The sequence below is a fragment of the Peromyscus leucopus genome, chromosome 6, assembly GCF_004664715.2.
Source record: "Peromyscus leucopus breed LL Stock chromosome 6, UCI_PerLeu_2.1, whole genome shotgun sequence".
NCBI lineage: Eukaryota > Metazoa > Chordata > Mammalia > Rodentia > Cricetidae > Peromyscus > Peromyscus leucopus.
Genome location: NC_051068.1, coordinates 81374892 through 81446980, shown reverse-complemented (window position 1 = coordinate 81446980; position 72089 = coordinate 81374892). Strand labels below are relative to the sequence as shown.

General features: G+C 41.4%; 1 protein-coding gene across 1 annotated transcript; it reads right to left on the bottom strand.

Annotated features, from left to right (window-relative positions):
* Nucleotides 1-27504: 27504 nt before the first annotated feature.
* Nucleotides 27505-44699, bottom strand: Kcna3 (potassium voltage-gated channel subfamily A member 3). The gene is made up of 2 exons (XM_028859847.2): nucleotides 41277-44699; nucleotides 27505-33175 (listed from the first exon to the last, which is right to left on the bottom strand). The coding sequence occupies exon 1, from the start codon at nucleotides 44425-44427 to the stop codon at nucleotides 42844-42846; it is 1584 nt and encodes a 527-aa protein (XP_028715680.1). The 5' UTR covers nucleotides 44428-44699; the 3' UTR covers nucleotides 27505-33175; nucleotides 41277-42843.
* Between the last annotated feature and the right edge of the window lie 27390 nt (nucleotides 44700-72089).

Genomic DNA, 72089 nt, shown 5'->3' with positions numbered 1-72089 from the left:
GTGTACTGGACAAAAGGCACTGACTGACAAGAGGTTGTATTAGATGCCCCGTTTCAGAGCTCCCACCATGCCCTGGTCTTCTGTATCCTATCTCCAACCACACGGGATTCACTTGCACATGGTAGATGCCCCTCTTCCAGACACATCCTCAAGACCATAGCCTGACTATTTGTGTTTAAGGTAGGCACAAAGTCAGTGCTAAATGATTGTTCACTGAATAAACTGACATAATTCATCACGCTGTGGACCACTTCAGAGATGAACAGAGCTGATTATCCTGGGAATCATGAGTTTGCCCTTTGCAGTCAGAGCAAGGTCTTGACAGCAGGATTTGATGTTCTCTCTTAAAACTCAAATTAGATTCAATCCATCTCCTGGGCAGACCATGAGGATCTTTAAGGTTTCCAGATATGCCTGCAGTTTGGTTTCTTAAGGGTATTTTTAAATTTGGTGCTCAGGAAACCTTTCATATCAATTAAGCTAGAATGTCTAGGAGTGAGAACCTGACACTGGTGATGTTCAGAAGTTCCCCACAATCCCAAGAAATCCCTGGTGACCTAAAGACCCTGTGTGATTCTCAACCAGAGATTTCTAAAGACCTCTGGTGGTCCCAAGATCTTGAAGACACAAGATCCCTAATGGTTCAGTCAATGTTGGGGACCATTGGCTTGGGAGATGCCATTTTATTATTGAAGTTGAGTTAGGCTCCCTTAATCACATGATTATTAGATATACCTCTACTATGATGTAAGTGGAGTTTTAACTACAAACCATCTGTAAGGATGAAGCGTCTGGTGTGAGGACTGGGATGTGTTCAGGTTCTTTAGTGTCTGTGATACTCCGGAGAAGCAGGCCCAGGTGAGCATCTTCAGCACAACCTCTTTCTCCTTCTTCTGTGGGCTTATTCAGTGATGTAATTCTTGGTTGCCACACTGAACTATGAGCACTCAAAGGCCTGGACCACAAGCAAAGTGAGCGTCTGACCCACAGTGGATGACTGACATGTTGGTGGTTTAAATGTGTCTATGTATTGTGTGACAGACTTTTTCTGGGGAGGAGCAACACACACACACACACACACACACACACACACACACACACACACTCATTATTCACCCTAGATAGGGAGCCTATGACAGACGAAAGTATAGATACGATCTGAAAGGGAAACTATCAGCTGAGCATCCCCAAGGCCAAGTTCTCAGCACAAAGGAGATGTATTTGCCCCAGAGGGACAGAGGGCAGGGAATAAGAGACAAACACAGGACATAGAGGATGAAGGACAAGGAAAAGGGGGTAGGAATATTTGTCCCAGAAGAACAAAGGACTGGAGAAAAGAGACAGGCATGTCACATAGGCAAATGGCAGTTTATAAAGGTACAGGGGGGAACCGCATGTTAGGATGAGGTGTTTAATTCTAATTGAGAAGGTTAATTAGGTGAGCCAAGGTGGGATTTTGATTAGAGGACTTCAATAGCTGGACCTTGGCAGTCAGCCTCAGGAGAGATTGGATAAATAAGGGAATAGTCTTGGTGGTTTGCTCTAGGAAACTAACACTTTCTAGCAAGGCAGCGGGAATGAGGGAGAAGGGCAAGACCTGGCAGAGCCATGCTCACCTATCTTGAGCTGGTCAGAGTCCCTTCACCAACAAAGTCCAACTTGGTGAATCAATGAGTTTTACTGGGGTTACTTACAGGAATATGGTGAGGAGTTACCTACCTGGGCAGAAATAACTCAGAGACGGCTGCATCACCAAAGCCCACCCCAGCATGAGAGGCAGCTCACAAAGCTACTGAACCATTCACAGCAGCTCCTTTCCCGGTGGCTCAGTTGCTCTGAGCCTCTCTCAGGCAGCTGAGCTGGTCTTTTGTTTCCTCTAGGCAGTTTGACTGGTTTCTGACTCTCTCAGCCTGCTTGGTTGGTCTCTGGTTTTTCTGGGCTTGTCTGAGAGAGACTCTCGGCAGTCTTCACTGCTTATCCACTCTTGAGGAAAGAAGAGACCAGTGCATCTGGTCAGCTTCAGGGACTTCCTAAAGCCGCTTTGAGCTATTTACTTCCTGTTCTAACAGGCTTCCCTGCAGGATGGAATGTTTTACCTCCCCTTAGAATATCCCATTGTTTCACCTGCTTGTAAACATCCTGTCCTAAAACATCCCGTTGTTTCGCCTTTCCTTTATATCTGATGTCTTAATGACTTTCCCTGTAATGTCTGTAGATCTTGCTGAGAGGAAACTGCTATATAACACTGTGAAGCCACTCATTAATTTATGATTAATTCAATGAACGGTGGTAATGACAGAAAGGTGCAGCAATTGCAAAGGAGTTAGTTAGGAGGAAAGAAAAGAAAAATAGATCCCACAAAAAAATAGAATTAAAGGGAGAAAAATCAAAGCTGAACAAGAAAAGAGAAAGCGATGGTATTTTTTCTATTCACATAGTTCAGGGGTGGGCAAGTCATGTTAGGGGAAGTGTGTGCTCAGATAACCCTTCAGCTGGGCAGTTAGTTAACTTCTCTAAGTACCACGCGCTTTATTTTTTTCCTGCTAGGATATTTATCACAATAAAATCAGTTTGTAAGCTATTACTTGAATAATATCTCTTTCCTCTTCCAAGCTTTTGTTCTAGTAGAGCAAACTCTCCTAGGGGAATCCATCTTTGTGTTCTAGTGTCTAGTACAGCACAACCTATCATAGACACTGGATAAATATTTACCAAGTGTCTTGCTGATTTCTCATGGTTTTGTTCCTTCTGTTAAAAGCTTCATCTTTGTTTCAAGACTGATATGCAGAAAAGTTTCAGTGAAATATGTAAGCATCTAGTGCATGGCAGGCAGGTAACATTTTAAAATTCAGCACTACAATGGAGGAAAACAGCACACAAGAAGTATCTATCTGCTCTGCTGTTTTCTCTGTGATGTGCTGGGGAAAGGGACAATCAAAATGCGCAATATGTTGTATCTTTTAGAAAAGGTGGAGGTTGGATAATTCAATAGATGTCATTAACTTCCTGGCCACCCTTCCCTCAAAGCATAGCAAACTCCACCATCCACTCACATTACTACTTGACCACACCAGGTAGCCAGGCAGAACCATTAAGACTCATATTCCAGTCAACCACCAGATGGCAACATAGACCCCACTCACGGACTGGCCAACAGCCCGCAGGTAACAGTCAGCTTTTTCCCGGGTCTCTGAAAAACACAGAGGGTGTTTGGCCATCCGATCACCAGAGTAGAATTCTCATCCAATGACTGATGGAAGCGGATGCAGAGATCCACAGCCAGGCCCCAGGTGGAGCTCCGGGAGTCCAATCGGCGAGAAAGAGGAGGGATTGTTTGAGCGAGAGTTGTTGAGACCATGATTGGAAAAAGCACAGGGACAAATAGCCAAACTAGTGGAAACACATGAACTATGAACCAATAGCTGAGGAGCCCCAAATTGGATCAGGCCCCCTGGATAAGTGAGACAGTTGAAAAGCTTGAACTGTTTGGGAGGCCTACAGGCAGTGGGACCCGGACCTGTCCTTAGTGCATGAGCTGGCTGTTTGGAACCTGGGGCCTATGCTGGGACACTTTGCTCAGCCTGGGAGGAGGGGACTGGACCTGCCTTGACTGAATCTACCACACTGAGCTGAATCCCTAGGAGAGCTCATGCCACGGAGGAGATGGGAATGGGGAATGGGTTGGGGGGGGAAGGGGGAGGGTGCGGGAGGAGGGAAGACAGGGGAATCCGTGGCTGGTATGTAAAATTAAATTAAATTATTAAAAAAAAAACACATGGGGAAAAAGTGTCTTAGCACTTGGCCTTCAAGCCTTGTTATGCGGGTTGAAAACTACATAATGCTTTGGGATAGGCATCTTCCTTTCCATTTCCAACCACCAGTCAAACCCTACCCTGGGGTCACCCCAACACTGAAGGGTCCTCATTCAGCATCCTCTCCAGAGCATCTGGGGTGCTCTTCCTTTAGCTACCATTCTATTAAAGACACCACACATTGCTTCTGTGGAAGCTTGGGATTGTCTCGTCTAACCCTGAAGTCCCCCCTCCCCCAAAGCTCAAATCCTATTCTTATATGCCCAACAGTGGCAGCGATTTGCCTGCTCTCCTGAGTTGGCTCCTGTCAAGTCCACACATCCACACTCATCCATGGCCTCTCTCTTCTCTCCTCAGCACAAAGAGAGACACAGTAGGAAGGTTTATAGATTGACTCCGGATGAGGGCTCCGTCTCCCTCCTCCCCCAACGCCTTCTTTCTTGGTAAGTGCTTACAGCTAAGTTTCAGGTTTCAGGGGACCTGCACGATGCTTTATCAGAAATCTTCAGGGGTTTCCTGTCACACAAGCCTAGGAGGGAAGAAATAGGTGGTTTTTTTTTTTTTTTGGTCCTTTCTAACTACCTGGCTGTGTCTTCCATTCACCATATTCTTAGTAGCTACTGATGGGCTTAAAGGAGAAAGAAGCAAGTGTGTAAGTGACATGGGGGAAGGAGGAGAGGTGAGAAGCTTGAGAACAAACTGCCTCTGAGGATCCCTGATGAAGAGGAAATGATGAAGGGCACTGTTATAGCCAAATGCCCCAGAGAAATTGGAGTTTAATTTGTTTTGGAAATGCAGCAACTTTTGAGACTTATTGGAAACTTTTCTTTCTTTCCTTCCTTCCTTCCTTTCTTCCTTCCTTCCTTCCTTCCTTCCTTCCTTCCTTCCCTCCCTCCCTCCCTCCTTTCTTTCTTCCTTCCCTCTTTTCTTCCTTCCTTTCCCTCCCTCCCTCTTTTCTTCCTTTCTTCCTTCTCCCCCTCCCTTCCTCCCTCCTTCCCTCCCTCCATCCATCTGAGACATGTGTATTGAGCACTGCTGGCCTGTGACTACTAGGAACTCAAAGATAAGATCAAGTGCCCGTCTTCAGGGCCCTCAAAGCTTGCTGGATGAGACAAGCCAGTAAATAACCAGTACGGCTCAGGAGAAGTGTGGACTGCAGTAAGGCCATGCAGAAGAGGGGAGGTGTCCACAGAAGGCTTCTGGAGTGGGCCTAGGAGTGGAGTACTGAATGAGTAGGAGGAGCTAGTGAGCTATGTAGAGTTTGTAGAGAAACCATCACTATGAAAACATGTGGGGACATCAGCGAAGGAATTCATTACGATTGAAGCAAAACTGACAAAGGATGAAGAGAGGGGCATGGAGAGATAGGGGGAGCCAGATCTTCAGGGTCACTGCGGAAGGTTCTCCTCAGGTTATTTGGACTTTACTTGGCCGGTATGGAAACTTTAAAGAGTTTAAGCAGGTGGGCATCATGATTGCTTTTCCTTACTAAGGAAGATAACTCCACTGCTGGGGGGCATGTGGCTCTGGTGGTGAGGGATTAGGAGTTACGCAGATTCCTGATAGGCAGGCAGACAGACAGGGAGAGTGGACCTCAGATAACAAAGATGGCAAATTCCTGGCTGCTTCCTTACCCTCCGGACCTGAGACAAAGGCCTGGCATGCTTTTGCTCCTACCAGGAGGGCACGCCTGAAGGTTTCCCAGTCTGACATCTTCAAGACTGGGCCCAGGAAACATTTACCCAAAGTGGTGGGCTCATCTGCCAGCTTCTCTGTCTTTGTTCAAACTGACCAACCATAAAATTAGGGGAAGAAGACCCTTCAAAGATGCGTACACTCCCCTGCTCACCAGGAGGGGCCGGGTCTCAGGCCCCCGAGTCCCTTTCTCCTCTGCGAAGGGGTTTCCTCTCTGTGTGCCTGGCTGAGTGTGTTTCTTCATCCCTACTAAGTCTTTTTTTCTGGCTGATAATGCTGGCAGCGTTTGAGGTTTTTCTTGCTACGAGTTGTTGCACTCAAGATTTTTCCTGCACATTAATTTTTAACTGGCAGAGGAAGCAAACCTGGTTAAGACTCCTAGATTGTAACATTTGGATGGGGAAAGGTTTACTACTGGAGGTGCAGAAATTATTGTAGTGGTCCAGGCAGATTGTAGCAAGCTTTCTTGTCGGACTATCTTTGGACTGCCAGCTCACAAATAATCCTGGAGACTTATTATTAATTATAAAAACTTGGTTTTAACTTAGGCTTTTCCCTAACTAACTCTTACAACTTAATTAACCCATATTTTTCAAATCCATACTCTGTCACGTGGCTCAGTTACCTCTACTGTGGGTTGTATGTCCAACCTCTTCAATGTCTCCCTGGAATCTCATATATGCCTAGATTCATCCATCTCTTCCTCTCTTTCCTCGGAAATCCAGCCTATCTCTCCTGCCTAGCTATTGACCATTCAGCTCTTTATTAAGCCAACCACAGTGACACATCTTTACATAGTGTAAACAAATATTCCTCAACAGCAGAGACCAGGGTATTAGTTGAGAAGAGATGGCATGGAGACAGACTCTGTAGGCTCTACAATCCATATAGACTAAGGGAGTCTGAGAGTTGGTGGGAAATGCAGGAGGATTTTGATATTCCTGCCTTCAACTCAGAACAGGCCTAGGTGGATCTGCAGGGAGATCTGGAAGTCAGTACAGATAAAGCCTCTGTGGTGTAAACCTAATCAAGGCCTATGAACAAGTAGAAGAGAAGATAAAGATATAAGAGCATATCAGAGCCAGGAAGACAAGAAGGACACGACAAAGGGAAGAAAGGATGGGGAAGCTCAGGAGGAAGGTCAGAGACAGGGATGTGTCCACTCAAGTGTGCTTTGCTGGAGTAACGATAGCAAAGGGTTATGTGAGTCAGACAACTAGCAAGAAACCACCTCTAGCAATGACCAAAGACTCTAAACTGTCTATTGGCAGGTAGAAACAGGCAGAGGCTGGTAGGCTGGAAGATGAGAGTGTCTATGTGGGCAGGACACCAGCAATCAAGTATGTAGGGTATGAGAAGCAGGAAAGCCTAAAGGTTGGGGTGAAAGTGGGTGACTGATTGCAGAATTTCCAAGCAATGATATGTCCAGATCTTGTTAAAGTCTAGGATGAGGCTCCAATTGGGATCCCCAAGCGAGATCAGTCTGAGAGCCTGGGATGAAGAAGGTCAAAGGTGTTGGGTGGATCATGCCCAGGTACGTGAGCATCAAGATGATGTCTGGATTCTAGGAGAAGCCTGTGGGGCAGATGCCAAGAGGTAAAAATGGAGACAGAAGGGGACAGATTTCCAAGTGGAAGAGAGAAGCTGTCCTAGGAGGTGGGGGTTTTCATTGGAAGGCAGTGGCTTTGGGGAGACAGATCCATTTGAAAGGGCTCACAGCTTGTGAAGTCTGTAGAAGAGTAAGGTTTCCTTAAAGTGAGGAATGTAGGGAACACGGTCAGGCATGTAAAGAGTCAGGTGCAGGAGATGGATCAAGAAGAGAGAACAGCAGAGGGACAGAGGATGCCTTGAGCCATGTGGAGCAAGAGGAGGTGCAAGCCAGACTGGGTTGCAGATATGAAGCCCTGGAGTGTTTCCTGGATGCCGTCCTGCTCTAGCCCATCCTCCTTTTCCATGTCTTGGCTTCAACGTCGCAAAGAAGTCCCTTCTGATGATATTCCCACCCTTCTCCCTGATGACCATGTTATCAGAGCTGCAGAAGAAATGCTGAGCCCCATGGAAAGTGCCTTAGACTGACAGAACTCCGGACGATAGAAGGCCTTTCAGGCTAGAGTCCCCATTCTCTACCCACCCTTAAGTTTTGCTATGCTGAGCTTGGAGAATGAGTGCGCAGCTCTGAGAGGAAGCCTTGTTATAGTCTGGATGCTGAAGCTGCGCAGGGGATGCTTTAGGAAGCCACTTGACCTAGGTCAGCTTTTGGACAACCGAGTTGGAGTGACTTGACTGAGGACAGGCAGTGAGGAAGTGGCTGTGTCAAAATGGAATGAGTCAAACGTGTGGACTCTTTCTCTTCCAACTCTCACCAACAGCCCATTTGCATAGATGTTACAGTTCATAGAAATCTTCCTTTATAGTAAATCTTCCTTTATAAGATTATTGTTTATTCTGTTGAGTTTGAAAAAACATTTTCACCACTGCCCTTGGGGAATATACACCATGTTCCACCAGCTTCATTTTCCACTGTGAATAATAGGGGTTGAAGCAGAGTGTTGGCTTTTAACCATGGCAGGTAAAGCTTCCATAATTTGGTGGAAGAGTGCTATGCGGGGAGTTACTGGGAATATCAGGGTGTTTTCTGAATCCATTATGGTGTTGATATGAGGATCTATCCTTGGATGTACACAAATGCTATGCTTTTATATGAGATTTTGTTTGGAAAGAGGAGTGTGCTCCCTAGCACAGTGTTAGTATCTGTATTCTGGCCTACTCTGACTCTTCACGATGCTTTGGGTCACTGAAAGTTTGCCTTGCCTATAAAGGTTGGACTCAACTTTATATGTTGAATGTAGGACATCCCTGGTTGGGTGGTTTATCTTCTGCATAGCCTTGTCAGTTTTGTTGCCTAAGTACTTGGTGGGTACACAGCATCCTAGGATGCATCTGTGCTGCATGCAGTGATCAGTGGGTTCTCTTTGGTAGCAGTAGCAATGCTCTTCCAAATTCCGCTTTACTAAAGTGGTTTTGATGGGCTCAGGTTTTCCCAGGACCTTTGATGATGAATTACATCCTGAGTCTAATGAGTGGACAGATAGGTCCTGTAGCCAAGCCGGGACCTGTTCTTTGTCACCTAGCACCATCTGGGGGCCCCGTCTCAGGCACGGCAGCTGGGATGGATCACTCGACCACCAGCGAGCCTTCCCAGCTGGGACCTTTCTGAGAATCTGTGCCAGAGAAGTTACATCTGTGACTCACCACTCAAGGGAAAACCCAGCTGCTGGGCTCCGCATCAGCCCTAGGAGGTATGGGGGAAGGCCCGGGAGGCAGGGTGGAGAGGAGATAGCCCACTTAGGCTTTCTCAGTTTCTGTAGAAGCTTGCCATACTTACAGTTCCGCATTTCACAAAGGAAGTTGAGAGAAGGAGCTAGAACCTTTCAGCAAGAGTGGAGCTTGTGGCTGTGGAGGGTAAAGACTTTGGGCTGAGTCCTTGAAGTTGCTCCCCTGGTCCTCTGGAGCTGCGACCTCGCATCTGACCCACATGTGACTGTCACCAGGCTTATAGTCTGCACATGGTGTTTTCACTTGTTTCTGGCCCTCACAGAAAGCTATAGCCAGGTTTATAGTCTGCACATAGTAGTTTACAATCATTGAAAATTTTAGCCTTACCCAGGAGCCATGGAAAACATCCTCCAAATATTAGGAAGAGGCACCAGAAAGAGGATGGAACCTGCTTCCTAACTCAGAACGTTGGATTCTTGGACCATGGATTATCTTCTCTGAGGGAATGTTTAGCCAGGTGAAACCTGCACACCCACAGCTGTTAAAGGATGACCCCAGGGCAGTCCCTGCAAGGACTCAAGTGACTGGGAAAGCTTTTCAGGGCCATGGTGGGAAGGGATGCTATGTTACTTTTCACAACAGTGACAGTCATTGCCGAGGCTAAGATGTCTCTGTGTGGGTGGAGTAGAGGGGCCACCTAATATGAGGTAAATCCTTAGCTGCTAAGGAAGCCCAGTAATTTGGTTCTGATGTTGGATGAGTCCTTGTGGCCTGGGAGTCCCTCTTAATCTGCACAGACCAGGTGTGAAAGGTAAGGTATCTTGACAATCACGTAATCACACTGGAGTGTATCAGAGTGTGTCTGGAATAGTGGGGGCAGAGTAGCAAAGTCTAGAGGAGAGAACAGGAAGAGGGTGTTTTGGAAGCCTTGTAGCCCCAAATGGCAGAACTGAAGCCAATAGGTGGAAGTCCTAGGGAGAAAAATTGTGATTCATCAGCAATAAGCATCTCTGATTGTTTTAACATGCAACAGTCCACTGGTTAGGATCCCGGGCTGTAGAGTTGAACCACAATGGGTAACTACTGGCAATCTTACTGTGCTCATATATGTGCTTAAAAGAGTCTTTTGGTGTAGGCTTCCAGAGTAATTCTGAAAAATTGCATTCATTGCTAGTAAAAATTGGGATTTTTTTTGTATAAAAATCTGTATTTACAGGCTTTCTTGAAAAAATGTGAAAATCTAATCAAATAGCTTCATACTGTTATGTACTAATAATTGAGGGCTGGGTGGCAGCTGCATCCTCTACTCCTGTTCACCGTAGGTACTGCCTCCCTGCACTTTCCTTATACTTGCTCCATTTCAGGGAGGCCCTAATGTCTAGTCCCAGGAAGTATTGTAGTTTACAACCCTGTTCTGGTTAAAACTTTAGAGTGTGAGTTCTGGGGTTACCCTTTGAAACTATTAAATAAGGGAGCCAGCTTCCTTATCTGGGTAGGGGATAGGACACTTAACAGAAAGGTGTAGCTCTGACAGAGCCACCTGGCAAGAGCTCATTGGCTCTTGGCTGGCGCAGATCTGTCCAGCAGAGTAGGGCTTTGTCTCACAAAGATCTGATAGCACTATTACCAACGTCAGAACTGAAGAGACCGTAACTTGGCTGAAAACCTGGGCTGCAAAGGAGAAATAGCCACCAAGAATCTCTGAAATACATGTGCCACGTAGGAGTTCTCCTTGGACCCTTCTAAATGACCAAGCCAATGGTCCTGGTTTAGGGTTACTCTCTGATGCTCAGTCAAATTATATTTAATCTGGAAGAAGACTTAGTAAGAAAGAGTTCATCATCTAGAGTAAGTCGCTTCCACTTGGGAACCTGTGGAATGATCACAGAGAGGTGGGGACTCCCAGGCACTAAGTGATGGGGGTGGGGCAGGGTGGCAGCATCCTTTGTTTCCAGCTTCTCTTGGTCAGGCTCTGTCCTCTTTTCTGACAGTACTCACTTTGCAGCTGGCAGATGCTCAGCAGTCATCCTTCCAGGATGAACATCCAGAGGGATGTTAAATCCTCATTAATACCTTGGCCTGTGATTCCAGCATTTCTGGGCCTTGGGTCTGCTGGGTAGCATGAATGCCCTTTATATGGGTTGGACACAGACCGATAAGAGAGATTTTGGTGTCTGGGTCCCTCTGGATCCAGAGAAGCTTTCTGCTGGAGTTGCACAGCATAACTGATGTGATTTTGGGTCTTAAGCCTTCGTGTACTTCCTGGCTGACTCTAGGAGCAGAGTGTACTTTATGTGCCTGGGATGCTGAGCCAAGAACAGACACATCCTTACTTTCAAGGAGCTATTTGAAGAGAGGAAGCAGAGATCTATAGGTTGTGAGCATAGCAGTGCATGTCCTTGTCTACCAGATATGCAGAGCACAAGCCAGGGTGAGAGTGGGCAGGATCATCAGGTCTGAAGGCCACAGAAAGGCAGACAGCTGAGGGGTGCTATAATGACATGTGTACTCAGGACTGGTGGCTAAAGTGAGGTGAGTTGCATATGCTGGGGCAATTGTACTCTGAATCTGTTTCCCTCTCTGCATCTCCACTCTTGTATAAACCATGCCCCACTTCTTTCTAATAACTGTTGCCCTGACTGCTGCAGGATATTTGATTGCACTGTGAAACCTGAGACTGTGTTAGTAAAATCAACCTTAGATCAGGGGGTGGAGTCATCAACTAGTTTGTCAGGAATTAGCCATAGAGAGGACAGAGAAGCCAGGAATACCGATAGAGAGATGCACACACAGGAAGGAGTAGGGAAGGATTTGGAGTTTCTCAATCTTTTTGGCTTGGGACAGCAGTAGAGATGCTCTCTTGCTGGGTCTCTGTCCAAAACAGAAGTTCAGCTGGTTGCTTCTCCGCCTCTCTGAGCTAGCAGGTTTTCACCCCAGCATCTGACTCCCAAGTCTTTATTGGTAAATAGAACGATAGAGACTTAGTTATCAACCACATTTGGTGGCAGCGGCAGAGCTGGTGCCCATCTCTCCAGGCTGTGATCTGAGCAGCGGGGTGCTGACTGCAAGGCCACAGGGCCACAGTAGTTAAAATATTAGTAAGTGCAGCTGCTAAGCTGATGGAAAAAGAAAACCTGACACCTAAATATCACAACGGCCAGAGAACATCTGTCAGTAAGCAGTCCCCGCCTCACTTCTAGGGTGTGTGCCTCCCATGTAGCTGGCCTGAAGCAAGCAGAGCAGCTGGAGGCCAGCGCTGGTCTAGAGTCTACCTTTCTACGCAACCACTAGGCAAAATCCCGACTGGCAGCCAGGCTTATGAGATGGCAAAGCTCAGGTTTTGTGTCAGTGCTTGAACTGATTGTCCTTTTTGGAGAAACTTTCCAGCCTCTGCTCTCTGGATACCCATCCCCATGGCTTTCCTATTGTGCCTCTGTAGCTACTGTATTACCATCTGCAGCCATGTCTGAAAGTTCTTGGCTTGGATCTGAGTAGCTGAAGAACTGTTCAGACCATTGGCTTTAAACACTGGATCAAGGGGGTTGCACATATTTCATAGCATGATCTCATTGACATATTTATTTACTCTTCTCCTGGCTAGCCTAAATTAATAACTATGTAAAATCCCATTTTGACATTGAAATTTGACTTGCTTATATTCTGCTGGAGTGCTGCTTTGTGAGGGTGTGTATATGTGTCAGGAGGCCAGGGAGAGCAGAAGCAGACAGCAGATACTTTAACAGGAAGTCATGACTGGAGTGCTGACTTAAACATGAAAATATAATCCATTAAAAAGTGTGGGGCTCAGTTGAACCTGGTTTAGACATCAGTGTGAGAATAAAGTGGAGAGGACTGTCTTCACTTAGGGAGTCTGGATTGGGAAATAATAGCAACCCTTCAAACACAAGCTAAATAGCAGAATGCAAATGCAGAATGATCTGCCCTACGCTCCACTGTATAAATCAAGAGAGTACCCACCTGTACACACCTGGCCAAACATGTAAAAACCAACCCAGGCTTTAAATTTTGAGATTTAGATACAAAAACCTACACATAGAACCTCTTTCTTTTGAACTTGCATTTTCCTGTAGTATGGTGGTGGTGCATGGGCACTGGAGATGAATGCAAACAGCTCTCTCCCACTAGTTGCTCAAGCTCATCAATGCCACAGGACCTCCCCCTGCATCCGTTTCTTCATCTGTAACACAGGGACACATCTGTTCAGAGGGTTCCTGAGACATTTAAAGAATTTAAAGCATGGTCATGCTTCCAACAGAGCCTGACACATGGGTAGGACTTAACAGAGAGAGGAGCACACAATGAGGTCTCACTTCCTCATGCTAGATCTTAGAGGACTTCTCCACCTCTCAGTGGTGCCGTAGACTAGCGACCGAGTCTTGAACATACGGGCCTTTGATAGATATTTCAAAACAAATTATCCCATTGCACGTAGGGCTGTGAGGAAAGCTCTCTAGTGTGTTGGACAAGAAAGTATCAGGGGTAGTATGAATCCGAGGGGAAGGGAGGGAAGTCTGTCACGTGTCTGAGACTGGAGTGGAGTCTGAGAGGGTTTGAGCAGGCTTGTGTGGAGATAGGTCTGAGCTACCAATGGAGTGAGTGGCCTGCAAAAGCAGGCATTTTATTAATAGGCAACTGAAGGCCACTGAAGATTTTCTGGTCAAGGCGCTAATAAGAGGTGTGGGAAGCAGAATCATTTTGTATTTTAAAAGTAGTAGAATCTAGTGGGTGAGGAAAATGGAGGAATCAAAGATGACAGCATAGTTTAGTTTTTGCTTGGGTGACAAGGCTGTGGTAGCATCTGCTAGAAAGGGCATGAGAGGACAGAGCTGCTGCACTGAGAGGGAGAAATACTTTGTGTGGACAGTTTGCATGTTAAGTGTTAGTGATTCATCCTAGAGGCAGTGACTGGCAGGATTTCAAAAATGGAGGAGGTGATAAGAGGTAGGCCAAGGATGGAAATGTGTGACTTTGGTCCCAAAGAGCCAAAACATGAGAATACATGTGATGACATGGGGAGAACATAGAATACATGTGATGACATGGGGGAAAATTGTAGAAGCAAACCAAAGGGAGAAACTTAATGACAGACACTGAAGGGAAGGCCAGACAAAGAGGAGCTGTAGGAAAACCAAAGGAAATAATCGCCAATGAGAAGTGAGACCAATAGCATGGAAGCCAGAATCCAAATAAGACCAAGTAGGTAAACGTCAATGGAAGGCTTCTGGAAGCCACTGTGACCTCTGCATGGAGTTTTAGGGAGGGCAGAGTAAGAGTTTGTTAGTGGAGGGAAGAGGTGGTTCAAAGGATTGTGTGAACCCGTAAGAGGTTTGAGGAATTAGTGGGAGAGCTGAGCTACTAAGATTACTTGGGTTGTCTATCTTCTTTGCTTGAATTAAGTTTTGAACTAGATAAAGAGGTCAGATGCTTGCCAGATGCTAGGAAATTAGCAATAGATGTCAACAGCAGAAATGGAGAGGATGAGAGGACACATATAAACATAACTACTAAGAAAACATTAAGATGCCATAATATAGAATTTCCTGGATTTGAGCTAAATAGAAGTCATTTAAATAGTTTAACTTAGGGCTGGAGAGATGGTTCAGTTATTGCTTGAAATCCACAGAGTCAGCTTAAAGGACAAAGGAAAGAAAACTCACTAGACAGAACAGAAGAATTGTTGCAGGGTCCTGGAAGGCTGAGGCACAGTCCTACGCTGTTCTTCCACCTAGTCCATCTTCAGTATTCAAAACCACAAGGGAGTAAAGAGAGCCACGTACATCCATTCCAGATCTTAAGGGTCCTGAGAGGCCACACCCAAGGGGTATATACTTCAAGGTCATAGACAGGTGTAGCAGTTACCTGCTGCCCCTCTAGGGGCGGTGCCTCAAGGTCATAATCAGAACTGCTATCCACTATACTCAGTAGTTAATACTGGCTGCTTTCCCAAAGGACCTGGGTTTGATTCCTAGCACCACATGGTAACTCACAACCATCTATAATTCCAGCCCCAGGGGACCCAGCACCCTCTTTTGGCTTTTATAGGCACCAGGCATGTACATGGATATCTATATCTATATCTATATCTATCTATCTATCTATCTATCTATCTATCTATCTATCTATCTATCTAGTCAAAAACTCTCATACTTGAATAAATAAATAACATGAATTAAAAGATTTTTTTTTTGGGTGGGGGAACTACTAGGCAAAGTTTCTACCTCTGAGTTGAATCTCCAACCCTCTTTGTATTTTTTTTTATTTTGATGCAGGGTTGTGCAGGTTCACCTTGGGTTCATTCATAGACTAGACAGAACTTGGACTTGTGATACTCCTGCCTTGACTTCCAAATAGCTGGAACTACAAGCCTGCACCACCAAGCTCAGGGGAAACACTTACTCAATATTAACACATTGAAAATGTTAGATAGGCAAAGGTTATGAAAAATGGTTGCGTGACAGCAGCACACTGTCCTCCAGGTGCTTGGCTAGGCCACCAGTAACCACAAGACTTCCTGTGAGTGACTGACTCTTTTCTGTTGCAGAGTCCCACCTGATGACACCAGTAGTAGCACTTTTCATGACATTGTTGTGTTGTGTTGTGTTGTGTTTTTTTTTATGTCTGCATGCGTGCAGATGCATGTGTGTGCTCCATAAGCTGACCACTTTCATTTGTTGCTATAAAATAATATGGAAGACTTGATGACTTAGAGAAAAAGTTTGTCCCACTCATAGTTCTGAAATCTGGGGCATTTAAGATTGAGCAGCTGCCTCTGGTGAGAACCCTCTTGCTGGTGGGGCTCTCTAATACAACCCCAAGGAGGCGCAGAGCATCACAGGACAAGACAGAGCACCCTAGCAAGGGCTCTTCTTTCTGTAAAGCCAGAGTCTCTTTAGGTTAGTACTCCAGTCCTCTTCATCACCTTGTTTAATTGAAATTACACCCCAGAGGTCTCACCCCTAAATACCAAAGTCTGACGAAGATTTCACCCTCTTACTAACAAAGGACACCAATATTCACAAATGCAAATTATGAAGTCACAAGTTGGCCTTTCCGATGCTTGAGTGAATCGTGCAGTGGTATCATTTATCCATTTCTACAGTCAAAACTGCTGCCTTTTCTCTTGTTTCACCATCTCTTCTCCCCTCCCCACCCACACATGCACGTCTGTCATTTCCCAAGCGTCTCATTTTTCTTTTGTTTTCACACATGAGGACTAAATTCTAACATGAATTTTGTTCAGGCTGCTGCTGTTCTTCTTTTCATTCACTCTTTATTTACCCCAAATAAATGAACCTTTTAGGAAAAGCATTCTGGAAGCCGATGATAGTGATCACATATGCATCCTCTCACCCAGGCTTTTTCATCCTTCATTGTTTTCTAGTTCAAGGAACCCTTGCTATGCCCAAATGACTTTCTTGTTTGTTGGTTTTTCTTCAACACTGTCTAGTACATGAGGTTTATTTGGTAGTACCCCAGATGTATGTATGCACCATGGCTCTACTCCAGCAAGGTGATGTGTGGGTTATTTGGAGCCTGTTTTAGGTACTAGCCCTTCCCCCGCCAAACTTCCTTCATTATCACTTTCAGAGTATGGGGGTGCAGAAATTATACTAAATGTCTGCTACAGTCTCTGCCACAAATCAGTGTATTTAAAGTGCATTACAAAGTTCTTAAAATGACCTTGGATTAACCTTTGTTTCTTCCCCACTAAAAGAAGTGATGTAGAATAGCTTATGTGAATTTACATGAGTCTTTTGTCCCCTTTCTTTAACACACACACACACACACACACACACACACACACACACACACACAATCTTTCTCTCTCTCCCTGGAGTGCTAATTAATGAACAGATAGGACTGTTTAAACTGTCACAATATGTGACTGAGACCAGCTGAAAACTGTGCAAATGATCAGCACTGACTCCATTCTCCAGGAAAGACAGGGAATTTTTGCATACAGGAGCTGGCAATTAGGTTATTGTGTCTCTACTGGCTCGTCAGGTTTCATGGCAAAGTGAAGTAATTCCACACTGCTGAGATAGCTCTGCAGTGTAAATGAGATAATGTGTAAGAGCATGATAATCTGTGAAGTGATGAATAAAGATTGTTCCTCTATACTAGTTGTCCTTAATATTATTTATCTTTGGATATTCAAAATATGTGAATGTCTTATGAGTGGGTGGAGTTCTGTTCAATACTACTCTTTCTGATCTTTTGGAGCCAGTCCAGGAGTGAGAAATGGGGATGGAGAATAGTGAGTCTGGAATTAATATCTGAGAGTATAAATTACGGGGTGAAGGAGTAGCAGTTTTCAGGAGGATGCTAGGAGCATTCCTGCTTGTTAGAAGGAGCTGTCATTTATCTACATTTGTGAAGGAGAGTGCTGTGGCTGAGCTATGAAGACGATGACCAAAATGAACTTCTGGTGGTCTCCTTGTTGCATGAGGAGGGGCATCCCTTCATGAAACCCATCCTTTGTTTCCCCAGCTCATTACTCATTTGAAATTATGAGAGAGAGAGAGAGAGAGAGAGAGAGAGAGAGAGAGAGGGAGGGAGGGAGGGAGGGAGGGAGGGAGGGAGGGGGGAGGGAGGGAGGGAGGGAGGGAGGGAGGGAGGGAGGAAGGAAGGAAGGAAGGAAGAAATTATTCTCTCTACTCTCTCTCATTCTACTTGCAATCATGTGCCATTTAGGCTTTCTCTATTTTCTTTCCTTTATTTACTATTTCTTACTTATTCGTCCCTACTCTTCGAAAGCTGAGGTAATGGTTGAGTTGTCATAGCAACCGTTTTACCCCCCCCCCCCCAACTCTTCCATTTCTCAACAGTTTTTCTACATTTTAATAAAATCACTATTTATAGTGCACAAAGCTGCAGTCCCTTCCATCACAGCTCGGCAAGGGAGGTTTCTTCTCTGACCAGAATACTAATGACTCACATGTGACTTCTAGCTAGGGGATGAGGAAGCCCTCCTAACAATCGCTTCAGTAGACATTTGTGCATTCAGGCATCATTTAAACACATGTACAGAATGTGACCTGTGTGTATAAAGACACATATACATATGTTGGCAGAGAAAATACACCATGCTGGTTATACTAAAATAATCCTGCTGCATGTGGCTGGGAGGAGACACACGGAGTGTGGTGTTTTTACCTTTATTACCCTGGCAGAGGAAACTGAGCTCCTGAGTTCTAACTGTATTTAGTTGAGATGTCACATCCAGCTCATTAGGAATATCTGGGAGATTTGTGACATTGAAGGTCGACAGAAGACAGCCTAGAACAAGGGCAGAACACAAGTGTCACTGTTTATAGGCTGCAAGAGTGTCCTTATCTGTCCATAATAGCTTCCTTGTAGGGCTGTGTACGTGTGTGTGTGTGTGTGTGTGTGTGTGTGTGTGTGTGTGTGCATATATATGGAAGTTAGAGATTTAATTCGTTGTCTTCCTCAGTCACCCTCTATATTACTTCTTGAGACCTGTCTCTTACTCTACCTGGAACTTGCTGATCTGGCCAGGTTGGCTGGCCAGTAAGCTCCAGGGGTCCTCCTGACTCTGATGCCTCAGTTCTGGGAGTACAGGTGGATGTTTCTGTTTGCAGCCCTACGTGGGTGCCGGATACATGTCTCCACGCTTGTGCAGTGAGCACTCTACTGACTGATTCATCTTCCCAGCTTCTTTCAGGCCTGTTGTGAGAAGTGGAAATGCTGTATCTTAAGCACTTGGTGGTGACAAAACTTCATGATTTTATATTCCAGCTCAGCTACGTCTCATGACTTGAAGGGGTTTATTTACCTTCTTTAATATCAGTTTCTAAATCTCTAAAATGGGAATGGTAGCGATAGATAAGATCTACATTTTAGTGTTGTTTTGAGGCTCCAGTAAGTTAATACAGGTAAGGTCTTACAATGATGTTTTCATTGGCTATAGACATTTGATAAATAATAATTATTAATTTAGAAGTTCACTCAAATCCAGAAAGACTATATTAATCCTGAGGCTTTGCTAGGCTTTGTAGCTGTAGTGATAAGTCAGTTGAAAAAGAGTTAGTAGGGGCCATTTGGTTACAGAATAGGAGACATCTAGTCTGCATTGAGATGTATAATTCAATTGTAATAGGAAAATATGTTGATATGATTTTTTAACAACTAACAGTAATGGTGATAGATAATGGCTGTGCTCACTTCTGAATTACTAGGTGAATTAAAGGCCAAGGTTATAAGATGAGAGAGTTATTTCAAGGATGAATCATCAACTTTTCAATTCTTAGAGTGTAGTCATGAAAATATTCCTTTATCACAATATTTTGGAACTTCATGAAAACATATTTATGTAAGAGCAAGCCAGGTTATTTGGGAGTAACCTAATTTGGATTTACACTCTCAACCTATTTTAGTAGCTCACAGGTAGAAAGGCTGAGTGAGAATGCACAGTGACAATCTCTAGTGGTAACTCTTACCCTTTCATGTGCATATAAATCACTTTGGAGAACTTATTATTCTGCCTGTGATTCAGTAGGCTGGGGCAGAGTCTGTAACTATGAATGTCTATAAAGCACATAAGTAATGCTGATTCTTTGACCCCCAGGTTCCAGCGAGTATCAAAATTATGAGGCCTTTTTTTATTACTTCAGAACTTTGTATTATATGTTTTAACCATATACACCCTTCCTGCAACTCCTCCCAGATCCACCCCACTTCCTTACCACCCAATTTTATGTTCTATTTTTTTTTTTTTTTTTTTTTTTTACCCAGCAAATCCAATCTGTGCTGCCTAAGTATAGTCTCAGGTGTGTGACTTTCCAATAGAACATGGTCAACTTTCCAGGGGCTACACTCTTAAGGAAAACTGATTGTCCTCTCCCAGAGGCCATCCATTGCCAATAACTCCTTAGCTAAAAATGGGGTTTTGTGCCCACCTGCCCTCTCCATACTTGGATTTTGTGGCATGAACTTGCACAGATCTTGTTCATGTTGTCACGACCACTGTGAGTTCACATGTCCACATGCCCTGCTGTGTCTAGAAGACAGTTTCTTTGTACTTATCCACTGCCTTGGCTCTTACTCTCCTCTGTCCCTTCTTCCACAATGATCCTGGACCTTGGGGGAGGGGGGAGTGATTCAGATCTTCCATTTAGGGTTGAACATTGGTCGTCTCTTAGTCTCTGCTCTTTGATCAGTTGTTTTGAGTCTTTTGAGGACAGCTCTTCCCAAAGACATCTTTGAACTCCAGCATGGGTTAGGAGGAGGGGATCTTATTTCCTATACTGAAAGCAAAGCTGGAATTACCCAACATGAACAGATCCAGACACCCAGGAGTGAAGGAGATTATGAATGATAATTGGAAGCTAGAAGCCTGTTCTTTTTCTGAGCTTTTGACAAGAGAAGTCATGGAAGCCTATATAAAATCTTTGAGGGGAGGCATAAAGCTCAGAGATGTCTGAATTATGAAAGGGCTTTTCTTTCACTACTCACCTTGTTTTGTTCTTAACACTCACAATTTAACAAGCTTACTATTTTTCCTTGATTGTTGCTAAGACTTTTTGGGGGTGGTGGTGTTTGATTTAGTGTGCATATTTTAAAAACATGATGTTTGGATCAAAATACAAGTGAAGTTGAGCCAAATGCAGACTCAATTATTAAAATATTAACTTGAAATCTTAAGTTCCATTTAAACGTATTGCTTTCCCACTATAAATCTCTGAAAAGCTCTTAGTTCAGTAAAAGCTTTGTTAAAAAGAGGAAAAGCAGATGATACTCTTGACATGCTTTTAACAACTAACAATCATGGTGAAACACAACAGCTGTGGTCTCACTTCTGCATCACCAGTGGAATTAAAGGCTCCAGTATAAGATAGGAGGGTTGGCTATTCGATAGGATGAATCAGCCTGTGACTCATAATTATGAGTCATGTGACTTAAACGTCCTGGTAGTGGTGAGCTTCTCTTGAAGGGATGGGCAAATTGTGAGGAAATACGTTAAATTAGAATAAACATAAAGTAGACTTCCCCTCTGAACTTTAGGTTGACTGTGACTCAAAGAGTGTGGTAAGACATCTACGTATGCTCATTTCATTAGAAAGGTTATTTCAATCTATCTCATTAGCTGTGTAATCTGTCCCCTTTAGCACAAGGAAGCATTCTGTCTATCCTAGTGTATAAAAATTGTCCTTGCCTCCAGATTCTTAAACCAGTTCAATACCATCTATCGAAAAGACTCACAGTTAAGGGGTAATTGCTCTGACAGCATTGCCTTTGATGATGCCCGTTCATTTAACTAGTAACAATTCAGACCGGGGAAGGGAGAGTGTGACAGACTGTATAAGAATGTACATTTGAAGATGCAAAGTTCACTGCAGTGCTAGGGAGCTTAGAGACGCTGAGGAAGTTTGAACTGAAACCACATAACTGGATTCCAGATGAAAGTCTCCTCAGCTGACAGATGCCTACTGGGAAGAGACAAGGGGAGATTTATCTGAGAATACCATGACCTATGCTTCTTAGGGCAGAAGAGCTTTGCCTCTCCTGAACTTCCGGAGGCCGGTGAGAGTAGCTACCTCACAATTTGTCATTGAACAAATCCCCAGCAGCAGTTACAGTAGTCACATCTCTCACTCCTCGACTCTCCAACTCGGGCTTCACAGACCTGAAAGACTTGAGATGCACAGGGCACCGAGACCCATTTGCAGTCCTCAGAGTCAGTATTTTCTTCCCAATGATCTAGATTCTGTATTCATGTGGATAGAAAAACCCCGATTTTCAGTTGTGTGGAGCTGTCTGCTTTGGATGATCAGAAACTAAAGTCTTATTCTGTCACTTTTTATTTTAGTAGTATGTATTAATTGCACATTTTAATGGCGTTAGTGAGAGGTTTCAGTACACAGATGGCATGTCCCGATCCAGTCTCCCTGGGTGCTCTGCCCCCAGTCTTCCCAGCCTCTGTTTATCACTAGTCCATATTCAGGTTGGCTGTTGTGTAGAGCTTCCCCAAAGGGGAGGAAGCACACTGCACTTGTTCTTTCCTGTCTGGCTTGTCTCTGTTAAGGCCCCCTTAGTGCTACCCATTCCACTGCTCGGTGTGTACACATAGCTAGCACACTGTCTTTTATCTGCCTGTGGACACCGGGCTGGTTGTGTACCTCAGCTACTGTGACCAGCACTGCAGCAAACAGGGGAAAGGAAGCATCTCTTTGATATGCTGACTTCATTTCCTTTGGATAGGTACCCAGACGTGGGGTAACTGGGTCATAGGGCAGATCTCGTTTTAATGTTTTGAGAGCCTCAATACAGGCCTCTAGTATACTGTCTTACATTCTCACCAACAGTGTATCCTTTTTCCTTCACACCCTTGCCAGCATTTGCCATTTTATGTTTGGTGCTTGCAGCCTCAAGTAGGCTAATTTCCAGCAGATTCTACAGAAAGGAGAGAACGTGCATATATTTTTGAATTGAAAGTCATTTTGACTGGGATTTTTAGAGAAATCAATGGCTGAATCCTTTATAGTTTAAACACAAGAGCCCTTATCTGAGCAGAATACTTCAAAGGATTGGAGATTAAAGTATGAAGTCTAAAAACTACTGGAAATGTTTAAATATTGAGGTTAAAATTACACTTGAGATAAAATCTGGTTTCTTGTTTCTAAGCCAGAAAGCTTACACTAAGGACCCTGAAGGTTTCTAGAACGAAAAACTACCCCTTTGTCAGCCACTGCATGAGGTAAATGTGGCTGACTTGAAACACAGGTTAATTTTCTCAACACTGTTCATGTTTTAAGATTAAGAGAGAGAATTTCCAAGAGAGACATATTTGGAGTTTCATTGAATCCAAATTCTGCAATAATTTGAAACATTTTCAAAAAGTTTTCTACAGCCCAATCATTACAATCTATTGATTTATTTTATTTTTTTATTCACTTGTGTTTTGAGACAAGGTTTTGTAGTCCAGACTGGCCTCAAACTCCCTTTGTTGTTGAGGATGACCTTGAACTCTGATCCTCCAGCCCCACTTCCTAAGTGCTAGGATTAAGAGCATGTGTCACCATGCTGAGCTAAAGATTAATTTAGGGAATAGTACTATGCCAGATGTGGCAGATTGTGAACAGGTTCATGTATCACTGAGCTCCATGATAATCAAAATTAAATGCATGAATATTATGCATTAGAATACTTAATGTTTGTTACATTTATTGCTGATACATATTGTCAATTTGTATCTAATGCAGGCTTTTATGATTTTAGTTAAGTGTATAGTAAGTAAATATGAAATATTTTTCAAATTAATAAAACAAAAGTTTCTTTTTTAACTGCTAAGACGATTACTTAGTATCTTCAGACTGCATTTGCCTTACTGATCTAGTGCTGGAAGCATCAGTGTGTAGTAGTTTTTTGTAACTGTACAAGACAAGTTTTGGCCCTGGCTGCAAAGAGCTAAAATCCCTTCCCTACTCTCATTTGCCTCCCCTGGTCTTTTCTACTCACCCATTATGCCTCATCCCTTCTCTTATTTTCTCTTCCCTTTTTCTCATAGTACCTGAAGCTACCTGCTCCAGAGCTTGCCACCATGCCAGGATTAGAGGACTTGCCTCTTATGATTTCACAAATGATTGATGGCAGAAGCACATCTTCTCAGCCTAGCATTCATTCAGCAAATGTTTATTGAACTTCCCCTGTGTATCAGACATTGTGAACCCAAAGATGACTAGGTGAGTCAGCTTACAAGTTCCACACCTTTGCAAATGACTTACACTCCTGACTCAGCCTTCTTCTACCCAGCATCCTCCTCTCTCCTTGTCCCGCTACACTATCCTTCCTGCCTGGCTACTGGCCAATCAGTGTTTTATTTATCAATCAATCATAGCAACATATATTCACAGCATACAGTACATCCCAGAGCAAAGGAGTCAAAGAATAGATGACTATATTTTGTGTTAAGTTTGACAACAGGCTATTGGGGACACATCAGAGGGACACTTAACGATTCCTAAGGAAGGTATCAGAAAGTTTTGAAACATTAGTTGTCACCTCAGTGAGTCTAAGAGTGTGGGCGGGGAAATTGAAAGATGTCATTACCTCTGGGCTATAGGACAGTAAATGTGGTGACATATCATATTTGAGTGCTCCACAAAGGATCATAATAGGTCTTGGACGTGAAAAACTTTGGCTTTTATTCTAAAATGATAAAGAGTTTTTGAAACATTTTAGTTAGAGGGATCATTATATTTGTGATTGAGAGAGCTCACATTGTCCACAGTATAGAAAATTTAGGCAATTGCTACAACATGGGCAAGAAATCACAGATGCAGAAGCAATTCAGAGGTGGAGGTGGTGGTAAAAGTCACAGAATGAATTATGAAGGAGGGAAAGGCCTGAGTTTAATTGATCCCAGTTTTCTAAGCAGTTGTATTATGAAGCAGCGGTCCTATTCCCCAAGATCATATGATGGGTTGTTGAGTGTGTGGTGCTTAGCTTGAACATGCCAATTTTGAGAACTTTTCATAGCCCAGTGACCACCCCAGATGGAGTCTGCCAAGGAGACTGATAGACAAAAAAATAAGTTATCAGTGAGGGACAGAAAACCCCATGGAGCTGGTCAGTATCATTACAGCTTCTTAGGTTTATATGAATCTCATAGACCCCAAGGGTAATGAGCAGAATTTGGTATCCCCTAACTGGAAGGTTTGTACCGGAAGATTGCAGCTACTTTCCATCTCTCACCTAGGCTTTTCACCTCGGCACTGTTCTCGATGCTTCCTGCATTCTTCTCTTGGCACTGTGGTGTGACACAACTCCCAATGACTCTGGAATTCCTTGCTTCTATCTATCTCTAAGTCTCTGTTCTGAGTTCTAAGGAGAAAGGATTTATGTTGGTCAGGTGATGCACTGTGGACAGAAAATGGGCTGACATGGGTTTTAGGGCTGTCCCTCTTAGACTGTAGAGTGGCAGGTTCTCTACAAAAGGAATGTGAGCAGGCTCAAGGTTGGCTGCAAAAACAGCCAACACCAGGAGTGTGAAGAGATAGCAAGAGTAATGGTGTGTGACTCGGGACAGAGAAAGTAGCTATGGGAAGGGGTTAAAACTCAGGTGGTGGGGAGATTTTAGAGACAGAATCTAGATTCTGAAAGCATCAAACCCTTGGGGAGCAGAATTGAAGAGATGACAAGAGGAAGATAAATAACAAAGTGATCGAGAAGAGATGGGAAGAGACAAAGTGTCAAAAATCTAGAAGGAAAGAGGTGCCAGTCAATAGTGTCAGTTCTACAGAGATCTGGGGAGGTTGAGAGCTGAAGTACGACTAGCAAAGTAGTCTGGAGGAAATGTTCAGTGAAGGGGTGGGGACAGAATCCAGACACAGTGGGATGACTGATTTGTGGCAATGAAGACAGAAATAATTACAGTATATCCCTACCCATTCCACAGTCTTTCTTACAGATTGCTTACATGCCTGTGGAGTGCATATGTGTGTGTGTGTGTGTGTGTGTGTGTGTGTGTACTTAAAGTCTACTTACTGGAAATCACAGGATAGACATTAATATATACACAGGTCCCATTAATATATACTCAGCCATTCTGTGTATGTGGAGTAACTCTGAGGTTTGCCCAGAAGGACTCTCTTACCTAGCCTAACTATGTAACACATACAATGTGATTTTGGAGGACTGTTTGCTAGATTCTTTCTTGGCTACAACACATGCTGATGGCTTAGCCTGACAGTGCATAGCATTCTTGCTGGCATAATATGCCCAGAGGGACAAGCATATTAAAATCACAAATTCATTACTTTCTTGAGAGTAGGACACACAACATTCTAACAATCTTATAAACTGCCTCCAGAAATTATAAGGCAAAATTAATTCTGTCTCAAAAATTGCTTCCATGTTTATGAATGCCATTTCTCTCTCCCAATTATTCCCATCTCCACTGCCACGATTAAAAAGCTAACACAGGCGTTTTCTACCTGGCTCCTAAGCTTCTCTATAGAAATATTTAAAACAAAAGCCTTAAAAGTGTAATTATTATTTCGTGGTCCAACCTTTAGATTCCAGTCAGTATCTTAGAGATGCCATCTAGTCTCTGATTATTTGTATATTCAGTTTATGTGGAAATAACTACCTCTTCCATGGTTAGCGTCATGGGTTTACATTACACAAGTACTTTCTGACACTGAAGGTTACGAGAGTGTCTGTGAACCCATGTGGTCCTCATCTTCATGTGAAAACATTTCTTATGCCAAGTGGGACCAGGTATAGACTCTGCCACGTGCTCATTTTCCTATCAATTATGGGTTTTGAGATCTCTGGATTATTTACTTTTTTTCTTTCTCTTGCTTCATTTAAAACAAATGGAAACAACAACAAACCTCCCTCCCCCAAACTTCTCTGACTTTAAATTTTAACAGAATGTTGCCATCTGGTTTTAGTCTGACTCCTTGGTTTCCATGACAGTCTTCTTCCATGATTCAAGCCAGGTATCATCTAGAGGGAACAAAAAGGAACAATTTCAAAACAGAATAAAGTAGCCTTCTTTTGACTAGTAAGACCTCTAACTAGTCAACTTAAAGGGGAGAAAGGCACAAGACTGGTAGAACTAAGCCCAGAAAATGAGATGATGTTCTAATGGCCCTAAGTCACAGAAGGTGTGAAGCATCATTTATATACTAACTTTTCAATGTTGAGGCACCCCAAAAATGTGGATTATCTTAGTTCAGAGTCTACCTACAATCACTTGGAAAAAACTTGAAAAATTTTGTTCCATATAATTAAAAAAATGATGGCTCATGGAGTTGGCAATTAGAATTGTACAGAAGGCTTAAAACAAAGTTATTTACTATAGAAAATGAAAGCTTAGAAGTAGATATGTTCTTTTCTTTTTTACAGCTAATCACCACACCTATAAGGCTGTTTAAATCTCCACTTGTTTTTGCCCGTTTTAGATAAAGTAAAATTCCAGATGGAAACAAGAGAGTGCCTGTTTTGATGATGTCGCCTTTGCTGACATTCCAAAAGCACAAACACATGGGAGGAGCTGCTGTTAGAGAAAGAATGAAGATCAACATTGCTGGGCACAAAATGATTGCAACGGTTAGGTGCTTGCTGGATGTTAGACTCTGCAGTAATCTAAAAAACAAAACAATACCGGAGACACAGAGAGACTGCATAGTAAAAATAAAATGTCCTGAACATCTCACTGTTCTGGATATAAATAATTACTCTCATACTCTACAAACTTTGGAATATCTGACTATCTATAATTCATCTGATAAAAATAGATGGATTATACTACACACTGACCATAATACCCCCACAGTGTTTTGAACAGGGCAGTATATAGATGAATGCGCTCACTATTTTTAAGTGAAGTAATGTCATGATTTACTCTATGACTGGAATAAGGTATAAAGGCTCAGCATTATTATTTAGTTTTCTTTTTTGACACTTTATTGGGATTCTAGAACTGTAAGATGGGCAATAGAATGACATCTAGGGAATGTTAGAAGAGGGAGGACAAGTGAAAAATAATCCAAAGGCAGCTAATGTCTTGGCGCAGTTGACAAGAGCTTCGCTTTTGATGTTTCTTCTTTTGCAAAAACAAAATAAAGGAATAAAAGGAGGGAAAGAGGAAAGGAGGGGGAAGGGAGAAAGAGAGAGAGGAGATGTATGAAGAAATGAAACAAATAGTCATTTGGAATTATTACTGCAATAGCACATTTCCAGGTATTTTATTGGATTCTGTTTTTAACATTTGCAATAAACACTTCAAGTGCAATGACAAATTAAAAAACAGTCATCACAAGAAAATATCACACAATCAAAACTCATAGGTAGTTACTTAACAAAAGGACCCAAATTAAGCAGAGAACATGGTGTATGAATTTACCTTTACATTACTACATGGTAAATTGACCTAACTCAATGTCAAAAGAAAATGAATATAAAAATATAAAATGCATGTTTGACATTGTAGTTAGAATACCATTGTTATTATGAATAACTATTACTTCATTTCATACAAAATAATACTTGATTGACTTATCTATTTAATGGGGAAAACTGAAGTCAATGGTAGGAAATATTAAATGCCAGTATAATAAACACCTTTCATTTAAATATTCACAGTTAACACTGCATTGCACAGAGAAGTACAGAACATATCACAGACTATTGATTTACAAGAGAAAGCAGTACTAGTGATATTTGAGAAAAAAAATGTAGTATCTGTCATGGATGAAAACATGACTGTTCTTTGTATTCAAACTGAGAAGTCATTGGGTTGTAATGTAACTTGGGAAAATCCTCAAGTACATCAATAAATGAGTGAAAAGCTTACCAGTATTTAGACTATGGCTAATGTTAACAAACTGCTGCTACCTATGATTTAATAATCCAGTATTTCCATATAGTTACTGGAAATGATAGCATTTCTTTAAAATATACACTCCCTCCCCAAATCCTTTCTCTGTCTTCTCCACTCATACAAAAACAAAAGACTAAAAAAATGATTGCTATGGGAGCCAAGTTTTTTCCCCCTTTGAATCAGAATTGCTGCAATTTCTCTAGTTGCTTTAAAAAAACTGTTCAGGAATTAGTTGTCACGATGGACTTTTTTTTTGGTTTTTCAAGATATGGTTTCTCTGTGTAGTTTTGGTGCCTGTCCTGGATCTTGCTCTGTAGACCAAGGTGGCTTCAAACTCACAGAGAACCACCTGGCTCTGCCTCCTGAATGCTGGGATTAAAGGCATGTGCCACCACCGCCCAGCCTCTATGATGGACTTTTTAAAAAGCAAGTGAAAAAGATGAAGGACATTGTTTAGTTTTGCGTGATGACATTAAACATGTATGAGGATGTATGCTTTGGGTGTGAGGACTTAACATGTCTTAGTGGGGAAATCTTTGGGTATTTCATGTAGGTAGATACAGTTTGGAAGTTATCTAAGAAGGTCTAAAACAATCCCAATGACTCCTTTTCACTAAAACCTTAAAATTTCAACATGTTTTGAAGTTTCATTTTGAAATATAATGGCAGTGATAAAGAACACACAATATGCCAGGGTGAAAAGTGTAAAGAGAATGACATTTAGAGCCACTTATGGGCACATGATCTGTGATAAGTCACTTGACTCTTTAAAACCTTGGCTGTTCTGTCTCTAAACTTCAGATGCTATTATGTCCGTGTGGACAGTGTTTTAGAAATTAAATAGAACATGTTGATGGTCTTTGCAATGCATAAGTATTCTATGAAAATAAACACATGTAGACTCCAAGAAACACTACATACACTGTTTGCTTTCCTTTGTGTGTGGTATATATTGTATGATACATATATAATATATAAGCTTTTTAAAAACACATGACAGCATTTATGGGGTAGTCCCCAAAATAGTCTATACAGTTCTATCACAGTTGAAAAAGAGGATATTCCTATTTGGTTTATTGTCACACAAATTTATGGCATTTAAGAAAAACACTTATACATTTTAAGTAAACTAAATACTTAAATTCCCCCACCCCCAACCCCAGCATGAAACAATCACACCATAGAAACAATTTACCAGAAAAGAAACACTATGGTTTGTTTAGCGTGGCCAGTTCACAAATGATTGTAGGGTACAGTATTAACATAGTATGCTGGAATCACCACTTAGCACATTTTATCAACTTCAAAGAAAAACGAAACTGATGAAGTCATTCCTCACGATCACGGACACAATCACATGTGTAAGAGACTAAGTTACACCTACGATGAAAATTGAGATTCACAAAACTAAAATGACCAGATTAAATGCTTTAGCTAATTGCTTCACTGGTCAAAATATACATTTCCTATTACAACAGAGGCTTTTGAAAGCTGCCCCCTTTTCTGAATGGAAGGGATCTAAGACTAACTTTATGGACAAATAATCTCAGTATGACAAAATATTTCTGTTATTCAATGGACCCCTACCACTTTAAATAACTTTCTAGTGTCTGGATTCCAGCATTCTTTTAACATATCTCTTCCTATACTAAAGCCAGCCACCAGAAAATACTCCCATTTTTAATGGGTATCGTCACTTGTTATCTCTGTTGTGCAAAAGATATAACCCTTCTTTCCCCAGTTGTCCACTAATGCCAAACAGAAGTGTTTGGGTTATCCCTGAATGTTTTTCTCACTCCTGAGCAAAACTAATTACAGTATGGCTCCATCGGGCCTCCTTTGTATTAAAAAATTCACGACATTTTATTAATATTCTTTTATATTATAGTTATAGCTTCTGGGACCAAAAGGGCATTAACTTTTAAATGTGACAAAATTGTATCTTACAGTCAGCTATAGTTCATTGGTATGCCAATATATCTGATTACTAAATTACAACAAGTTATTGAGAGTAGCTTGAGAAGACATTTGTTTAGGTAATTAACTCAACATTAAAAGATGAAATGACAAATTTTAATAATTCAGCCATATATGAAGGAGAATGAGGTTTAAGTTTTTTAAGTCTTGTCAAGGTCAAGTAGTAATATTAGGAATATAAATGTTTGAGTTCATAATCTATTCAGTTACTTGAGAACTATGTGGCATCGTAGTGACTGATGGAAGATCAATGCATATATGTTAAGAATCTAAAATGCTACGCAATGTTAAAAGATGAAAAGAAATATGCAGATCACTAAATTCAAATTTAAACTCTTCACTTTACAGATTAAGACATTGGAGTATTGAGAAGATAAAGGGACTTTCCTGGGGCAAATGGGTGATTGGCAGATCCAAGCATTGCATTGCAGATCCCCATGTGTAAAAAGATTAAAGAGATAATAAGGCAAACACTTCTGTTCTCCAGTCTTTTCCCACCCCTTTTCCTACCTTTAGTCTCATAATGTGCAATAGAGTTCCTGGGACCATTTCAGCATTTCATGCACACTTTGCAAATCACCTTAACATCCAATTAATGTTACCAACACCTGCCCCATCTTGTTAGCTATTTCATTAATCTGCTTCCCTTTGGGATGCCCCCCACCCCATTTTTCATGATCCTATTATAGATGAGTGAAAGATCTTAAAGAAGAAGGAATCCCATTTCCTCTTCTCACAATTTAAAGAAGGAGATATATTCATGGCACTTTCAAGGCTTAAATCTCATTTCAATTTATTCTTTAGAAATGCATAAAAATCTTAGTATGTAAGTATTCTTCAAAGAATTTTTAAAGAAATGTGTATAACAGGATTTGGTAGCTGGAAAGGGCTTTTGAGTTTGTTGAACCTGGCATGCCCACTCTGCAATTCAAGAAACCAAAGCCTAGCAAAGGTAATGACTTCCTGGGGTCCCAGAGGTAGGCAGTGGGTAAGAATGCCAGTATCCTGTTATCTAAGCTCATGCTATTTTTATCACTCATCATATGAATGTTTTGGTATGTTATATATCTGATACTGTTCTGTGCTTTTCTTTGGTGTGTGTGTGTGTGTGTGTGTGTGTGTGTGTGTGTGTGTGTGTGTGTGTGGTGTGGGGGGTAAAAGTCCAGGTTTTGTCTTTATTTGAACTGTAGCCTATAATCATGAAACAGATATACTATTACATATATTACATTGCTTAAAGTTGGGTCATTGTATGAAAGTAGTTCTTGCATAATTTTGCATCACCTACTGATCCTTACAAAAGCATCTGAACGTTTAAGAACCCCTGTTTTGATTCCATCCACAAGCATTGCTTTGCTGCTAACGGGGCTGAGACCCTCAGCTATGAGGAGTCAGATAATTGCAAAGGGCTGACTAGTCCCTGTGCCAGTATCTCTACCACATGAGTGAACACTAACAAAAACAAGGTGGCGGTGGCTATATTTTCACTTTAGTCACAACTATCTCTATTGGAGACTCACATCACTCAAATCAAAGATAGTTGTCATCCCTTTATCATCACTAAAATGACATTGGTATGGTCTCCATGTTCTGACCATGAAGAAATTGCCAGGAGATTATTAAAAATTCATTTTAGACGTTGCCTCAAAGAAAGTTACCTGGATTGTATTTCTACCTATTTGGAGGCTACTTGGTAAATGGCTGCTTAGTTAAGATTCTTATAGATGAATGAAATTCATCACTTGAATTTTTTAGGTCATCATAAAATTTATATTCCTGGCTTTGAAATTGATATATTTTCCATAGTAATTAAACTTCTAAAAGTACTCATTATTTTTATCCACTTGTTCAGGAGTATCTTGACAGTAAACTATGGAAATGAATAAAGTAGTGTACATACTAAATGTTCACAGTTTGACTTTCCATAAGGCTTATGAAATAATATACAAATAGCTACCATTCTGCTGAGATGTCACAGTAAATACAATAATGGCACAGAAGTTAAATGTTCCCAAATGGGACGCCATCTTTAGGACCTCCCAAGTCTCTTTTCCAACTAAAAATTTGCCCTTTCTTAATTGAAAAAGAGTTCCATTTCTAAAAGAATATAAAAATAGAAAATGAGGCAAAGAATATTTTACACATATAATTTTGAAGGAAAAGTTATAAACATCAGATGAGATATTACATATATCTCTAAGAATGTACTTTATCTCACTGTACCAAACATCCCATGAAAATAAAATAGAACTTGATATATATGAATTGTCTAAGTATAACTAAATATTGTAATTTTAGTCAACACAGACAAATTAAACATAGAGTAAGTACTAATACATTTTTGTAAAATTAAGGTCAACTAAAACCTACCTAAAATCTAATTTGTTAATCTATCATTTTGAATTAAAAAATAAAAGACTGTTTAATCAAGCAAGGCACATTTCTTTTAGGCAAGTCTGTCTTTAATACCATTCATCTGGGCACAGTGTTACTTTCACTTATTTGTGTGAATGGGCTAGTCTACCAATGGAAGCCTTTGGTATAATCACACACTCACAGATAAAGTTAAACCTAACCCAGAACATAGACTATAGGAACATGTTCACAATTAAATACAGTCCAATACTTAAATGAAAAAAAAAAAAACAACAACAACCAACCAACCAACAACAATAGTTGGCTTGTTAGAAACACATACAAGGTTATCTTTATCTGTGACACTGATTGTAGTTTTTGGATGATTTGACTCCACCAGAATGTCAACAGTTTGAAATGATACCTTAACATTTTATTTCTTTAATTTAAAATTTTTTAATGTCCTCTTTCTCTCCTGCTCGATATCATTCATACCATTTATAATATGAAGAGTACCCCCCAGCTTTGAGTTCTTTCTTCACATGGAGCATTTGTTAGAGATGTATCTGAATACTAACTGAAATGAAAATATGTAACTGTCACTGCACTCTCATCCAAGCAGTTTAAAGCTGAGCATCCTTTTGGTCAGGGTCACTCTGCAGTTCCTTATGTGGGGCTCTTGAGGGACCTGTTGGATAGAGAAGACTCAATAATTTACAGTGTATTTAACATTTGAAATTATAGAATTCATGCTAATAGAAACGTCCTATTCACTAATTTTTTAATTTTAGGTTTTCTTACTGTTACCTGTAAAGTTCAAAAAATTTCATTTTTTTGAAATGTTGTAGACCATATTTTGAATGACATCAACTTGTAAATTAGGAAGTTTAAGATTACTTTGGTTATAATTTTTCAACTAATACTGTGCCATTAGTCCAAACCAGTAGGATAGTATGCTTTTGGAAAAGAGAATTTATCCTTATCCTCAAGGCCATATGACAGGTTTACAGTGATTTTTATAAAGGTGTATTATCTTCTCAATGATTTCCAAAGATTTCTGGTTCTATCTCCTCTTGTGGTAAGCTAAAAATGAGAACTCTCTGAAGTGAACAAGCTTTCTGTCCTTAGAGAGGTGCTACATGGAGAGGAGTGGGGGTGAGGATCTGGGGGAGGGAGAAGAAGAAACAGAGAAAGGAAGGGGAGTGGGGAGAAAGTTGTGTGAGTGCTAGGGCCTAGACCCTTTTCATTACAAACCTAATAATCCTTAAAATATGACTATGTGCAGTTATCTATCACTTTAAAGAATTAAGACAACAAAACCTTCTCTATCAGGGGTTGTGGAGAACCAAGAAATAAAGGCTACATGTTTGGTGACCTCCCTTTCCTCCTACTAGAAAAACTCTTAGAAATACACAGTAATTTGTAAAACTATAAAAGGATAATGACAGTATGTTTTTCAGTTTTACCCAGAATCTAGATGGACTGTGGTACACAGCAGACAGTTTACATATTACAAAGGTAAGTCCCTACTGCTTTGAACAGTGTCTGACACACTGTGGGTCCTCATTATAGCTATGTTGAGTAAATACAAAGAGGATACTTGAAAATCAGCGTTAGGTAGTCAAAACATTTGCTTAATCTGTAATATAAAGGACACAGAGACTGCTAAATCTAGGTTGAATGTGGGAACATTATCTATCAGACTCATGGAGAAGATGGCTCCTCACACACACTTCTGGCTTTAGCAGATGTCCCTGAACCTTGGGTAAAATACCCAAAGACGAGGATCTGGAATTTTACTGTGCTTTTGATGGGAGAATTGTTCACTCATCAAGCTACATACCATAGGCCTACTGTGAGCTGGGCAATCACCTGCAGAAACACTTTTTTTGGTGGTATCGATTACACTTGGTCATATGGTTAATACTTTCTTTATACTATTTTTCTTGAGTAGAAATATTAAGAGTATATTCAAAATATACTTAATTTTTATTATGAAAATATGAAAACTCCCGTGATTTAATTATTAATTGCCACTAATAACATAAATGATCTGGTCTCCATTTTAGAACCTAAGCCCTCATTCTTTGCTCGTTGAGCCTACAGCCTATTTGTCTTGAAATGGTTCTGCCAGGTTTCACTTGTTTTGCTACTGTTACAACTCAGTAAAAGTGACTGGGCTTCCTGTTTTAAATCTCATTCGTGTCCATTACTTCCTGTGAAGGCCTTTGAAATTACTGATAATAATAATAATGTAGCACTGGGGCTGGGGGATGGCTCAGTTGGTAAAGAACTCGCTGCACAAGCACAGGGACCCGAGTTTGATCACCAGAACCCACGTGAAAAGGCAGGGCACAGTGGTATGTGCTTGTAAACCCATCCTGGGGGAGGTGGAGACAGGTGGAGACCCTGGGGCTGACTGGCCAGCCAGTCTAGCCTGCTTGGTAAGCCCCAGGCAAATGAGAGATCCTATCTAAAATACCAGGAGGATAGCTCCTGAGGAATGACACCCAAGGTTGGCCTCTGCTCTCTGTATACATGTGCACATACACCTGCATACATACACATGCACCCACACAAACACATATCCAGCAACATGCATGCATACATGTGCACACACACACACGTATCATACAGCATCTTAAGAGGTTATAAATGTGCATAAAGTTGTAATTCTATAGGAACAAAAAATAAAGGTGATATCTGGATTGTAATAAGGATGCTTGTGTTTAGTGGATAAGAAGTGGGTTGAAGAGAAATGAATAGACATTACGTATCAAAACCAATTCTATAAAAGAGACAGGAGGTACTGTGGAAAATGATGACCTATAATTAAAGACACCTGCTCAACAGGGGGACAAGAGTGGTCAAAGTTTAATAATTATTCATTTGCAAAGAAGCAACTCATAATTCTATCAAGTCCAAAATGAAAGAAATATAGACTCAGTCCACTGAACAACATGTATTTGATGAAAGGCCTGAAGTCATTCTAAAAAAATGTAGATTTATGGGAACTTTGTTCTTATGATGTATCTATATTTTTGACATCTATTAAAAGTCTTAAAATTGGCCACATTACCAGTAAGTTCTACAGTTCTAGCAGCTAAATGGTAATGAATGTTCCCAAAGACTAGAAAAATTTCTTCTCTATTATGTACAGTTTTCTGATTGAAGTCTTGGAAGTTATGAACTCCTGGCAAGCAACAAAAGGTTTAAACACAACAGTACATAAAGTTAGTAACATGAAAGATATGAGCATTGCCACAAAACAGGAAATTCATTGGAAAATGAGCTTGTGAAACTTAATCAATACTACTTTTAGTAACACGAAGAATATTTAAGTCTACTATTAATAAATATCTAAAATTCACAGATCTTAGTATGTAAGTAAAATATCCAAATTTGACACAGCATAATAAACTGCTCTTCTTAAATCAGTAAAAACTCTTGCAGCTAAAATGTCTATATAGACTCTAGAAATAAAGCAATTAAACTGCAGTTTTTATTTGGAGAAAATATGTGTCTTTAGTTTTCTGGGTAGATGGACCCTGCAAATGTGGCCATTTAGAAATCTGACATATGGGTACTAGCAAGAAGGCTCAGTGGGTAAAGGCACTTGCCACCAAGCCTGATGACCTGAGTTTGATTCTTGCAACCCACATTGTGGAAAGAGAGAACTAACTCCTGAAAGTTAGCTGTTTTCTCACCTCCACACTTATATTGTGGGGCTGTGGGGCATACCCACCCACCCACCCACAAAATACAAACACAATTGAAAAAATTAAAAGCATAAAAAAATAAGAAATTAAAATACTCATTTCTACTTTTTGTTCTATGTCATTTCTTTAAGAAGACCTAACAATATATTTACAGATAGAGTGTTGGGTCCTGTACAGACAGGCCTATTAGATAAGCTGTTGAAAGGAGTTTCTAACTTCTGTTGGTTTACATATGTAAACTCAAACATATATGTTGATTTTAATTTGTTGACACATTTAGTAAGAAAACTATGCCACCTGGATGTGCAGAAGAAATATCCAGTTCATCCACCTGTCTGATTTGCCTGGGGATGGAGATAATTCAAAAAGGAATATACAGAAATATTTCTTGGGCTGGAGAGAGGGCTCAGTGGTTAAGAGCACTGGTTGTTCTTCCAATAGTCCTGAGTTCAATTCCCAGCAACCACATGGTAGCTCACAACCATCTATAATGGGATCTGAGCTCTCTCTGGCATGCATGCAGACAGAGTACTCATACCTAGAAAAATACATAAACAAATAAAAATTAAAAAAAATGAGTGGGAGAAATATTTCTATTCAAATCAGCAGAATCATACTTCCTGCAAAGGAGAATACATCTGTAAGCAGACTGGCTAGGGAAGGTTGTGATGAGAAGGTAACACACCCAGGAGGCAATGGACTGAGTCATATGGATGGTGCTTCAGTGCTCGCGCATACGATGCAGAAGGAGCAGCCAGCACAAACCCTGCAAGGTGGAGATGACTTCTACATTTTAAAAAGAGCAAGAGGAGCACCGTGGATCAAGTGTCAGGAAGGCAAATCAGGCCAGAAGAGTTAGGGAATTACGTAGGGCCATGCAGGTCACTGTAAGGTCTGTATGGGAAGACTACTATGAGTTCAAGGTACACCTGGTCTACAGAGTGAATTCCAGGCTAATCATGTCCCAGACCAACCAACCAGTCAACCAACCAAAAAAAAAAGAAAAAAGAAAACCAAAATACAACAAACAAAAAGCCCCCAAAACCCCAACCAACCAGCCAACCAAAAGGAGAAAAAGATGGGTTTGATGATAACTTTCTTAGTTAAAAAAAAAAAAAAAAGCTGGTGGGGATCTCATCAGGAATTCCCCAGAGACTACGTACTGTGACAGTTCTAGTTACAAGCTCACAGGAAGAGAAAATGCTTCCCCTATTTCCATGCTTCCTTCCACAAATGAAGGTGGGACCTCACTGTCTGTAATGCCCAAACCCTGAATAAACAATTATTCATAACATTCTTCAGGTATGATGAAACACCATTCGGGGCTTATTCAACTACTAATGCCCAGAGCCCTAACTGTTTTCCAGGGCATTGTTCCTATTCTTCACATAGGTTATGATAACAGTACGGCACTCGAGAAAACAATGAAGCCTCTTTTCTAGGTCTCCTTTTTAAAGCATGTGATAGTGATGGTGCAAATTCTGAAGTGCAAGGAAAATGCACCTGATGGAGAGGTAAAGGGAGGAAGGAAGGAAGAAAAGGGAGGGAGAACATGAAAATACTCTTTTGTAAATATATTTTCTTTGCAATTTGGAAGAGAAAATTAGACCACAGCACGACTAAAACCCAAGCTAAACCGCTGTAAACATTCTAACAAGCTGGAATCATTAGGCTGTATTTGCAAGCTGAGAATGAGTATATGATGAATACTATTACCAAATGCTACACAACACTGACCATTTTCTGGCAGGAAGTTAAAATTTGTAACTAAGGTTTGAACTTTGTATAGCTTTCCATTCTTTTTTTTTTTTTTTAAATTTCTCCTGATTTACCTTTCCTCAAAGATAAATATCCTTACAGAAGTTCTATCATACACACACACACACACACACACACACACACACACACACACACACACACACGCATGCCACAGCACAAAATAGGAAATCCTACAAACCAGTAATTCTATATTCCTTAGTTGAAAGGGCCCATTATAAAACAGAAAGGAAAAAAAAATCCCACTCTAAGATGCCATACCTACCTAAATAGCTTTTTCCAGGTCTAGAACTTCTCACCTCTATCTCACAGTGTTTCTGTAAGTCTTCAGATTGGGGGGCACATGCTTTTTTGAATTTTTTAGTGGGAGGTGTTATTACTTCTGATAACAGCCGAGAGGTGGAAAGGGCTTGAAACTGCTGTAGACAATGTTGAAAACTTCAACGTGTAGAAAATATAGTTCTCAAAGGAGTGACCTATTGATGTGTGTCATATATACTGTAGTTATATGCTGTGTACAAAGCTGTTGCTTGGGTGTGCTATATGACAAACATGTAAATAAGCTTTATGTAAATCATGACTTTAAATTTCCTTTACTGTGCATGCAAAAGTTGATCAATCCTGAAATTCTGTTTAGAAGCTTAGAAATGACACTTTCTTTTACACGTCGGTGTCCTGTTTTGTCGCCACAGTTAGCGGATGTTTGAATTTGGGTAAATGAGTTTAAAACACCACACAAGGAAAAAGAAACAACAAATGTCAGCTTCTATGGTTTGCTCTGGATCACTGGCTGTGGGGCACAGACATCCTCCCAAGGTAGTGTTGAGTTGGACTGACCCAGCCACATAACTCACAAGAATCTCTTTTCAGCACTTAAGATGTTCAGCTAAGTTCAACAGTGAAGCCTGTAACTGGCAAAGCTAATTGGCATAGGCAGATGTACATTCATTAGTACACACTCTAAAACTCAAATCCCTATCTATTTTCACAATATAAAAGATTTAGAACCTTGGTGAAGGGGCTACATCTAGTATACATGACAAAATTGTGTCCTAATGTTTTTTGAGCAGTCTCTTAATGACTCAGGGAGTGGCTAGCTGAGCCACCAATGTCAGAAGTTTCTGTGACCTGGGAACCTCCTGCTTTCTGTCCTGTTGTGAGCAATTTGTAGTTTCTTGCAAGAGTCAAAATGTTTACATTAATTTCTGGCATGGTTCCTCAGAAACCTAACCAAAGTACAGAGAACAAAAAGCATAGTAATTTATATCATATTGCCAACTAAAACACATGTGACTAGGAAATAAATAAAAAAATTGAGAAACATCCTTGTCCTGGTGGGTATCCCTAACATTACTGATAATAGCTTCTAAGGTTAAATCCAGATACATCAATTATATTAGAAGGAAAGTCAATCTCTGTCTGACTTAAATAACTTAGGTTTGATTCTCCTGGTTACACACATCTTATTAAGAAAGGGTTAATTTTCAGTGTGCTGAAGACAATAGGTTTCTACACATTAATTAGTAACATGGACTGAAGTCAAATTTAAAAGCCCAAGAGATTTATTTTATTTTTCAAGACTCCCAATAAAACTAGCATTTGTTTTAGAGTCATAATGACCTGGCTTTTAACTGTGGCTGGGTGTTTCACTAGCTCGAAGTCATAGGGAATCACTTTAGCATCCATCATCTAGCTTTCACCCCCCTTAAAATGAAGTTAATGGCACTTGCCTTACAGAACTGACAAGTGTCCAGGGCATTGTTGATCCTTAAAAAAAGGTTAATTGTGTTACTACAAAAAGGAAATTACTGATTTATCATTCACAAAAATTTGTATTGATTATATAATGTTCATAAGTAGTGATCACAAAATAATGCAATCTCTTGATTTGATGTATGTCATGAAATTATTTAGTATGACCAACGTATGAAGTACTATTGATTACTTTGATATTACAGAAAAGAAACTAAGGAACAGAGAAGTTATGTAATGTTCTCAAGGTCATGCAGTAGAAACAGGAGACAAACCCTGCTGTATGACTGCAGCACAGCTTCTTTCAGCCCCTTCAGTAAGAGCCAGGGGTTACTCATGTCAGAGGAGAGCGTTCACCTCACAAACACCAGGCCCTACTTCCCGGGCTAGGCACCAGTACCCCAAACATCAAGCATCCCCAAATCAAAACACAGAACCTATAACCTTTAAGGAGTTTCCAATATGGCGACAGGAAGCAATTACATCACCTGAAAGCTATGACTCAAAACCTGTACTAGTTCTCTGGTTAACAAAAACAAAAGGTCTCCTTCAAACTCCTCTTATTTAAGAAGCACAAAAAATATGGGCTAATGTAATTTGTTTATGGAATTAATCAAGGTGCCTACATTTCAAATGAATAATAAAAGTGTTACCTTTATGTTAGTCTTTTATGTGATTGCTCTAATGTGTCTGTGTCAAGATGTGTCATGAAAGGAATGTCTCTCTACCAAGAATATCAACTATTAGAACACAATGTGGATCAATGCCCAAAGAAAATCATACAGGCAAAGGAAAGTAGGTAGAAATCCTGTTCAGACACAAAGAACAAACAACCAGGTAGATAAAGAATTATTGCCTCTGTCTGTCTTTTTTTGTACATTTCCCTTATATTTCCTGTTATAGTCTCCATTAATATCTCCCACTCTCTCAAATGCACACACACGTTAGGTAGGCTTATGAGAGATTACCTGAAATGATTTTATGAGCTTTAAACATGAGGTGACTGTCATGTACTCTGAGGGACAGACTACTTACTTTTGTGCCACTAAACCCCAAAGCAGCTGTATATAATTCATACAACACACATAAAGCAAAATGACTATGTTGAAGTAAAATGCCAATCCTATTTCAATTTTAAGTATTTGCTTCAAGAACTATCCTGCTGACACTAAGTTACTTGTGTAAATTAAAACTGGACTACTAACCCAGCAGTAGGGTCTGCCTTTTATTCATTTTAAAGGGGAAACCAATTGTTAAGAAGCCAAATGGGTTGGTTAAAGTAATAGAATAATTTTCAGGACAGCCTGGGGGAAAGCTGTTCAGAGGAGAATTTTCTGTATGCTTTTGCAATGAACAATGGAAACCAAAAGATAACCAGAAACCGGGGGAAAATGGAAAAAAAATTCATAATGATCTTTTCAAAGGCCATTTGGCATGCAATATAAAACTGTCTATTTTGCAAATATAAACCCAGTTATGAATGAAATTTCCCTGGCTCCCTGCAAAAAGGACCACTCTTAAGAGACACAGCACACTGCTCACCTGATTCTGTCTGTTTGCTGGCACCCCTCAGCATGTGGCTGAAATTTGCAGGTGTTCTCTCAAGGTCTGGCTATTTCCTGATCCTCCTTTTAATTGACTATAATCCGCTCAATGAAATCTGCATTCCTCATATATTTGAGGTTAATTTTGCTTTTCAAGTGCTGTGGTGGTGACAGTCCTGTTGTGGGGTCTGGATGTGTTTCTTTTTTAACGAGGAAATCTGAAGGTATCTTGCAGTAAGACTTTGGGTACACCGACTTTCACTTGCTTATGTACAGAACATGTTTATATTGCTGTTTTCATTTCATCTGTTGGCTTGCCATTTCTCTGTAAGAAGCATCTTTAAAAATTGTTAGCAAATAACTGACATTTAATTCAGATCCTGCCTTGTTGTGGCTTACACATAACATTCCAAATATGATATTTTCCTTTTTTGATTCAGTCATTATGGGATAACATCAATGACTTATATAAAATATAAAAAAACATTTTGAGATCCATTTCACCTCTTTATCATCTTGATTTGTGCGGTTTATTCAAATAGTGTTTTTTTTTTTCTTATGAAATCATATAAGTAGGAACCATCTGGAAAGGTTACTGTGGAAACAGCAAGGCCTGAGGGGGGTGGGGCTAAAGAGCAAAAGATGCCATGACAACCTTTTTCGGGTTTCCCAGGAAACATGGGTTGCTATGGGAACTGCATCAGTCAGGTCCGAATTAGTAACTTCCGCTGGAAGGGGTGTCTGCCACTTTAATCTTCTTGTGACACCGAAGCATCTTATCTCTCACATACATTAGGAATTTTTGTGGTTTCTCTTGGCAGCACTGTAAACGAGTTTCTAGGCTGTTGCAGATGTCGGCTGGGGCACGCACTCACAACTTCACTAGAATCCGGGTCTCATCCTTTCAAAATGCTTTGCAAACTCCCAAGAGTTAACACTCGTATCAGGACATTTGGGCCATCTCCCTTTTGGTTCAAAGTTATTGCGAACCTCCAATTCTTAGAGGAGAGATTCAAACTGAAAGACCAGTCAAAAACAAAATAAATTTATGGTGGGTTTATAAGTCATGGCTGTAGTTAGACTTTCTGTCCACATATCTAGAGGTCAAGTAATTAAATAGTAATTAAATCCACAAACAGAATGAAAGGTCCACCAAACAGGAGCATCATTTAAGTTCTGCCTCCTTTACTCAGTAAAGAAACAACTATCTTTTGATTTTGAGGTTAAACAGTTACTCTGAATCTTGAGTTTCATTTCCTCCCAGGATGTAGCTTTTCATAGGGCGTGCACTAGAAGTCAAGCTTTAATGTAAGTTTGTTGGTCACAAAATTAAAAGACAGGGAGAGAGGGAGAGGGAAAAAAAGAGCTGAGAGAATGCAGCCCACTTGCAGAACAGACACCTGTTTCAGTATGAAGCAGTAGGGAGAGGGAGAATGAAGTGTGCTTTGCCACTTCACGTCCTTTCCTTGATGAATGGTCTGGAGATGTATAAATCAAGGGTATACACAGACCAAGGGAGCACGTTCCACACAATACTGGGCACAGTATGTCATCGGTATCATATATTAGACATCAGTGAATATCTTTTTAATGTTGACACAGGAGTTGGGATTATTGTTCGTGGTGCACGTGGCAGTGGAGTTTCCCGTTTTGAAAGGTGTCTGGGGGAAAGCGCTGTGGTTCATACCCCCCTCTTCGATCACCATATACTCCGACTTACTCAGGGTGGAGTTACTCCGGGCTTTTCGGAGCTCCTCAGCTGAAGAGGAGAGGTGCTGGCAACTTCCCACGTGCATGTACTGGGCTTGCTCTTCCCCTTCTGTCTCCCGGTGGTAGAAGTAATTGAAGTTGGAAACAATTACAGGGACTGGCAGTGCAATGGTCAAGACACCTGCGATGGCACAAAGAGAGCCCACAATCTTGCCTCCTATGGTCACTGGGTGCATATCACCGTAACCGACAGTTGTCATGGTTACCACTGCCCACCAGAAGGCATCCGGGATACTGTTAAAACCCGAAGAAGGGTCGTCTGCCTCAGCAAAGTAGACGGCACTGGAGAAGAGGATGACCCCTATGAAGAGGAAGAAGATGAGCAGCCCCAGCTCTCGCATGGAAGCCTTCAGTGTCTGCCCCAGGATCTGCAGCCCCTTAGAGTGGCGGGAGAGCTTGAAGATGCGGAAGACCCTTACTAGGCGGATGACCCTCAGGATGGCCAGAGACATGGCTTGCTGCCCATTACCCTGTCGCTCAGCCAGCTCAGTGCCCAGAGTGATGAAATAAGGGATGATGGCCACAATGTCTATGAGGTTCATGATATTTCTGGAGAAGGTGGCTTTACTGGGGCAAGCGAAGAACCGCACCAGCAGCTCAAAGGAGAACCAGATGATGCACAGGGTTTCCACCACAAAGAAGGGGTCTGAGAAGCTGGAGGCCCCAGAGGCTACCCCCGACGTGCTGTTGTTGGTGGCCTCGAACACGTCCTGGGACTGGGAGGCGGGGTAGTCTTTCTCGTCGCGGAACTCGGGCAAGGTCTCCAGGCAGAAGATGACAATGGAGATGAGGATGACCAGCACCGACACGATGGCAATGCCCCGGGCCGGCCCCGAGCTCTCGGGGTATTCGAAGAGCAGCCACACCTGGCGCTGGAAGTCTCGGCGGGGCAGGGGCCGCTCCTCCTCCCGCAGGAAGCCCTCATCCTCACGGAACTTCTCCATGGCCTCTTCGCCCAGCTGGTAGAAGCGGATCTCCTCGGAGAAGATGTCGATGGGCACGTTGACCGGCCGGCGGATGCGGCCCCCGGACTGGTAGTAGTAGAGGATGGCGTCGAAGCTGGGTCGGTTGCGGTCGAAGAAGTACTCATTGCGAAGCGGGTCGAAGTACCGCATGCGCCGCTTGGGGTCGCCCAGCAGCGTCTCGGGGAACTGGCAGAGGGTCTTGAGCTGCGTCTCGAAGCGCAGCCCCGAGATGTTGATGACCACGCGCTCCCCGCAGCAGTCCTGCTCGCCCGCGGCGGGCAGCGCGGGCGGCAGCGGCTCGTAGCGGTCGCAGCCGCCGCCACCGCCGCCGCCGCCACAGCCACCCTGAGGCGGGTCCCCACCGCCACCCGCCGCCTCTGGCTCCAGCAGGTGGTCCCCGGGCACCACGGTCATGTCTGGCGGCAGCTCGGTGCGGCCGGGGCTCTGCAGGGTGCGCGCGCCGCCGCTCCCGGGGTCCTGCGCAGGGTGGGCGCGGTGGCGGGTGGAGGGCTGCGGCGGCCGAGCGCGGGAGGCGGCGGGGCTCTTCTTCCTTGCAGGCGGCGGCCGGCCCAAGTCGCTCCTCCTCGAGCTCCCCGCCCCACCGCCGCCTCCGCCCCGCGAGCCCGGCCCGCCGCCTGTTGCTGCGGCTGCAGCGAGGCTCTGTCTGGGGCTGGCGCGGTGTGCGGGCTGGCTGCACGGTCCAGACGCCTCCTCCCTCCTCCGCACCCCTCCCGCGGGGCGCGCGCCCGCTTCGCCGCCGCCGCCGCCGCCGCCCCCAGGTTTCCCGCCCACCGCGCGCGCGCCGCGCCTCCCGCTTCCCGGGCCGTGCTCCTTGCGGTTCTTTGTCACTGGGTCTCCTCCAATTTGCACCCCCTTTCCCTAGACCCTCCCGATCCTCTACCCAGCCAGACTGGCCTTGGAGGAACCTCGCCGCCTGGCCTCATTCCTGGGCTCCACTTGCTCTGGACAGCGCGCATTCCCTTCCCGCGCGTGGCCCAATCTCAGGGCTGTTAGATCTGTTGAAGAACCACACCTCGGCCCTGGGATGCGGCCCCCCCGGCCCTTCACACTTTGCCTGGGCAGGGGGAAGGGCAAGTTCCAGTTGAGCAGGTAGCAGGAGGCCCAGGCAAAGGAGGAAGCAGGGCCATAAGGTGCCAGGCCTTCTGACCCTGAATGTTGTGGGAGGAGGGGGTGAAGGCTAGGTGGTTAGCCTGGGCAAGAGGTGAGTCTGGGGCCAGCATCCGGATTTTGGAGGATAGAAGACTGCTAAAACCTGGTATTGTGGGTACTGTAAACGGTTGTGTTTGGACAGGAAGACCAACTGAGTTAATGGGTACGTAGGGTCTGAAGTCTTCCAAGAGTCTAAAAAGAGGGTCCTTAGAAGCGTTCATAGATCCTACTTTTGTAAGGGCTAGTTCACCCTGGACAGAATCAGGACTAAGTTTCTGGCTGGAATTAGTGAGGGCAGCCTGATTTTTAAAAGTTTATTTTACTTTCAGTGGGAAAATAAGAGGGGGAATGGTAATGAAAATCCACCACATCTCATCTATGTGGTTAGATAACTCAATGGTTTGTCTGCTGCGGGACAGACATGAGCAGCACGTCTGTCCCGATTTTATTTAATGTCTGCCCCTCGATTTTATTTAATGCAATGCCTCCTGTCCTTGTGGCGGGGAACTTGCCTCGGTTTTAGCTGCTAATGTGGGAATGGCTTCATTTTGCAGCTTGTGTCCCTCCCTCTTGCTTGATCTGGGCCTAAAGAAAACATGTATCCCCTGTAAACTGTTTCCCCAAACTGTTGTGGTTGTTTTAAGCCTAACTTCTGCCTCCAGACGTTTTAGCGACCCCAAGTATAAGTACTGGAGTTACAAAATTCTGTTTTGAATCATCACAATCATTTGCAAAAGAGGAACTGTTGTCTAGACATCTATCTACTCATTCCCTGAAGTGATCTGAAGATGCAATTTGATGTAAGAGTGATTGGTGGCCATCTTTCCCTACCACCTCTCCCAGGCACCAAACTCTACTATAGACCGGGCTTTGCGCACCTTCTGTTCTTAGCAACCATCAAAGCACCTTGGGAATCATGAGAACTCATCATTTGTTTGTTGAGTCGAATTCCCCAACAACCGATGCTTTGCACTTCTCTCTGCTCCAGGCAGACATTTCTTCTGTGGAGTCCAGGACCCTACGGTGATTCTTGGGATGAGGAGTGAGGTGGAAGCTGAGCCAGGGTTGCAGTCACCCTACAGGTTTCTGCAGCCGGTACTTGCAGGGGTATAATAAGTACCAGATTCTTTATCACTCCTTCATCTTCTACTTTACATCCAGCCCTTTGCTGGGCTTTGCAGAGTTAAGTATATTGTCAGATGAAAATACCGGGCAACCCTATAAATCCCTCTTAAACACACAACTTCAGAGCTATGTGTTGTGTGATGGTCACCACATTATTTTATATATTATGTTAGCTGGTGATTAGGGGAGCAGTTGAGCGGATGTTCATATATGTAAATCTAAGGATGAGAAAGAAAGACTGCATCCTGCAAGGATAGCTCACTGAAAGGCAAAGACCCTATTTTTAAAGACTGAATGTTTCATGCACTTCTATGTCTGACTTAGAAGGTGATTTATTCTTCCTTTTGCAGGAATTAATATTGAAATTAATATTAATCAATGGCAAAGGAGACTAGAGCAGAGGATGGTCCTGTGATGGATGGTCACAAGTTTCTCCCGGCTGGGAAGTGTCTTGCTTTCAGAAATGACTATTTCCACTTCTTTCATAGGTTTGCCTTGTCTGGAGGACTCTGATGACAGGCTTGTCCAGACAGCCCTTATTTTGTATTTGAGACCCTGAGAAATTTAGCAGTTTGCTCAGCCTGCATAGCCAGTGAGTGACAGAGCCAGTCCTAAAATCTTGGATTATTTCCAAATCTAGTGTTTGCAGTATTCTATCACACTGGGAACCTCTCATGCTGATCACTGTGAGCACTTGATAAATACTGGATTTCTAAGAGCAGCCTATTTGCTTCTGATTGCTGACTGTTCGCTTTCAATTCATATTTATTTTAACCGAAAACCACTGCCTTTTAATGGCTACTCGGCCGCCTATGGGAAATGAGTTGGTGGGTGCGTTCCAGCCCTGTTGGACAACAGAATCCATTGGAACAAATCAATGTCAAAAGTGGCACTTCAGGGGGAACACATACCATTTATTAAGTACCCCCCAGGGGAGTAGCTCAAAGTGATTTGATAATGTCTCATTAATGCTCATGACACCCCTGTGGGATAATAATAATATTATTATAATGTTTAAGTGCAGAACTGTGGCAAAGCAAACAGCTTCTCAGAGCCTATTCAGGATTACTTAGTACTTATGTCTTCAATGTTCAAATCCAAGTAAAGCCACCAGGTTTGCAAGTAGCAAGGGAATCTTGGCATTTGGTCTTTCGATTTTGCTCTATGCATAGCACTGGCTTCTGACTGACCACAGCAGGACTAGAAATAACTCTCCATTTGCTCACCAGATGGGAAACAACATCTGGGAGGAGCTCTGGAGTATTTGAGATTGTGAAAGGATTAGGAAATATTCTAATCCACATTCATAGATGAGAGAACAGAGAAAGAACACTTACCCAGATACTAGGTGTTGTGCCTTACGAACTTTAAATATAGATCTTGCCCTTATTGAGAATAACCTAGAATTCAGAAGAAAGACTATAAACCTGTGGAAAAATTTCAGTACTTTTAGTTAACATGCAAAAAAAACTGGTATAGAAATAGCAGAAGAAATAAACCGTAGCCATTCAGCCTTCTGAAGCCAGGCAGGGCCATGCTGATTGTCAATCATGTCAAGCTAGTTTCTATTGCAGTCTTCATGCTTGCTCCTCTCTGTGCCTCAAATGCTCCCTCCCCAGATTTTCACATGGCTTGCTCTGTATCTTCATGCAAAAAGTAAAAAAGGCCTTCCATTACCACTACTACCTGATTTTAAATTAATACTCTCTCCTTTTCCATCTGCAGTCTGTTGTCTACTTTCCTCCCTTTGCATTAATTTACTGAAATTATATTTTGTGTTTTTATTCACATGTATCAGTTATATACAATAATGGCTTTCATTATAATTTTACGTAGTACATAATTAATTTTTAAATCATATCCACTCGCATTACCCTCACTTCTCCCCCCCCATCCTCTTCCTCTTCCAACTAGTCCCCTTTCTAGTTTCATGGACCTCTGACCCCGCCCTTCTCTCCATCTCTCAGTGTGTGTGTGTGTGTGTGTGTGTGTGATTTTTTATGGGGGACTATGGATAGTGGTTACACTACTGCAGACAATGTTTCTTCTCCAGTGACCATTACTGGGGGGAGGTGGGACTTTATGAGCCCCTCACCCCTAGCCACCATTATCTGCAGCTGAGTCCTTAGGGAACTGCAGGACCTTCAGCTCCTACCCCATGGCAGGGTGTTGACAAGTCCAATGCAGATATGTCTTGTGTTTATTTGGCTGTTTGCTTATTGACTGCTGTCTTTTGCACAAAGACAGAAACTCCAAAGGCAGTTTTGAGTTTTCACTGTCTGTGTCTTTCAAATTTTGAGCAGTGCTTGGCATAACGAATGCTTATTATACGCTTGATGCAGGAAAGAGAAGACTAGGGATGAGCGCAGAAGGTGAGCTTGGCCAGTGGGGGCCAGCTGCTGTAGAAGAATCATTTTGGAATGGCACCTGTCCAGGTCTAGAATTGGCTGGACTGTGCAGATATGCAAGGATTCTTTGTTTTCTTTCCCTTTGTAAACCCTTTTATCCCCATTTTTCCTTCTTTCCCACTTCCCCACCACCCTGAGTGGGTCTATCCCGAACACCAGAAATGTACTTCAAACTCCCCCACTTGATTTTCTTCCTGTAGACAACCCCAAACTTAATATTTATAGCCCCCAACTCATTATCTTTCTTCCCCAACTTGGTGCTTTTCCTGTTTTCCTTATTCGGCTCTGAAACGCGGAGTCATCCCCACTTCCTTCCAGGGCCTCTTCTGTCCAGTTTGCCAGCAAGTGCCTTTCATCATCCCCCCAAGTCCCTGCCAACTCATCCCCACTTCTTCCTGTTCACCACCACTGTTCCAGTTCTGGCCCCATTAATGGTTCCATAAAAGACTTCCCATTTTCAGTTTCTTTTATATATTTCATTCTCCAGGGTGTAGCTGAGTTATTTTCGTAAAGCTAGATTTTATCACAGTGTTTTTGGCATTGCCCTGATGGTGGAACCTGCTTTTGACCTGTTCTGGCAGCATCTCTGCACCCTGTGCTGGCCTGAATAGGTCATCACTTACACCCTTGGGCCTTTGCTGGTGCTGTAGTTTGCTGGATACTCCTGCCTTTATTCTACCTGTGAATTCAGTCTTCTAATCCCTGCTCAGAAGCTACTTCTTTTGAGATCTCTCTACTCCCTGTCAGCCATCATCACCCTTTGAAGAGTACTCAGGAAGGGAGGGAGTGGTTACGCTGAACAGGCACTGAATAGGTGTGGTAGCTAGCAAGAGTACTTCAAGCTAGGCAGTATTCCTAATATGCCGTTACACAGGTAGAGAAACTGAGCACAGGGTGAGAGAGACACTTGTATAATACCAAGTGTTATAATGGCAAAACATAGCTAGGAAATGTAGAAACAGGACTCACACTGGAAAGTTTACACCCTCAAGCCACAGATGTCTGTGCTATTCAACTTTATATTTCTTTTTTCTTTTCTTTTTTTCTTTTTTGCTTACAAATTGTATGGCCGTGGCAGGCTTTTTGCTAACTGTTCTTATAGCTTAAATTAATCCATTTCCATAAGTCTATACCTTGCCACGTGGCTGGTGGCTTACCGGTGTCTTCACATGTGGCTTGTCATGGCGGCAGCTGGCAGTGTCTCTCTGCCTCAACCTTCCGCTTCCCAGAATTCTCCTCTCTCCTTGTCCCACCTACTTCCTGCCTGGCCACTGGCCAATCAGTGTTTTATTTATTGACCAATAAGAGCAATTTGACATACAGACCATCCCACAGCACTTCCCCTTTTCTTTTTTTAAAAAGGAAGGTTTTAACTTTTACACAACTCCAAAGCCAGTTTGGTATATTTGGAAATTTGGGCGTAGCTTCTCCTACTACTTCCTGCTGGAGGGGGGCGCTGTATCTTATGGGGACACAAAGAAAATTTTAGGATCATGGAGTAGTCTGTGAGACTGTATCATCTGAGCCAGTTGCCTTGAAACGATTCTGGATGTTGGATCATCTGGGCCATGGTGTCATCGGAGACCTTTCAGGTGGTCTTGGCTGGTCAAACCTGATGTATCTTAATCTGGAACAAATCCATAGCCTCTGCCTTTCTGTAGAAACAAAAGCAGAGCTTCTATTCCAAAGCAACATATCCTTATATCCAAATTTTGAAGTCAAGGTACCGGTGTCTTCACATGCGGCTTGTCATGGCGGCAGCTGGCAGTGTCTCTCTCAACTTTATATTTCTACTCTGCATGTTATGTTGCTATGCTGGTGAAGTCATATATCAGCAGAAAAATGATTATGAAATACCAGTTTAAACATGATTGACCATGGTGAAGGAGTTAGTGGATTTAACTTCAATGCAAAGATTATAAATGGATCCTCCTGAATTTGTATGATTGTTTTTCAAAGGACTCTGTGTACAGAGGAAGCTATTACAGAAATAGATGCAGATCTGGGTTCCGACTGAGGCTAAGATGGCTCTTGAGTGTCCCTCAGAATGGCTCAGTAATGTATGTTCTCACACAGCAGAGTGATTTTTAGAAAAACATTTCTGTCAGGGAAGATGAAAATCTTGTCAGCAAATATGCAACCCAAGAGTTAGAATCATGATGTTCAACCAAGCATCTTAAGCAAGCCCAGTGCTTTCTCCATGAGCCTCTGCACGTGAGAGAAGACAAGCAGGCCCAGGGACACCTGCTTGGCCTTTTCTGATTCTGGCTCCTTTATTGAAGAAGCAGGCACAGTAACACCTCTAATCACAGGCGAGGTGAAGTTAATGATGAGATAGGCGGTGAAGGGTCCTGGTATGTAGCAATTATTCATCTGCAGATGTGAGTCTTCTCAACACTCAACACTGAATAGAAACAATGGAGCGGCTTCCAGAGCGCCCGTGAACATACATTTTTCTGGCAAGGGGAGCATTACAAGCAGTACTATAATGCTGTCACCGTGTTTTTTTCTCCAGATGGATCTGACAAAGGATGTTTTAAACATTTCTGGAGAATTCCTGTAATTTGTGTCCTCATGTGTCTCCCATGAAGTACTTTGTTGTAAGGCGCTGGACGAGCTGCAATTTAGTTCTTTATTTCAAGAACTAGAAGGAATTATTTTAGTGATGTGATTGTGTTGACATTAATGTGAACTATTGAACATAAGTTAACATGAAATTGAAAAGCTTTTACAAATGCTTCTGAGAACCTGCTGAAATATTATAAAGTCAAGGATAAACTTGACTGATTGAGGGTTTTTTTTTTTATTCCTAGTCTGGTGAAAACTGAAACCTATTTTATTAAACTACAGACTTAATCTTACAATGTTATTACCTTTTCATTAGTTTTACAATGGTGTTGACAAAACAATTCAAGAATAAGTCTGTACAGTAGTACTACAATTTTATTGCCTTTTCACTGATAGTAACATTAATGAAGGTGTATAAAAATCTATAATGAATTAATATCAACTAGTATAATAACAAAAGCATGAACACAGTCCTTAGGGATACTTCATCATACCCAAGATACAATGCAATTAATGTTATTTGTTTGGTTATAAAGTGGATACACATAAAACAGAAGCATGTTGTGATGTGTCCTTCTCCACCGGACTCAGATGCAGCTCTATGCATTGGACATCTTTATTTCCAGATTAGGGACATGTCAGTTCTAAAGCTCATTCTATGCCAACTTAGGAAACCGTTGAAAATCTCCTCCTTCCTGCCATCCCTGCTTGTAGATCTTGGATCTTTTTTGTTTCACTAAGCCTGGAGAGTCTGAGGTGGACTCCCCACTATCCATAAAACTTCAGGAGGTTCTGAACTCTTACTGGTGTTTGCATCACATTAGAGCTGAGCTTGACTTGCTATTATTCCATTTTTCTCTATTGAGATTGAAGCCTTGTTTTGAACTCTACTTGCCTTGCTTGAGACAATGTTTTTGTGTTTAGCAGTTAGCAGGCACCCAGGAGCTGAGACCTTCCCTGAAGGAAATCTTTATTTATGCTAGATGGGCCTCCTGGAACTATACAGCTTCTTCCATCCACCTAGCAGTATTGCTTTTACATTGCCCATCCCTGTGGCCTCCCATCATCCAATGCCCTGAAAGGAAGTCTTCCCAGGTAATACTCAAATTTCATTCATTCTTTTCAGGATTTCTCTCTTGAGAAGTTGGCACCCTCCTTGGGAACCTGTTCAAAAGCTGAATTTATCCTCTCTGTACCACATCTCAACATTCTCAACTTCCTTCTGTATCCTTACTAGCCCCCTGAAGTTCTAGAACGCCTTGTGATTGAATCACGAAGTTTGGCAGGCAGAGCTAGAAGTGGAAAACCAGTTTACAGAGAGACATATTGCTTACATAGTTATTTAAATGAAATGTATACTGAATTAACTGACATGCACATACCTATCAGCTGTATAAAGGATAAATTATCTTGATTTTCTATCCCTATCACACTCCATTTGAATTTGGAAAGTCACCTAAAGGATGCCAGCCTCAACATGCATGCGAATAGATTTTCAGTCAAATGTTTTTATGTTTGGGATCAGCTTCGAGAAAATTGTTTGATCCTATTTATCTATTATGCTATTTTAAATTTTCTTTTTATTTATTCTTTGTGTCTTTCACATCATGCATCTCCACCCCATTCATTTTCCCATCCCTTTGTATTCACCCTCTGCCCTTGCATCCTACCCTCCTCAATAAAATAAAATAAAAATTAAGAGAAAAAAAGAAGAAGAAGAAAAAAAAAAGGAAAAATCAATCTTGTCATGGAAGCTGTAGTGTGACACAGTGAGTCACACAGTAAACCCTTTTATCCGTATGTCCTTACTTGCGAGTGTTCATTGCAAAGAGTCATCATTGGTCTGGTTCAAGGCCCCTGGTTTCTGCTACGCTCGCTCTCAATGCCGAGAGGAGAGCTGCCCCTGCAACTCACCAGCTGCAGCACTCAGGAGAGAAGGCCCTGCACCTCATCTTGGCAGCACAGTAGAGACGACCTTGTTGGTAGAGGTGTGGGTGAGCCAGCCCTGAAGTTGTGAGCTTGGGATAGGTGAGGGGCAGGGGCAGCTCTCCCATTCTGACCTCAGGCCTAGCTCTCTCTCCACAATGAGCTGTCCCCACTACCCATCTGTTGTTGTCCCCCCTCATCACTTGCTCCTCACCACCAGACTAGGGAGCTGAACCTCCCCCTTACCAGCTGTAGCACTCAGCGAAGAGGGCCCTGTCCCCTGCCTGGGCAGCACAGCAGAGCTAACTTTGACGGTGAGGGTGGGAGAGCTGGCCACACCCCACTCATCTGCCTTGGTAGTGAGGGTGATGGAAAGATGTCCCCTTTGCTCCTACCACCTGTGGTGGGTGAGGGAGCTGACCCTCCCCTTACTAGCTGACGCACCCAGGAAAGTGGGCCCTGTACATCTCCTGGGAAGCACAGGAGAGTTGACCCTGCTGACTGGATGTAAGTGAACTGCCCTGAGAATGTGAGCATGGGGTATCAGGTCCCACCCTCAGCTGCCATATAGTGGTGCGGGCATGGAAGCGATGCTCCTTCCCCTTCACCACCTATGGCTGGTGGGAGAACTAGCCCTGAGGTCACAGTGGGAGAGCTGCCCCAGACCCTCACCTACTGCAGCACCTGGCCTGGGCAGCACAGTAGAGCTGGTCCTGATGGTGCAGGTGCAGGAGAACCCACAGTGAGTATATGAAAGCAGAAGAACGGATTCCACCACTTGCTAATCACTGCAAGGGTGAACTAGCCATGGCAATGATGGAGAGCTCACCCTGATGGTGAGGACAAGTGAGTGCTGGTGGGCTGACCAACCCTGCAACTACCCAGGCCCAGAACCAGGGTTATGAGTTGGCCCACCCCAACATCCATCCCATCCTGTGATTGCAGGTTCTGGCTCAGCTGCCCTATATGGACTCACTAGCCTGCCCACTATGCCCACCTGATTTCCCTGGCCACATCTATAGTCATTTCCTTTTTCATATCAAACAAAGTTTTTGCTCCCGAAAGCTTTGGCTTTTACTGATTTATCAGTAATACACTAATACAGTAATACCTGGACATCCTCTCCTTTGGGGCCCACAATCAAATCCTCCTGTATCTAGGTGCTGTGAGAGGCCCTAAGTAGAGGATGAAATTTATTCCTGGAGACACTACAGGCTTTTCATGCTGGAACAGCATGTCAGATCTTTCTTCCTCACCATCATGGTCCATACTTAACAAGATCAATGCTATAAGGAATTCTGGCAGTAGGTAGCAAGCAATACATGAAGTGTGTCATAAATCCCCACAGGATGTGGTAGCAAACTATTATAATTCCAGCACCCTGGGAGAATGGGCAAGAAGATCACAAATTCAAGACCAACCTGGGCAATTTGAAGAGATGTTGTCTTACAAATGAAAAAGACTTTGAATAAAGGCCTGGGATATAATTTAATGGTAGAGCGAGCACTTGCCTACTTTGTGTGAGGACCTTGATTCAATTCCCAGTACTGCAAAAACAAAACAAAACAAGACTCATAAAACAATCACAACAAAACTTTTATTGCAGTATGCTAACGTGAAGCTAAGGTTTCTGAATGGCTAGCAAGTTATCTGTCTGTCTCTTGAATGAGTTTTTTAATCTTATGTTTTTCCCCCTTTCTGTAAAACTAGAGTACCTAGCTGTTTTTATCACTCTATCTTGAAATATAGCTTGAAATCCGACTTGGTGGTTCCTCCAGCATCATTCTTTTTGTTCAGGATTGCTGTGGCTATCTGGGGTCTTCTGTGTTTCCATAGGCTTCTATTTTCTATTTCTGTTAAGAATGTCATGGTGATTTCATTTACTTTGTATACTGTTTTTGGTAGGATGGCCATCTTCATATCAGTTCTACCAATCTATAAGCATGGTTTTGGGTGAGCGGAGGGGGGGGGCTTTCCATCCTCTAGCATCCTCCCCAAGCTCTCTTCAGTGATTTGAAGGTTTTTATTGCAGAGTTTTCACACCCTTGGTTAAGTCTATTCCTAAATACTTTATTCTTTTGAGGTTCTTATAAATAGGAAGGTTTCTATGATCTGTTTCTCAGAGTGTTTGTTGTTGCTGTATAGTAAGACCAACCCTTTTTTTTTTTTGTGAATTGATTTTGTATCCTGCACTTTGAGGGAATTTTGATAATTTCTAGTTTTCTGGTGGATTTTTGAGGATCTCTTATGTATAATATCATATCATCTGCAAATAGTGATAATTTAACTTATTTTCCTATTTGTATCCCTTGAATTTCTTACTTTTGTCTCACTGCTCTAGCTAGTACTTCAAATACTCTGTTGAGAAGAAATGGGGATAGTGGGCAGCCCTGTCTCATCCCTGATTTTGATGGGGATGATGTCGGCTGTGGGTTTTTCATGTATAAAATATTTATAATGTTGAGGATGTACTCACCAGTCCTGCTCTATAGGACTTTTATCATGAAGACATATTGGATTTTGTCAAAGGCCTTTTCTGTATCTATTGGGATGATCCTGTGATGTCTATCTTTAAGCCCATTTATATAATTTTTTTACATTCATTAGCTTATGTATATTGTGCTATCCCTGAATTTCTGGAATAAAGACAACTTGATGTTGGTGGATTATGTTTTGGATATATACTTACATTTGGTTTGTTAGAATTTTACTGAGGATTTTTGCATCTATGTTCACCAAGGATATGGATCTGTATTTTTCTTTTTCTGTTGTGTCTTTGCCTGGTTTGGACATTAGAATAATACTGGCTTTGTAAGAGGAGTTTCTGTATCTTAAAAAGTAGTATGAGAATTATTGGTTGTAGATCTTCTTTAAAAGTATGGTAGAATTCTGCTAGGCATTCATCTGGGCCTGGGCTTTTTGCAGTTGGCTTTTATTACTATTTCAATCTGTTTATTTGTTATGGGTCTGTTTAAATTGTTGATCTCTTCTTGATTCAGCTTTTGTGGTTTAGATGAAAATAGAAACTTGTCAATTTCTTTTAGATTTCTTAACAGAGTATAAATTTTTAAAGTATTGTCTTACAATATTTTGAGTTCATTGGTGCCTGTTTTAATGTTTCCCCATTCATCTCTGATTCCATTAATTTGGGTCATCTCTTTCTACAGACATGTAGATCAATGAAACAAAATGGAAGATCCAGAACCTGACTACACATAATTATATACTATCTCATATTTGACAAAGATGCATGCAAAAATATGCACTGGAGGCAAGAACAGTGTCATCAACAAATGGATCTGGAGAAACTAGATATCCACATGTAGAAGAATGAAATTAGATCCAGATCTACCACCCTGCACAAAAACAACTCCAAATGGATCCCAGGATTTGGTGAAAAACCTGGAATTCTGTAACTACTATAAGAAAACATAGGTATACCCTATAAGATGTAAGTATAGGAAAGGGCTAAATTCACTAAATAGGACTTCATTCACTCAGGAATTAAGGTCAACAATTAACAAATGGGTCTTCATAAAATAAGATAATCTTGTGTATAGCAAGGCAGTCAACCAAGTAAGGAGGAAGCCCATAGCATAGGTGAGAATCTTTTCCAATATACATCTATCTGATAGAGGATTAGTATCCAGAATATACAAAGAACTCAAAAAACAAAGTCAAGCAAAGAAAAGTACCCCCAAAATGGGCTAGGGATCTAAACAGAGAGTTCTCAAAAGAAATAAAAATAGCTAAGAAATATCTTAAAAACTGTCCAAAATCCTTAGTAATTATGGAAATGCAAATTAAAACTAGCATGAGATGATTCAGATAAAGAAAGTAACTGATATCAAATGCTTGTGAGCACATAAGGAAAGGAGAATCTTCATTAACTGTTGCTGAATCGCAAAATGGTACAGCCACTATGGAAATCATTGTGGAGAATTCTCAAGAAACTAAAAGTAGATCTCCCATATGACCTAGCCATACTACTTCTTGACATATGCCCAAAGGACTTGCCATCCTACTCCTCATATACTTGCTCAGCCCTGATCATCGCTGCTCTATCCACAGTTGCTAGGAAATGGAAACAACTTAAATGTCCTTCAGTTGATGAATGGATAAGGAAAATGTGGCAATAGCAATCCATTATAGAAAGAAAAATAAAACTTGCAGGTAAATTGATATAACTAGAAAATATTTTGACTGAGGTAACCCAGATTAGAAAAACAAATGCTTCATGTTTTCTCTTATTTGTGAATCCTAGCTATGAGTCTTTAAATGTGAATTTATAACCTGGAATAACTGCAGAAACCAGGAAAGTATAGAGGAACCACAGAACAGGGAATAGTGGAGAGCTCTAGAGGGGAGAATAGTAAGACAATAGTGCTGTGACGGGAGAAATGGTAAAAACGGGCAGGATTTATCTGGGAAGGAGGGAAAGAGGACAATACAGAGGGAGAGGGAAGGAGGAGGGATAAGGTACACTAAGATCGATTGAAAAAGTCATAGGGAAACACTTAATATTTACTTAGAGTACATACAATATGTAAGTGTTATGCTACTTGTATTGATGATACTTTCCCTCAAGAACCAAAGATCATAGCAAAATCCTAGTGCCAGGCATGGGAAATCTGAATTAAGTTGTTGGTCAGAGGGGTTCATGAGATTCCCAAAAGAATATAGGCTACAGCCATTGCCCTTGTTGCCTCTCAGAAGTTGAAAGTAAAATCCTATTGCCGTAGACACCAATCACTTTGGACACAGGACTTGGAGGCACCAAGTGGAAACTGATCCAGAATCCTCCATCCCTGAGTACTAGCTCAGTAGCCTAAGATGCTGTGAGAACTGCAAAAGGGAAAAAGAAATTAATAGTCATACCTAGTTGTGATGCTCATGACCCACAACAATGACCAACATGGCAAAAATCTACAAGGGTGCAATAGTGGCACTCATATCTTAGGAGTCACCAACAGCTATTTTATTGGACTTAAAGTCTGCGCAATAGGAGGGAATTCCTGAACAGTACTGTAAACCTAGCTAACTACCCATAGTTACTGAAGTTATGGGCTCCAGAAGAGAACCTACTGCTGCCACTTTCTTAAACTAGTTTAATTTCCAACTGCATTTTAAATACCTATCCTTATATCCACAAGTAAGTGTAGTTTACCACCTCATCCAAGAAGGTTCTTTTTACAGCAGGTGTAGACCACTTCAGAAAAAACCCACAAATGTCAAATACAGAGAACAACTGACTGTAGGGTTCCCATTCCCAGTTGAGAAACGTGCAACACAACCTCTAGGTCTCAGGGAACATTGCCTCAGGGGTGTGGTATAAAAGCCAGAAGACCTGAGGTAAGATAGTATCTTCTGTCTATGATAGGAAATTGCACCCATGAAGTGTTTTTTAAATGAAAACAATTTTTTCATATGAAGTTTTCTGATAAAGCTTTTTCCTCTCCCACACTCTCCCCACCTTCCTATCTACCCAACTCTATGCCCTTCCTTTCTCTCGCTTTAAAACAAACAAGTAAACAAACAAAACCCACCACCAAACAAAGCAACCAACAGACCCATATACAACCCCTACAAAACCATAAAACCCAAACTCCAAGATATGCAAGCAAAAGACCAATAAGTCAAAATAAAAAAAAATACAGAAACCAAGTTTTATGAGAAAAAAGTACAAAAACCAACACTGAGTTTCTTTTGTGTTCACTTGAGCATGGGATCTACTCTGAAGTGTGGTTAATATACTCAGTGAGACTCCATTAGAGAAGGCAAATCTTAATAATGTGGTCATCTAAACAAGATCTACACAATGACAACACCAGGTGATATCATAATGTGGATGGGGGAATTCTCACAAAATCCACCTCTAGAAGAAGAGCCACAGGCAATTAATGACTTCTCAGAGAGAGAGAAACAGTCTTCTTCAGACACACACTCTCTGATAGATTATCCAATCCCAAGTGTTCAGCCTTAAACACATACACAAGTGAGTAACACTAAATGAACTCAGTAGGGTGTGTGTGTGTGTGTGTGTGTGTGTGTGTGTGTGTACATGTACATATACATAACAAAGAAGAAGTCATGAATTTGAGAGTTAGGGGATTAGGAAGAGTTGGAGGGGAAAAGGTTAGGATGGAAATGGTGTAAATATAGTACTCACATATGACTTTCATACACACATGCGCGTGTGCATGTGTGCACGCATGCCACACCCACACCCACACCCAAACAACCAGACAAACAACTAGAGTACTTCCCTAACAACCCCAACCAGCTTCTGCTGGCTACCTGAGGCAGTAATTGCCGTCTAAATCTTTCTCTCCCCAAACCATTTCTCGCTGCTTTGGAATGCAACAAGATTTCTACTGCAATCCTAACCCAGGGTGGACATGAGTGGATGTTCTCACACGGGGCATGTGTCTGGTTTCCTCATTATGTTATCATAGTGAGGAGAAGGCTCCCTGTTTGAACTCTGGCAGGACTCAGGTTTCAGAACTAGGTACTTTGCCTCTGACTCTAGAAAAAAAACTGACAAATCTAAGAGAGATTCGATCCTTAAATGTCAATGTGTAAGAGCTAAATGATCTGAATGTGCTGATGTGCTGAAACAATACAGTTATTAATGGGTGTAAGTGCTTCTTGATGCCCTTATAACACTGGCTACATAGTTTTGGAAGACAATATATCTGTAAGTACTCCTGGCATTCCATTGTAAAGCTGATTTCTAAATAAATGGGCTGAAACTCAATTACTAGAAAGGTTCTAGGGCTACTGTGGCCTGAAGAATAGAGTCAAAGGTGCCAACTGAAAAGCATATTCCAGATGCTTGCATTAAAATATGTAAACTGAGAGTGTTTTAAGTGCATCTGAGTACTTCAGTATTTCACAAACAGTCCAGTAATATTACCACGCCCGATATTGAGAAACTAATAAGCAAACGGCTTACTCACTTTTGATAATGATGTGTGCTTGAGCCAAAGGAAATACCGAGGATGACTAGAATATTGGGATACTCCTTTTTCACTCAGTTGTTACTGAATCCTTGTAGTATAAGGAAGTAGAACAGAAATATTTACTATATGCCACAATATGCCTATCATAGATTCAGTCTTCCAAGGTTGTTTTGCTAAGATAATAAACATGGTAACAGAAAATTGTTCACATGGCCAAGAAATGTAGTACATTCAGTTTGCCTGGTTTTTTACTATTCACTTGATTAATGAATAATACCTTGTTCAATGAAGTTCAAAAAATACATTGAGGAAACCTTGAGATTGCCTGTATTTTTAATCTCTCCATTTGGTTATACAGACAGGGCCATGTTTCATAATTGCTTTCCTCAGTGACTTGTTTGGAATTTTCTGCATAGTAGGCATTTTCCCATAGATATTAATTGTACCTTTACTGAATTATTCACCTTCTTTATTAACCAACGCAGTCAGCTGTTCTCACTGGTAAAACTGAACATGATTTTTTGATAACAGAGTCTTGGTTATGTTCTGCAACCATTTATTTCACCTTTTCCCACTTCTACACATTACAACCCAGATCTAGGATATTTCTGAGACAGCATGTAACATGCAGAATTGTGTTTCTTTCCCACCTGAACAGAAGTATTGCAGATTTGAAGCCTATGTTTCAGCAAGAAAGCAATATGAAGACAGATCGAGTATATTTCTAGTCATTTTCCCCACAGCTGATTCCCCTGCTCCCTTCCTAAAGCTCCACAGAAACCTGAGGAGGCATTACTAATTTAGATATAACTACAGCACTTTTCATGTTTGTTTAATGCAACAAAATCCACAAAAGTTCTGTGTAATATAGGGCAGAGACAGGCCAGGTCCCTTCTGCTAATCATTCATTATTTAGAGCCGGAGAACAGTCAGCCCAATTTCTGTCAAGTAACTAAGAAGATGAATGTATCATTCTTAGAGGACAGAAGACATGTTGGAAATCAAGTAACTTAATTTGGAATATGAAATGTATCTAATTGATTTGCAATACTGTCCCTGAGGTACGTCCATTGGAAATGCAAGATTCAGAGGTTTGTGGGCCTGTGACACTAGATACGAAAATATCATCTACTGCTCTTTCTTAGGGAACAAGAAGAAATAGGAGAAATATGAAGGCGGGTGTTGCATGACTTTGCAAATCCAGGGGCTGCTTCATCTCATCCACCTGGGGCACTGACAGCACAGAAATCTGTACTGGGGATGCTTTGCTCTTGGCTATGACATTAACTAGCATGTGTATACTGCCCGACCCTTAGTGAAGACTCTTAGACAGTTAAGAACAGGAATTAGATTAGGATGAGTGGACTTCTTTCTGGCAAGAGACAAAAATGTTCTTTTATTCAGCTTGGCTAATGAAGTAATTCACCAAGTGGTGAATTCTTTTATTCTTGTCTAACTTAGGTCATTTCTTTTCTCTATTTCTAGAGTGGCATTAAACTTCAGAAACGGAACTCTAGTTAATATTACGGTAATCCTGATTGCTGACAAATATTTTAAAGCTCACCATCATCAAAGTTCTGCAAGCTGTTTTAAAGATGCCCAAGAGATTTAAAATTACCGATTAAGTACTGCCATTTCTTACAAGCATAGATCTGGACAGCTTGAAAGTATTAAGATAATGATTGCTAAGAATAGCAACATCCACAATAAGTATGTTCAACTACTGAAAATCACTGTTTATCTAATATGTTTTCTTGAATATTGCTTTTCATTCCAAAAAACAGACTATTGGAGAGTTCTGTTTTGAATAATGGACATCAGAAATAATTTTGGCTAGTTAGATTAGGGCCAATTTATATGTCTATATCTATTTATATATCTATAAAATGTTATACATAATATATTAATATGGAGTGTGTGATAATAATTTCAAAAGTAATACTATAGATGAAAGAAGAAAATTATTACTATTATTTTCTTGTATATGTGTGTGGTGTATATGACATGTCTGTGTATATGCATGTTTACATATGTGTGTATAGGTGTTAATGTATCTATGGGCACATGCAAGTGGAAGTTTGTAGTGGATATGGGAGTCTCCTTGGACTGTTCTCCACCTTATACATAGAAGCAGGGTCTTTTCCTTGAGCCTATAGGTCTCCTATGTGGCTAGTCTAGCTAGCCGTCTTGTTCTGAGGGTACCTTGTCTCTGTCCTGAGAACACTGGAATTATAGGGGGTCTCCACATCCATCTGGCATTTATGGGCATTCAGGGATTCAAAACTCTGGTCTGCACACTTTCTGCTACATGACAGTGCTTTAGCCACTGAGCGATCTTCCAGGCCCATAAATAAATTATTAAGCGAAGTATCGACTAATTAAGATGCAATGCTTATTAATTCTCCTAAATACTGAGCAACTAGCAAAAAAGTAACACATCTTGGCAATTGTTTTCATTTTCCCATTATAAAATATAATGATGGCTTTGTGGATATGGGTTAAGGTTATAGCTTATGAATGGGGAAACTGACTTTTGAGTAAGGATGGTTTATTAAAATTCTTAAATTGGTTGTTTAATATTTAAAAGTTGAGATAAAATAATTCATCCATCACTGAAACACTTCAGATAATCCTAGTTACAACTCTCTGTATACAAACATGTCTATAGGTACACATGGTACACATTGAGGATACTGTATATTATGAAATGCATATATGTATATATCTCTTTGATAAAGATGATTACTAATTAACAGAATAATTGCTGTGTTCTGACTCTCAAATCATTCTAATGTTTGGGTCTTGTTGTCCAATATATTTATAGTATTTTACTTTTGGTAAAAAATCTTTCCTAATAATATGTTAGGATCGGATGGATCCCAAAGCATCACTTTGGTGCTTAGTTTTCTTGCTCCCTTCCCTCTGCCAGAATCCCAGAGTTGCTTCTCTGCCTCTAAATGATATTTCAACTCTGGAGAGCTCAGTATAATAATGAATTTTTAACTTCAGTTTGCATGTGCTCAGCACATTTCTTCTTGTTAATTCTATAACATTCTCAGGCCATATTTTATTAGAACATCATTAATTCATCCTCAAAATACGCAAATTCTAGGGCACCAGTTAGTATTAGTATCATTCCACTTATATAGTCTGTTTTTAAAAATCTAATTTAGCAAGTAACTTTAAAATCATTTTTGTCTTAAAAGTTTTTAACATAATAATTTTATTTTAAATTACTTTTTATCATAAAATATACTGGAACCACAAAAAATCTCTAAAAATTGTTAATTACGATAACATTCTCTTGAATTTCACTGAGTAATATGATTTGCTTAAAACAAGAAGTACAGGCTTTCCTATCATAGGTTTGCCTAATGCGATGAGTCAAACATGTGCCTCTGTTAGTAAATGCTTATGTCCTTGCTTCTGCTTTGCTTATAGATTATTCCTTACATTGACTTTAATTCCAAGCTATTACAATGCAGAATTTGTGCAAAGTATGTGCAGGTAAATTCTAGAGGAGATTTGGTGTCAGAGAAGAATTCAAGAGTCTTTAGTGCAAAGATCGGGTTTGAATTCTAGATCTCTGTGTTCCTAAAATTCTCTGAGCCTTCAATCTCCTGATCTATGATAAGGGATGACAATAAACAGTTTAAATAGGATTAAATATGAATTAAATAAAATATTATGTATGTATCACAGTATCTGGCATACATTTAATCTGACATGCACTAAACATGTTTGCCTAGTTTGCTGGAAGTCAAACACTGGTGTTCAGTGTTTCTTCTCAATTGAATGGGTGAATTGGTCACTAGAAAGTAACAGTTGTGTATCAATAATTGGCTCTGGGTCCATTAATTCAATTCAAGTCAATGAATAAGTGCCTACCAAGTACTTTGTTCATTCCTTCTTTCTACTGGTCTGGGTTACTTCCCCGGCAGCATCCTTGTCTGCTGAGTATCCTGGATCTGCTGAGCTAAACAAGTTCATTCACAGCTAATTTCCCCTGGATTTAAGATCCATGAAAGGGCAGGAACAGGGCAAGCACTTTTTTCCCACCTGAGAGCCACTCCTTAGAGGATGCTGGTTGCTGACAAGTACCCCATCGACAGAGACCAAGAAAGATGATTTGATACTTAGAGATTGTTTTGAACACCAAGAGTCCCATCGTCGCAAACTAAATGCAGTGAATGGCTCAGCTAATTTATTTAATTTATTCCTGTCCATTGTGAAATAAAGGCAACACTTGCCTAGCCTTGTTCCCCTCTTAGTTAGATTGTGGCCGAGTTAAACAACAACAACAACAACAACAACAACAACAAAATAACAAACAGGAAAGAGAAGCAGAGGAGAAACTAGAGAGGTCTGGGGAATGTCCAATGCTGGATAGATAGAGCAACAAACACTTTTCAAGATTGGTTCTTTTGCTAGGGATCTGGATTGAGAAGTGTGAGCCGCAGTTGAGGTTCCCAGTGGCAACTGCTGCTAGCTTAACAAAAGAGCAGTGCTTTGGGAGCCAGATTTGGAGAACAGATTTTGTGAAGAATCCAGGATTCTGCTGCCTCCCAGGACTTGGTTCTAATTTCGGTGTTGGCTGTCCTCTCTGCTCCCACCTCTCACGCATTCATTCTATTTGGGGCTTATTGTGGAGAAGCCAGCTAATGCTACGTCCAGAAGAAGAGAGAGAAAAAAGTCCAAGTATATTTTTTTCTTTGCTACTGAAACAGGAAAACAAACTCAAAATGATCTGCATTTGTAAGAATGTTTACAGCTGCCCTTAGCCACTGACAGAGCCCAGCAATGCACTCATCCTTGCTTACTGGGAACAGATCCTTCAGGGACATTTCCCCCTCCCCCTCATCTGTGAATGTCTCTACAGCTCAACTCTACTTCCTCATCTTTCTCCTTCCAGAGCTCTACTCTGATCTTTTGCCCACCGCCTTCTTGCTGATGTGAGGACAAAAGAGGATTCAGGAGTGGAAGAAAAGCAGCTTCCTGACACTCACTGATGATGCTCATTGCAGTAGCTATGAGGCAGTGCATTGGGCTCCCTGCAAATACTGCTTCTCCCTCATGCTCGGAGCTTGAGTGTGTCCTTTGTGACAAGGATAGACATTCAAGGTGGCCAACTCATATCTTTGGTACCTCCTGGGGTGAGGATATGGTTAGTGGCAAAGGCTTGCCTTGCAAGCATAAAGATATAAGTTTAGAACCCATATAAAAGCTGTGTGTGGTGCTGTGGACCTGTAATCTTAGCTTAGGAGAGCAGAGAAAGGTAGATTCCTGGAGCTTCTGCTGAATTGGTGGGTCCAGGTTAGTGAGAGAATCTGTTTCAAAAAATAAAATGGGTAGTTGTCAAGGAAGACACCTGACAGTGACCTCTGACTTCCACATGCATACATCCCCTCCCCCATCATTCCCATGAGTAGGCTCCCTTGCTGTTAGGATCCTGAGACTGTTAGGACTGAGACCAGAATCAGAAGTGAGCATGAAAGATGCCACGTGCAGGACTGAGCTCTTCTGATATGTTATAGGAAGTGAAAGAGTTGCACAGGACGGTGGTAGTTTCCACCTACCCACACCTCTGGATGCTGTTTCCTACAGTGTGTGAGTATGCACTGGACCAGTCTCCCTGGATCTCCCACCTGCCCCATGGATTAACTATGTCAATTTATCCCAGATAGGATACCAAGAACAGCCCAAGTAATTATTTCACCCGTGTCTAGATAGCTTGGTGAACCAATGAATTTCTTGGAATCACTCACAGAAGCGTGAGAAACCTCCCCAAAAGCTACATCACTAAAAAAAATCTCACCTCAGGTGGCAATGACTGTCCAATAGCCATCTTCAATTGACCCTCACCTTCTATATGCTGTAGCACTTGCTGAGACTATGGGCAGTTGGGTCTAAATTACACACAGCTAGGAAGGTGGCAAAAGAGTGGCATATGAGAGAGCAAATCTTTCTCTGTACCACTAGTTCCCAGATAATAACATGGAGACTTATTATAATTATGAAAGCTTGGCTTTACTTAGGCTTGTCCCACTAGCTCTTATAACTTAAATTAACCCATTATTTTTTTTTCGAGCAGGTTTCTCTGTGTAGCTTTGTGCCTTTCCTGGAACTCACTTGGCAGCCCAGGCTGGCCTTGAACTCACAGAGATCCGCCTGCTCTGCCTCCCGAGTGCTGGATTAAAGCGTGAGCCACCACACGCCCGGCAACCCCATAATTTTAATCCATATTCTGTTGTGGGCTCGTACCTCATCTCTCTGTACCACTCATGCTGCTTTCTTTGTATCTGACTGGCAACCCTGCTTTTCTTCTTCCCAAAGTCTTCTCTGTTGCCAGAAGTCTTGCCTAACCTTTCCTGTCTAGCTATTGGCCCAGTCAGCTCTTTATTAAACCAATCACAGTGACATATCTTCACACAGTATAAAGGAATATTCTGCCACAGTGGCTAGATCTCAGATGAGGATTAAATAACCCTTCCCATCTTCTCATCCCATGGGGCAACATCAGCAGACTGGGTCTGTTTCTCTTGTAAGGAATCTCAGTTGCCAATTAAGCTGTAATTGTTATGCTCAGAGGACAGTGTTCCCCAACACTGCCTTGGGATGAGTAAAATAGTCCTAATTCCATGCATGCCAAAGCCTTGTTCATATGGGCAAGACAAGTGAGACCCACTACATTCCTAATGATGCGCCATTGCCTGAGATCGAACCTGCCTACCATCTTATCACTCTGTTTATTGATAAGATACATCTGCTCCGTGATACTCAAGCAATGCATGGGGCTTTGCTCCACTTGCCAAATTGCTGCCTAACATCTTCATTTTGGAAGTCCCATCTTTTCAAGGGTCCAAAGACCACTTTCCTATTAAGTCACAATCCAGGGCTTATCTCAATTTCTCTGTGTGTGTATTTCTGAAATTACAAGTGCTTTAGCTTGGAACTGGAGTTGTGCTGGGTGGTAGGTTTGACTGGGACTTTCCATTTTTCAGCAGAGTTGGTTGCTTTGATGGTCTGGAGATTCTGAAACCAAGTCTTACTTTCAGAATTGATGCCCTAGTTGTGGCCACTACAGAAGCAATCTGGATACAGTTGGCAGTAGCTTTCTCAGAATCCATAGGGTACTTACAGAGCAAAACAGATAGGGACAAGTTTCTGGAGAGTTGGATTTTCTTTGTATCCAATAATAGGTTTCAAGTCATACACAGTGTTTCCCCAGATCATACAACTGCTTTGAACACTAAACATCTGGATGTGGCTCACTGGAAAGTCCATTAGGACATTTACCTCTACGTTCTCTTACATGTCTCTCGAAACAGCTAGGTTAAGTGTAGTGAAGAGTAAAGCTCTGACTAAAGAACTCCTGCAGCCACACTGTAGTTGTTATTGTTCTGTAAGTGTTAGGACTCAGGAATGTGAAGACAGAATGAGATAAACTTCAGAAAGTGCCTGCAACATAGTGAAGGCCTGCTGCATTAGCTCTTCTACCCTTAGGTTACCAGTTGCAGTTTAAGAATCAAAAGAGCTAAACAATGACATTGTTGGAGTAGGCCCTCAGATCCTTAGGTGGCCTCTGGAGGATGAAGATTTGAGTTGCTTTCTAGTCTTTACATTATGCCAGAATCAGCTATCGAATCTCAAGAAGTACAGATTCTATCTCAGGCCTCCCAAATCAAAGTTTCCGGGATGCGTTTGAGAAATCCACTAAAACAACCACACAGATACTGAACATCCAGGCAGGTAATTCTTGGATGGTAGCTTTGGGAATCTTCTAGGATTTGCCCCTAATTTTAGTCTGGAAATCCTTTGCCAGAGGCAGTAAGTTTCCTGGATATAAACTCATTAGCACACTTATCCCAAAGGACTGATTATGAATCTGAGTGACAATTAATAGTAAGAACTACATGGAACATCTGGCCCTCATTGTTGGAGGTTCTGCATTCTTCAAATGCCCATGCAAGTCAGTTTTCCATTACCTGAAACTAAATGCCAGAGCAAATTTACCCGTAAGGAGTTTATTTTAGATTGTATTTCTGGAAGTCTCATGCATGCTAGTTGACCTGAATATTTGGGCCTGTCAAGGCAGCACATAATGGCAGAAGCCCAACTGATTGAGAATTGGAAGAGAAAGGAAGCCATAGCTCTCTTTGAGAGCATGCCCCACTCACCTGAAGACACCCAGCAGCCCTACTTCCCGGAGGGTTTACTGCCTTCCGGTGGCACCAAGCTGGGTACTTGGTCTTTACTACATGGGCCTTTTGGGAGACACCAGATCAACACTATAAAGAGTTGGCCAGGAAAGCAGTGATTCACAGAAAGGAGAGAGGTAGGGGATTCTGAGAGTCAGGGTCATTAAACATCATGAATGTGATATACCCATTCTCCTCAGAAATCACGTAGAGTACAAAGAGAACAGCCCATGTTCATAGGCTCAGATGAATCAGCAGATTTTTATTTTTGGTTACATTCATTGCTAATGATGCAATGCTCATTGGTATCCTGAAAATAGATCATTTTAAAACTAAAAAATACAGTAGATTATCTTTATATTTTTTATTTAAAATCACAATCTAAATGCTTAGAGTTAGTAAGAATCACAGAGAAACAGACACTCTTACACATGGCTAGTTAATGAGAAAATTAGTATAATCCTCTAGGAGGCCTTTGGCACAGAGTACTTGTAGCTGTTAGAATATATAAAAAATAGTAAGCAACGTTGATGTCCAAAAATAGAAATAGATAAATTTATTATTGTATATACACATAATGAAGTGATTCATAGTCATTCATGTCTTAGGATAAAACTTAATACACAGAAAATACTTAAAATATACTGTTGAATTAAAAAATAGTACACCTTCTCGTGTGTGAAAGACCTTACACCAAATGTTAACAACATAATTCTTCCTGGATGGCTGTAGCATGAGTGATTCTTAAATTACTCTTTTACTAATCCACATCTGTTTTAAATTGTAATTCATATGCTAATTTTATCAGAAGAAAAAGCCAAACATATTATAAAAGATTTAATCAACATGATTTGTTCTAATGTTATATATGGGTCACCATAATATGTGAAAAGCCACAGTGTGGAGTGTTGAGGTCAGAGTGGCCGGAGCAAGATATATTGGTGAGACTGGAAGAGAAGAGAGATTGGACAGGAAAATCAACTGGACTGACAAGTTAATGTTGGCTAGTAAAATGCCTGGTGTGCCCTGTTACAAGACTTTAAGTTGATCTTTGGAGCAATGAGAACTGACAGAGAAAGCGACTGATGGGATCATTTTGAAGGACAGCACTGGGTGAGGCTGTAAGAATGGAAGCGATTAGGGTGAGAGGTCTGAGGCCTGAGGCAGGGCAGATGGGAGAAGCTATCATGCATTATAGGGGAGAGATAACAAGGGTCTGGCTGTAGTGAGTGGTCCTGGAAATGGAATGGAAAGGCTTGGTCTGAGAGAGCCCTCTAATCAATAGGGAAAAAGGTTCCCAACGTCTGTAACATCTCATAGGTTTTATTTACGTTTTCCATACATGTTTTAGATGTAAATCTCTATACCGAACACTGCCAGCTCAGACTTGGTTTAATGCACCTGCACGTGATGAAGCCCAGTGGCTCCAAATCCCATTTGTATTGAGTGCATCCCCCCAAATGAGTAATTGCGGCAGTGTACAAAACAAAACCACCCCCGGCTCACATGTGCGCCTAGGATTCCTTAAGATGCAGGAGAAGATGAAAACAGTTCCCAGTGTTGGTTTTAAGAAAATGTCAGATGCAAAACATTCAGAGACATTCTTTCTCTGACTCAATATGCCTGTGGTTTTCAGCAAGACACCTTTAGAAATTATATAATATTTTTCTGTTTGAGGTTGGCTGTTGACTAATGGAGAAAATGCAAGATTTGGTCCAGTTAGGCCTGGGTTTGGAATTAGTATGTGATATCAGGGAAGTTACTTAATTTAGTAGTTCATTCACTTGTGAAATGAAAATATTTATGTCATTTCTCAGGGACACTGTGAGCACTACAGATAATTTATGTAAAACATTGCACATTCTTGCTCCACAAAACTTCAAGAATTAGCTTTTTAGTCCAACTCACTCTTGCAAAAATTTGTTCTTGGCAAACCATATGTTAAGGGTTGTGTTGTTTCTGTGTATGGCAGCCTAGGGAAGACAGTGATAAGCCAAATGCTATTAGAAAAGTAAAATGAAGATGCAAAAAATCCAGAAACACTTTTGGTTTTTTTTGTGTGTGTATATGATGATCCATTTTCCTGACATGTAGAGCTGTATACAACCATCCTATTTTCTACTTAGCCTTTGCCTCCTAGAAACTCTGAGGTATATTTGAATATCAAATTCAGCAGCTATATTTGGAATGGTATGTTTCATTCTTTGGAAAGATATAATACATAAACAAATTTCTACACAACAATTTGAGTCATTGTTGTGTAGAAAAGATGTATTTATATTGCTCTAAGCAGCAAATGTATGACCAATAGATGAAAGGTACAGAATACTTTATGCAGTGAAAAAAATAGAGATTAAAACAACATAATGGAAAGGAAAACTTGTCCTCTCTTATTGGAAGAATTATACTTACCACAAAATTCATTACAGAATCAGAAAAAGTAATTCTAAAACATATATATGAAACCACAAAAAGAGCCACAATAGCCAAATCAATCTTTACCAACAAGGAAAAAGAAAGGTTGGAAGTATCACACTTCTGTGTTTCAAAATGTATCACAAACCGACAGTAATCAGGACAGTACAATATTGTCCTAAAATCAGGTACTAATAGAGCAGAACAGAGAATCCAGAAAGAAAACCATGCATCTGTCATCAAGTGGTACCTGAAAAGTGCCAAGAGCAAAACTGGGTATGGTCAGTGTCTTTATGAAATACTGTGGGAAAATCAGATATTTACATGTGGAAAAGTAAAAATAAACCTTTATTGCATGCCATGAACAAAATGCAACTCAATATGGGCTCAAGACATGAAAGTAAAACACAAAGCTATAAAACTATTAGAAGAAAACATAAGGAAAGGCCTTCCTTGCCCTAGTCTGAGAACTCATACACTTCCATAGCAAAATTGCCTGAATAACCTGACTATAAAATAGGTATTAGATACTTCTTTTTAAATGCATCACTTATTTATTAGCACATAATTAAATAATTTAGCCTCTAAGGCCATATTTGAGATTCCATTAGAAAATTAACATCAAGTTACATAATTAACATTTGCTCCTGTTGAAAACTTTCACAAACTACTGTAGTTATGGCTTGACATGGAGATACTAAGTGTCAAGAAGAATGAAGCAAGAAGATCATGAATGAGAACAACCTGGGCTCCAATGTGGTTTTGAAGGCAGCCTGGGCCACAGATCAAGACCCTGTCTCAAAAAAAAAAAAAATTTCCATTGAAACTAACCAAAGACATGTCGTTTCCTGCCTTATTATAATTTCTCAATATAATTGCTTTTATTTTCAAAAAGTTACTTTGTGAGCATAAATGTTAATAACACAGATAGATTATATGAGCTTTCTGGTATAAAACATTTAGTTCACATTTCTTGGCAAGTATGCTATCTCTGAGCCAGATCTCTAGCTCGCCTAATGTTTTTACTTCCCAAGTGATGTGCTGCCTGCTAATGTGGAGTTAGGCTGAATGCGTTTTCCACTGGCATCGCATTATAGTAACTTGTGATTAGTGTTAATCATCAATTTGACAGGGATCTAGAATCACCCAGAACAGTGGTTCTCAACCTGTGGGTGTTGACCCCTTGGCAGGTTGAACATTTACGATTCATAGCAGTAGCAAAAATCACAGTTATGAAGTAGCAATGTAATAATTTTATGGTTGGGGGTCACCACCCATGAGGAACTGTATTAAAGGGTTGAAGT

Coding starts and splice junctions, on each gene's coding strand:
- Kcna3 (XM_028859847.2), bottom strand. CDS start 44,427: ATGACCGTGGTGCCCGGGGACCACCTGCTGGAGCCAGAGGCGGCGGGT.